General features: G+C 53.6%; 2 protein-coding genes across 2 annotated transcripts in view; both read left to right on the top strand.

Annotated features, from left to right (window-relative positions):
• The window catches only part of LOC116958053 (uncharacterized), a 36,135-nt gene extending 27,877 nt beyond the window's left edge, over nucleotides 1–8,258 (top strand). Inside the window, exon 9 of the mRNA XM_032980543.2 lies at nucleotides 4,524–8,258. Coding sequence (XP_032836434.1) covers nucleotides 4,524–4,619 — 96 coding nt within the window. The 3' untranslated portion in view covers nucleotides 4,620–8,258. The remainder of the gene's footprint in view (nucleotides 1–4,523) is intronic.
• An 11,721-nt stretch (nucleotides 8,259–19,979) lies between these two features.
• On the top strand, nucleotides 19,980–62,101 carry LOC142906746 (LIM and senescent cell antigen-like-containing domain protein 1). Its single transcript, XM_076055158.1, has 11 exons — nucleotides 19,980–20,205; nucleotides 24,873–24,986; nucleotides 37,524–37,680; nucleotides 38,771–38,837; nucleotides 42,922–43,042; nucleotides 49,570–49,719; nucleotides 55,684–55,840; nucleotides 56,779–56,871; nucleotides 59,974–60,022; nucleotides 60,548–60,623; nucleotides 61,970–62,101. Exons 2-11 carry the CDS (start codon nucleotides 24,889–24,891, stop codon nucleotides 62,082–62,084), a joined length of 1,083 nt encoding a protein of 360 aa, XP_075911273.1. The 5' UTR covers nucleotides 19,980–20,205; nucleotides 24,873–24,888; the 3' UTR covers nucleotides 62,085–62,101.
• Nucleotides 62,102–72,089: the final 9,988 nt, after the last annotated feature.

Genomic DNA, 72,089 nt, shown 5'->3' with positions numbered 1-72,089 from the left:
TAGAGTAGAGGCTGTGGGTGGGTGTCAGGGTCTAGAGTAGAGACTGTGGGTGGGTGTCAGGGTCTAGAGTAGAGACTGTGGGTGGGTGTCAGGGTCTAGAGTAGAGACTGTGGGTGGGTGTCAGGGTCAGGGTCTAGAGTGGAGGCTGTCGGTGGGTGTCAGGGTCTGGAGTAGAGAGTGTGGGTGGGTGTCAGGGTCTAGAGTGGAGACTGTGGGTGGGTGTCAGGGTCTAGAGTAGAGACTGTGGGTGGGTGTCAGGGTCTAGAGTAGAGACTGTGGGTGGGTGTCAGGGTCAGGGTCTAGAGTGGAGACTGTGGGTGGGTGTCAGGGTCTAGAGTGGAGACTGTGGGTGGGTGTCAGGGTCTAGAGGGGAGACTGTGGGTGGGTGTCAGGGTCTAGAGTAGAGACTGTGGGTGGGTGTCAGGGTCTAGAGTAGAGACTGTGGGTGGGTGTCAGGGTCAGGGTCTAGAGTGGAGACTGTGGGTGGGTGTCAGGGTCTAGAGTGGAGACTGTGGGTGGGTGTCAGGGTCTACAGTAGAGACCGTGGGTCAGAATTTAATTGCCCTGTAAGTGTGTGTACATTCGTCGTCGATGTGCGTGTGTGTGCTTGCGTGTGAGTGTGTGAGTGCGTGTGAGTGTGCGTGCGTCCGTGAGTGTCTTTGTGTGAGTGCGTGTGATTGTGAGTGTGCGTGTGTCCGTGCGTGTCTTTGTGTGTGTGTGCGAGTTATTAGTTACATATTTTCGTCGTAGTTTAGTGGTAATTATTTGAAGGTGGAGGTGTTACCAGCCCCTCGCACCCGTCCAGAGCCCCCGTTTAGCCGCAATTGGCGGAGCCAGGAGATTGAATCTCTACGCTCGGGGCTCCTCCAGAAACAACGAAAAGCCACTTCGTGTGGCCACGTGGAATGTTCGAACGCTCACTGCGGAGGAGAGGCTGCTACTTCTCTGTCGGAAGCTGGACCGGTACCACCTGGATCTCTGTGGCATTCAGGAGGTCCGGTGGAACCAGTTCTGGCTGCTGCCACCATGAAGGGTGGACAGTCCTCTACTCGGGGCAGCAGACTGCCAAACAACATGGTGTGGCTCTTCTTTTGAACAAAAGAATGAAGGGGGCGTGTGAGCGTGGCGGTGAGGTGTGGGAAGCTGTAAGCTCCAGGCTACTTTGGGCTCGCCTTCCCATCAACCGGAGGTGAGGAGTGGTGGTCATGGTTACTTATGCCCCCACCGAAGACGAACATCCGTGGAGGGATGCAGGCAAAGCTGATGAGTCAGATGCCTTCTATGACCTCCTGTCACAGGTGCTGGCTAAAGTGGCCCCTCGGGATAGAGTCATCTTGTTGGGTAACTTCAATGCCCGAGTTGGTCATGATGCTGGCACCTGGTCTGGAGTGATTGGAGGGCATGGGCCAGATCAGCTCAATAACAACGGTAGGAGGCTGCTAGATTTTTGTGCAGCCCATGGGCTTGTAATTACCAACACGCTGTTCCGGCATCGGCGCATCCACACAACATCATGGATGCATGCCAAGTCTAAGCAAGAACATCTGCTTGACTCCATAGTGACGGACCAGCGGATGCGAGCCCATGTGCTTGAGACCAGGATCTTCTGTGGAGCTGATCTGCCCTCTGACCATCGACTAGTCATCTGTAAGATGCACCTGCCATTCTTCCACTCCGGTGGTGGGTGTACACCCAGGACCCCATTCCAACCTACAGTGGCCTGATCTCAGTTATCTGATGAAAGTTGCAAGCGAGAATTTCATCATCTCTTGTGGCTGGGATCGGCATCGTCCCCGATTCCTCCTGATGTCGAGGGTAAATGGGCGAAGTTTAGGACTGTGACTCATGCAGCTGCAATGGCTGCTTTGGGTAGGCGGTCCAGACCTCCCCAGAGACCCTGGCTGACAGAGGAGGTGTTCAGGATGTTTGAGAAAAAGCGACAGGCCCACTGTCATCGGCTAGAGAATCCCACGTCAGAGAATGAGGTGGCTTACCGCAGCCTTCGCTCGGAGGTTCGAAGAGCCGTGAGGCGCTGCAAGGATGGGTGGTGGTCGCGGGTTGCTGAGGAGATGGAGTCTGCCTCAGTGGCCCGTGATCACAAATCTCTATTTAACTCCATCAAAAAAGTAACCTGCAGCGCCACACCTATTACCATCATTAGGGGAAAAAACGGTGATCCAATCTCCAACCCCCAGGAACATGTTTGCAGATTTGCTGAGCATTTGTGTGAGGTCCTGGGGGAGGGGAAAGCACTCAGCCAGCAAAACATCGTGGCATGAAGTGGGGATGACCCTGCTGAGGCTGCAGTGCCTCAAATATTGGAAGAAGTCACCCCCTGTGAGTGGCTGGCTGAGGTTCCATCTGTTGAGGAAGTACTGAAGGTGATCCGGAGTCTGAAACCAGGAAAGGCACCGGGTAGAGACGAACTCTCAAGCGAAATGCTGAGGGAGGGTGGCATTTGTGCACAGACTGCCCTATATGACATCATAACAACAATCTGGACCTCTGTACGGGTTCCGCAGGATTGGAAGGATGCCCTGGTGGTCCCCCTCTTTAAGGAGGGGGACCGCACAGACTGTAACAACTACAGGGGCATCTCACTCCTCAGTGTGCCGGGAAAGGTCCTGGCAAGGATTATTCAACATCGCCTTGCCAGGCACGCTGAGGAGAGGCTTGCGGAGCCCCAATGCGGTTTCAGGAAAGGGCGGTCCTGCACAGATGCCATATTTTCTGTCCGACTGCTACAGCAGAGGTGTAGGGAATTCCAACAGGCCCTACATCTCTGCTTTATTGACCTGGTCAAGGCCTATGATACCATCAGTAGGCCTGGGCTCTGGGTTGTTCTTCGTGCTTTTGGAGTCCCTGACCCTCTGCTCACGGTCATTAAGAACCTTCATGATGGTGAGCGGACCCAGGTAAAACTACGTGGCCGGGAGTCAGAGCCATTCCCTGTACACCTTGGGGCGAGACAGGGATGTCCTCTGGCTACCACATTTAACATCTATTTTGACCACGTAGTTCGTGAAGCCTTCAATAGCTGTACCGGGAGAATCTCCATATGGTACAGATATAATGGGAGGCTGATCGATGCCCGGGTGCGGTCAAGGGATGGCTCCCTATTGCTCAACCACGTTATGTATGCCGTTGATTTGGTAATAGCTGTTCATTCAGAGGAGGAGTTGGAGATGCTGCTGCTGAGAATGGAGCGTGCCACTAAGAGATGGGGCCTTACCATCAGCCCCACCAAAACTAAGCACCTGCCTGGGTATTTTGTACCATCGGACACTCCACCCCCACAACTCCCAATCGGTGATGGGGCAGTTGTGGAGAGAGTGGAGAGTTTCCCATACCTGGGCAGTGTGCTTATGACCGGCTCCAGTTTAACAGCAGAGGTCTCACTCCGAATCAGTCGAGCGGCAATATCTTTTCATCGGTTGCGTAACGCTGTGTGGAAGCTACCTGGTCTGTCGCTCCGCACTAAGCTTCAGGTCTTCTCGGCCACAGTCATTCCCTCCCTTCTCTACGCTTGCGAAACATGGACCCCCTTAATGGGGCATCTTCGCCGGTTGGAAACATTTAGGCTGGCCTGCCTACGATCCATCCTGGGTTTAACCAGGCAGGATTGTGTGAGGCGCTCACAAATCCTTGAAAGATCTGGGCACGGTCCCATCGGTGAGCTCCTCTGGCAGGCAAGGCTGCATTGGCTGGGTCATGTAGCCCGCATGTCCAGCCACCGCATGCCGAAACAGCTTTTGTTCGGGCCGGATCGAGGGGGCTAAACGGGCGCAGCACGGACTAGAGAAGAGATGGAGTGATGTGGTACAGGAGGACATGGAGCTGAGTGGACTTGCCGATGACTGGTACCAGCGGTGTCAAGATCGGCCTCTGTGGAGGAGGCTCGTGAAGGATGCTACTGGGCAGTTGGAGGCAGTCGCCCTCCAACAACAACAGAGGGCGGAGGAGCGACGCTCACAACGAGCGGAGCGCCGGGTGGCTAAAGCACAGCAGGTTGGCACAGTAGGGGGCACAGGTGGTGCATCAGCCAGCCATCTCAGTCAGTCGACCCGTGGCACCTGCTGGGTCTGCCCCGTGACCTCCTGCCAGCGGGCGTTCGACACTTCACGTGGCCTCAGGGTGCACATGGCCTGGCACAATCGTCGTCATGGTGACGTCACCGCCACTTAGTGACGAATGGCGGTTGTTGTTGGGTACGTGAGTGTGTGTGTGTGCGAGTGTGTGTGTGCGCGTGCGTGTGTGTGCGTGCGTGTGTGTGTGTGCGAGTGTGTGGGCGTGCGTGTGTGTGGTGTGTCTTCATCTTTGTGTGTGTGTGTGAGTGCGTGTGAGTGTGCATCTGTGTGTGCGTCAGTGTCTTTGAGTGAGTGTGATTGTGCGTGCGTGAGCGTGCGTGCGTGCGTCCGTGCATTGCGCACCGTTGCCCCACCCCCCGCCCCCCCTTCCGCCCGACACTCCGCTAAGGTGGTGGTGGTGGTGGTGGTGCCGCTGTGTTTGCCTCGCCCTCACAGACCTCGCTGACGTTGCACGCAAGGTTCTCGGGCGCCCAGGCCAAGGTCGGCCCCGCAACGCCCCCCACGAGACCCCGCACCGTCTGTCTGCTGTGAGAGCGGGGGCGGAGCCATGGGGGGCGGGGCCATGGGGGGGGGGCGGGGCCATGGGGGGGGCGGGGCCATGGGGGAGGAAGCCGCCCGCGGGCCCTATAAGTCCCGCGAAATCATTTGGGCCTGGGCCCTGCCAAGGCAACCGCAGGCGGGAACTCGAAATCCAACGAATCTCGGAGAGCTAAAACCTGGAAAAGCGGTTGCGGGTAGCAGCAACATCGCCAACACCGGCTAACATCATCACCACGCCTTGCCCGTAGAGAAGCACTTCCAGCCCGTCGCATTATGGGGTGGCCGAGTTAATTAAAACGTTTGACCGAACGTAACGGGGCTAACTTTTTTCAAGTTGCCGATTTTGAATGACGTTTTTTAAATATCCAGATGGCCCTTGGCAAAAAAGAAGCATCCAACCTGCCCTGCCTCAGCGGCTCGTCTTGCGGTCAAGTCACGTGGGGTAGAATAATTATCGATCGCTGCGCGAGCAGTCGTCTTCAGGTGTGGGGGGCCACAACCACGGCAGGGGGGCAGAAACTGCGGTCGAAACTTCGTGACCTTTTATTATTTTGCCTGCCCTGCGCGCGATGGCTTTACCCGCCGGAACCTGCGTGCACGGCAGCTTCAGATCAACGTTGGTTAGTCGTCGTTCGTGGTTTGCCGTGGTGAAAACTACGACTCCGCCACGATCTTCCATTTGAAGCTTTCGTGACTGCAGGCATCCTCCGCTCTCTTTGAACCTTTCGGTAAAGTCACTCCGTCGCTGTTTTACATTTTGCCAGGCCCCCCCCCCGATTGAGCTGCCATGTAGCAGAAACCTCGTTTTTTTCAGAAGCCCCGACTGACCTGGCCATCGCAAATCATCGTAGCAGCTCAACCCAAGTGGTGGCTTCATCATCATCATCATCACGTGGACACTTACGCGCTGGCAGTCGTGAAATTTTTAACTAAACTATTTTGTATTTCACCAGGTGTAAGAACCCCAATTGTAGAAGATCTTGTGCAGAAGCATACCGCTAATCCCACCTCTGGCTAATCCCACCGCTAGCTAATCTCACCTCTAGCTAATCCCACCTCTAGCTAATCCCACCTCTAGCTAATCCCACCTCTAGCTAATCCTACCTCTAGCTGATCCCACCTCTAGCTAATCCCACCTCTAGCTAATCCCACCTCTAGCTAATCCCACCTCTAGCTAATCCCACCTCTAGCTAATCCCACCTCTAGCTAATCTCACCTCTAGCTAATCCCACCTCTAGCTAATCCCATCTCTAGCTAATCCCACCTCTAGCTGATTCCACCTCTAGCAAATCCCACCTCTAGCTAATCTCACCTCTAGCTAATCCCACCTCTAGCTAATCCCATCTCTAGCTAATCCCACCTTTAGCTGATCCCACCTCTAGCTAATCCCACCTCTAGCTAATCTCACCTCTAGCTAATCCCACCTCTAGCTAATCCCACCTCTAGCTAATCCCACCTCTAGCAAATCCCACCTCTAGCTAATCTCACCTCTAGCTAATCCCACCTCTAGCTAATCCCACCTCTAGCTAATCTCACCTCTAGCTAATCCCACCTCTAGCTAATCCCACCTCTAGCTAATCCTACCTCTAGCTGATCCCACCTCTAGCTAATCCCACCTCTAGCAAATCCCACCTCTAACTAATCTCACCTCTAGCTAATCCCACCTCTAGCTAATCCCATCTCTAGCTAATCCCACCTCTAGCTGATCCCACCTCTAGCTAATCCCACCTCTAGCTAATCTCACCTCTAGCTAATCCCACCTCTAGCTAATCCCACCTCTAGCTAATCCCACCTCTAGCAAATCCCACCTCTAGCTAATCTCACCTCTAGCTAATCCCACCTCTAGCTAATCCCACCTCTAGCTAATCTCACCTCTAGCTAATCCTACCTCTAGCTGATGCCACCTCTAGCTAATCCCACCTCTAGCTTATCTCACCTCTAGCTAATCCCACCTCTAGCTAATCCCACCTCTAGCTAATCCCACCTCTAGCTAATCCCACCTCTAGCTAGTCCCATCTCTAGCTAATCCCACCTCTAGCTAATCCCACCTCTAGCTGATCCCACCTCTAGCTAATCTCACCTCTAGTTAATCCCACCTCTAACTAATCCCATCTCTAGCTAATCCCACCTCTAGCTAATCCCACCTCTAGCTGATCCCACCTCTAGCTAATCTCACCTCTAGTTAATCCCACCTCTAACTAATCCCACCTCTAGCTAATCCCACCTCTAACTAATCCCACCTCTAGCTAATCCCACCGCTAGCTAATCTCACCTCTAGCTCATCTCACCTCTAGCTAATCCCACCGCTAGCTAATCTCACCTCTAGCTAATCCCACCTCTAGCTAATCCCACCTCTAGCTAATCCCACCTCTAGCTAATCCCACCTCTAGCTAATTCCACCTCTAGCTAATCCCACCTCTAGCTAATCTCACCTCTAGCTAATCCCACCTCTAGCAAATCCCACCTCTAGCTAATCTCACCTCTAGCTAATCTCACCTCTAGCTAATCTCACCTCTAGCTAATCCCACCTCTAGCTAATCCCACCTCTAGCTAATCCCACCTCTAGCTAATCTCACCTCTAGCTAATCTCACCTCTAGCTAATCCCACCTCTAGCTAATCCCACCTCTAGCTAATCCCACCTCTAGCTAATCCCACCTATAGCTGATCCCACCTCTAGCTAATCCCACCTCTAGCTAATCCCACCTCTAGCTAATCCCACCTCTAGCTGATCCCACCTCTAGCTAATCCCACCTCTAGCTAATCACACCTCTAGCTAATCCCACCTCTAGCTAGTCCCACCACTAGCTAGTCCCACCTCTAGCGAATCCCACCTCTAGCTAATCTCACCTCTAGCTAATCCCACCTCTAGCTAATCCCACCTCTAGCTAATCCCACCTATAGCTGATCCCACCTCTAGCTAATCCCACCTCTAGCTAATCCCACCTCTAGCTAATCTCACCTCTAGCTAATCTCACCTCTAGCTAATCCCACCTCTAGCTAATCTCACCTCTAGCTAATCTCACCTCTAGCTAATCCCACCTCTAGCTAATCCCACCTCTAGCTAATCTCACCTCTAGCTGATCCCACCTCTGGCTAATCCCACCTCTAGCTAATCCCACCTCTATCTAAGATCGAAATAGGAAGAAGGATTTATCCACAACTCTGTGGCTGTCCAACTGATGATCCTGGTTGTTGTTGTGGTTGTTGTGATTACAGGCGAAACGTCACAATATTCGAATTGTAAATGTAGTAGTGGGTTTAACTCTCCAACACACAGCAACCGGTTAGTGCTGTACTAGTAACGAATTGTAAATGTTGTAGTGGGTTTAACTCTCCAACACACAGCAACCGGTTAGTGTTGTACTAGTAACGAATTGTAAATGTTGTATTGGGTTTAACTCTCCAACACACAGCAACCGGTTAGTGCTGTACTAGTAACGAATTGTAAATGTCGTAGTGGGTTTAACTCTCCAACACACAGCAACCGGTTAGTGCTGTACTAGTACCGAATTGTAATTTGCTGTAGTGGTTTTTATTTTACAACACACAGCAACAGTTTGAAGAAATAATAATTGTTGTTCACCCTTCTCTGGCCATAATAAAGCGGAAGTCGTGTTCAGATGTTCAAACGCCAAGTGGATTGTAGCTTTTTGCAAGGAATCACGAAAGTTCAATCTAGATTTGAAGTTTCCGTGACTGCAGGTATCCATACTCTTTGGTACTTTCGGTAAAGTCACGTAAGGTATAAAATGAATTAAATCACGACGTTTCGGGCGCAACACAAGCATCCGTCATCAGGTGGCACAACCACAGCAAGAAACACATTGCTGAAGTGGGCAAAAGGGGCTGCTGTAACAAGAGGTTTTATAGGTAAGAGAGGGGGGAGGAGCCAGGGAGGAGAGAGAGAGGGGGGAGGGGGGTGGAGCCAGGGAGGAGAGATAGAGGGGGGGAGGGGGGCGGAGCCAGGGAGGAGAGATAGGGGGGAGGAGCCAGAGAGGGGGGAGGGGGGCGGAGCCAGGGAGGAGCGATAGAGAGGGGGAGGAGCCGGGGAGGGGGGAGGAGCCAGGGATGAGAGATAGAGAGGGGGCGGAGCCAGGGAGGAGCGATAGGGAGGGGGGAGGAGCCAGGGAGGAGGGCGGAGCCAGGGAGGAGAGATAGGGGGGAGGAGCCAGGGAGGAGTGATAGAGAGGGGGGAGGAATCCAGGGAGGAGAGATAGAGAGGGGGGAGGGGGTTGGAGCCAGGGAGGAGAGAAAGAGAGGGGGGAGGAGCCAGGGAAGAGAGATAGGGGGGAGGAATCCAGGGAGGAGAGATAGAGAGGGGGGGGCAGGGAGGAAAGATAGAGAGGGGGGGGAGGAGCCAGGGAGGAAAGATAGAGAGGAGGGAGGAGCCAGGGAGGAGAGATAGAGAGGGGGGAGGGGGGCGGAGCCAGGGAGGAGAGAGAGGGGAGGGGGGCGGGGCCAGGGAAGAGAGAGGGGGGAGGGGGCGGAGCCAGGGAGGAGATAGAGAGGGGGGAGGAGCCAGGGAGGAGATAGAGGGGGAGGGGGGCGGAGCCAGGGAGGAAAGATAGGGGGGTAGGGGGCGGAGCCAGGGAGGAGAGATAGAGAGGGGGGAGGAGCCAGGGAATAGAGAGAGGGGGGAGGGGGGCGGAGCCAGGGAGGAGAGAGAGAGGGGGGAGGGGGGCGGAGCCAGGGAGGAGAGATAGAGGGGGGCGGAGCCAGGGAGGAGAGATAGAGAGGGGGGAGGAGCCAGGGAGGAGAGATAGAGAGGGGGGAGGGGGGCGGAGCCAGGGAGGAGATAGAGGGGGGAGGGGGGCGGAACCAGGGAGGAAAGATAGAGAGGGGGGTAGGGGGGCGGAGCCAGGGAGGAGAGATAGAGAGGGGGTAGGGGGCGGAGCCAGGGAGGAGAGATAGAGAGGGGGGAGGAGCCAGGGAGGAGAGATAGAGAAGGGGGAGGAGCCAGGGAGGAGAGATAGAGAGGGGGAGGAGCCAGGGAGGAGAGATAGAGAGGGGGGAGGAGCCAGGGAGGAGAGATAGAGAAGGGGGAGGAGCCAGGGAGGAGAGATAGAGAGGGGGAGGAGCCAGGGAGGAGAGATAGAGAGGGGGAGGAGCCAGAGAGGAGAGATAGAGAGGGGGGAGGAGCCAGGGAGGAGAGATAGAGAAGGGGGAGGAGCCAGGGAGGAGAGATAGAGAGGGGGAGGAGCCAGGGAGGAGAGATAGAGAGGGGGGAGGAGCCAGGGAGGAGAGATAGAGAAGGGGGAGGAGCCAGGGAGGAGAGATAGAGAGGGGGAGGAGCCAGGGAGGAGAGATAGAGAGGGGGAGGAGCCAGAGAGGAGAGATAGAGAGGGGGGAGGAGCCAGGGAGGAGAGATAGAGAGGGGGGTAGGGCCAGTGGAGCACCGCCGAGTGAAGGGCAGCTAGAACGGATTAAAGGGTGAGCAGAGACAAAATGTCGGGGAGGGGGTGGGGAGGGGAAGTGGGCGGGGCTGGGAGTGGGGAGCTGAAGCAACAGGAGATGCGGATATGAAGGCAAGACCATAAAGCATTTAAGGTTTCACCTGGTTAATAAAGTCCTTCCAATGATTGCTCAATTTGTATCCATCTTCTCGGTTGAAGTGGTGTCTTATGTTTATATATCTGGATGGCTTCATGAACAAACCTTTGATATTATTTAGACCTCCTTTTGCCAGTAACAAGATATAGTCATAGGTTTTTACCCTTTTAGCTGGCACAAAAACTGACACCTTTTGGCATCATCTGGTCCAACACCAGTGGAGACTGGGCTCTAAGAAAAGCCGTCTCGGGTGTGGACCAATCAAATTCAAGGACAGTGCCAATATCATTATGAGAGTTGTCTCTTTTTGTTTGAATTTTTCACTGCTTGTGTTGTGGTTATTGCAAACATGATCCCTTGTATAAAGGTGTCAGTTTTTGTGCCAGCTAAAAGGGTAAGAACCTATTACTAAACCTTTGATAGTCGCCCGAAGGTTTGCAGAGTCACCTTGGTCTCGGGGGGTTAAAAACATCATCATCAGAGCCCCCACAGCATTATAGCAATGGTCAGCCTCGGCGGAGGTATTAGTCCCGCCGTGTTTGAGATCTGCCTTGTGCGTCATTTAATTTGTATTTTCTGCCTACGTGGTGATTTTACCGAAAGAACCATAAAGAGTATGGATCCCTGCTGTCACGGAAACTTCAAATCGAGATTGAACGGCCTCTACGGACGGGGAGGGTTTCCACACATATCTGTTAGAGCTTTTAACAGACAGCGGGACAAGAAGTCACAGCTAATCGAGTCGCTGACCTTCCTCGAGAGATGCCGCGATCAACAAGGTAATACCTTTTGATTTAAAGCTTTCGTCACTGCAGGGATTCATATTCTTGGTTCTTTCGGTAGAGTCACCACCACGTGGAAGGGAAACAATAAAATAATAAAAAAATATAAAACAATAAAATTCTCACGACGTTTCGACTGCAACACGAGCAGCAATCATCATCAGGTGTGAAAACCACAGCAAATTTTCTTGCAGTCGAAACGTCGTGAGAATTTTATTTTTTTATTATTTTTATTATTTTATTGTTTCCCTTCTACGTGACTTTACCCAAAGAACCAAGAATAAGGTAATACCTATCGCGTTTACACTCACATCTGCTGCTGTCACTCCTCCGAGCGCTGAACGGATCTTGTTTAAAGCCAGCCTATCACTAATCTCGGAGAGAATAAGATCGCTCCGATTTGAACTTGATAATTTAGACAAGACTCGCTCACAATCACACCAAATATTAACAGATACGATGTCCACTTCTGATTGGGACCATGTAGGACAACAGGACAGTCTCCGCTAGCTAATTCGATGTCAACCAAATGTAAAGTTCACTTGATCGCTAAATTCAACCTCCTGTCAAAAAAGAAACCAGATCCACACACTAAAAAAAGTTAGATGTCAACAAGATTGTCATCAATCAGAGTAGCATCCCAATTTCTGACAGCCTAAAATCGGTACTAGCTAAAGGGTTGAATTTCGCAGCCGCCCCTAAACATAACCCAGTGGAGGATATCATCGCCCAGGTTGACGTAGCCCTCAAAGGCTTAGGCAACATCCCGGCAGACGTTGCTCGAGCTGAAATTGCCACCATCCTTAAAAATGCAAAAAAAAACACCCCATTAGTAACATCAGCAAAGACGAGAGCGCTCTGAACTCGCAACATTGAAAAAGAGAGATGACATAGTCATCCTCTCGGCCGACAAGGGTAATGCTACTGTCATCATGGATAAAACCACATCCAACAACAAAATCGAGGACCTAAATGATGGCAGCTACACCAAGATCAACAAAGATCCTACTTACAGTCCGACTACAAAAACCAACAATATTATTACATAGCAGCAGCATCATCACACTAACCCCGTCTCTCTGCTGTGTCTCTCATCATAGCAGCATCATCACACTAACTCTGTCTCTCTGCTGTGTCTCTCTCATCATAGCAGCATCATCACACTAACTCTGTCTCTCTGCTGTGTCTCTCTCTCATCATAGCAGCAGCATCATCACACTAACTGTCTCTCTGCTGTGTCTCTCATCATAGCATCATCACACTAACTCTGTCTCTCTGCTGGGTCTCTCTCTCATCATAGCAGCAGCATCATCACACTAACCCCGTCTCTCTGCTGTGTCTCTCTCATCATAGCAGCATCATCACACTAACTCTGTCTCTCTGCTGTGTCTCTCTCTCATCATAGCAGCATCATCATCATCACACTAACTGTCTCTCTGCTGTGTCTCTCATCATAGCATCATCACACTAACTCTGTCTCTCTGCTGGGTCTCTCTCTCATCATAGCAGCAGCATCATCACACTAACCCCGTCTCTCTGCTGTGTCTCTCTCATCATAGCAGCATCATCACACTAACTCTGTCTCTCTGCTGTGTCTCTCTCTCATCATAGCAGCATCATCATCATCACACTAACTGTCTCTCTGCTGTGTCTCTCATCATAGCATCATCACACTAACTCTGTCTCTCTGCTGTGTCTCTCTCATCATAGCAGCATCATCACACTAACCCTGTCTCTCTGCTGTCTCTCTCTCTCATCATAGCAGCATCATCACACTAACTCTGTCTCTCTGCTGTGTCTCTCATCATAGCAGCATCATCACACTAACCCTGTCTCTCTGCTGGGTCTCTCTCTCATCATAGCATCATCATCACACTAACTCTGTCTCTCTGCTGTGTCTCTCTCTCATCATATCAGCATCATCACACTAACCCTGTCTCTCTGCTGTGTCTCATCATAGCAGCATCATCACACTAACCCTGTCTCTCTGCTGTGTCTCTCTCATCATAGCATCATCACACTAACTCTGTCTCTGTGCTGTCTCGTCATAGCATCATCATCACACTAACCCTGTCTCTCTGCTGTGTCTCTCTCATCATAGCAGCATCATCACACTGACTCTGTCTCTCTACTGTGTCTCTCTCATCATAGCAGCATCATCACACTAACCCTGTCTGCTGTGTCTCTCATCATAGCATCATCATCACACTAACTCTGTCTCTCTGCTGTCTCATCATAGCATCATCATCACACTAACTCTGTCTCTCTGCTGTGTCTCTCTTTCATCATAGCAGCATCATCACACTAACTCTGTCTCTCTGCTGTCTCTCTCATAGCAGCATCATCACACTAACCCTGTTTCTCTGCTGTCTCTCTCATCATAGCATCATCATCACACTAACCCTGTCTTTCTGCTGTGTCTCTCTCATCATAGCATCATCATCACACTAACTCTGTCTCTCTGCTGTGTCTCTCATCATAACAGCATCATCATCACACTAACCCTGTCTCTCTGCTGGGTCTCATCATAGCAGCATCATCACACTAACTGTGTCTCTCTGCTGTGTCTCTCTCATCATAGCAGCATCATCACACTAACCCTGTCTCTCTGCTGTGTCTCTCTCATCATAGCATCATCATTACACTAACCCTGTCTCTCTGCTGTCTCTCTCATCATAGCAGCATCATCACACTAACTCTGTCTCTCTGCTGTGTCTCTCTCTCATCATAGCAGCATCATCACACTGTGTCTCTCTGCTGTGTCTCTCTGATCATAGCAGCATCATCACACTAACTCTGTCTCTCTGCTGTGTCTCTCATCATAGCAGCATCATCACACTAACTCTGTATCTCTGCTGTGTCTCTCATCATAGCAGCAGCATCACACTAACTCTGTCTCTCTGCTGTGTCTCTCTCTCATCATAGCAGCATCATCACACTAACCCTGTCTCTCTGCTGTGTCTCTCTCATCATAGCAGCATCATCACAGTAACTCTGTCTCTCTGCTGTGTCTCTCTCTCATCATAGCAGCATCATCACACTAACCCTGTCTCTCTGCTGTGTCTCTCTCATCATAGCAGCATCATCACACTGACTCTGTCTCTCTGCTGTGTCTCTCATCATAGCAGCAGCATCACACTAACTGTGTCTCTCTGCTGTGTCTCTCTCATCATAGCAGCATCATCATCACACTAACTCTGTCTCTCTGCTGTGTCTCTCTCTCATCATAGCATCATCATCACACTAACCCTGTCTCTCTGCTGTGTCTCTCTCTCATCATAGCATCATCATCACACTAACCCTGTCTCTCTGCTGTGTCTCTCTCATCATAGCAGCATCATCATCACACTAACTCTGTCCCTCTCTGCTGTGTCTCTCTCTCATCATAGCAGCATCATCATCACACTAACTCTGTCTCTCTGCTGTGTCTCTCTCTCATCATAGCAGCATCATCACACTAGCCCTGTCTCTCTGCTGTGTCTCTCTCTCATCATAGCAGCATCATCATCACACTAACTCTGTCTCTCTGCTGTGTCTCTCTCATCATAGCAGCAGCATCACACTAACTCTGTCTCTCTGCTGTGTCTCTCATCATAGCAGCATCATCACACTAACCCTGTCTCTCTGCTGTCTCTCTCATCATAGCAGCATCATCATCACACTAACCCTGTCTCTCTGCTGTGTCTCTCTCATCATATCAGCATCATCACACTATCTCTGTCTCTCTGCTATGTCTCTCATCATAGCAGCATCATCACACTAACTCTGTCTCTCTGTTGTGTCTCTGTGTCTCTATCTGTGTCTCTGTCTGTGTGTCTCTGTCTGTGTGTCTCTGTCTGTGTCTGTGTGTCTCTGTGTCTGTATGTCTCTGTGTCTCTGTCTGTGTCTCTGTGTCTGTGTGTCTCTGTCTGTGTGTCTCTGTCTGTGTGTCTCTGTCTGTGTCTCTGTGTCTCTGTCTGTGTCTTTGTGTCTGTGTGTCTCTGTCTGTGTGTCTCTGTGTCTCTGTCTTTGTCCCTGTCTGTGTGTCTCTGTGTCTCTGTCTGTGTCTCTGTATCTCTGTGTCTCTGTCTGTCACTCTGTGTCTGTCTGTGTCTCTGTCTGTGTGTGTCTCTATGACTCTGTGTCTTTGTCTGTGTCTCGGTGGCTCTGATGGTTATCATCATCACCTGGGGGTGCACAATCAGCTGCAGGCACATTCCTCATCTCTATCTCTCTCCACCTCCTCTCTCGCTCTCTCTCCACCTCCTCTCTCTCCACCTCCTCTCTCTCCACCTCCTCTCTCTCCACCTCGTCTCTCTCCACCTCCTCTCTCTCCACCTCCTCTCTCTCGCTCTCTCTCCACCTCCTCTCTCTCCACCTCCTCTCTCTCCAACTCCTCTTTCTCCACCTCCTCTCTCTCCACCTCTCTCGCTCTCTCTCCACCTCCTCTCTCTCCACCTCCTCTCTCTCCATCTCCTCTCTCGCTCTCTCCACCTCCTCTCTCTCCACCTCCTCTCTCTCCACCTCCTCTCTCGTTCTCTCTCCACCTCCTCTCTCTCTACATCTCTCTCTCCACCTCTTCTCTCGCTCTCTCTCCACCTCTCTCTCCACATCTCTCTCTCTCCACCTCCTCTCTCTCCACCTCCTCTCTCTCCACCTCTCTCTCTCTCCACCTCCTCTCTCTCCACCTCCTCTCTCTCCACATCTCTCTCGCTCTCCACCTCTCTCGCTCTCCACCTCTCTCTCTCTCTCTCTCCACCTCCTCTCTCCACCTCCTCTCTCTCCACCTCCTCTCTCTCCACCTCCTCTCTCTCCACCTCCTCTCTCCACCTCCTCTCTCTCCACCTCCTCTATCCAACTCCCTCCTCTCTCTCCACATCTCTCTCGCTCTCCACCTCTCTCGCTCTCCACCTCTCTCTCTCCACCTCCTCTCTCTCCACCTCCTCTCTCTCCACCTCCTCTCTCTCCACCTCTCTCTCTCTCTCTCCACCTCCTCTCTCTCCACCTCCTCTCTCTCCACCTCCTCTCTCCAGTTGGAGGGACGAAGTGGAGAGAGAGGAGGTGGAGAGAGAGCGAGAGAGGAGGTGGAGAGAGAGAGGAGGTGGAGAGAAAGAGGAGGTGGAGAGAGAGGAGGTGGAGAGAAAGAGGAGGTAGAGAGAGAGATGTGGAGAGAGAGAGGAGGTGGAGAGAAAGAGGAGGTGGAGAGAGAGAGAGGAGGTGGAGAGATAGAGATGAGGAATGTGCCTGCAGCTGATTGTGCACCCCCAGGTGATGATGATAACCATCAGAGACTTTTTCACTTTGTAAACAACTTCCATTGCCGCCAGAAGCAACAGCACTGGTGGCGACTCCGTTATGAAACACACAAAGTCACCAGCAACACAAATAACCACAAACTCTGATTTAAATCTTCCGCGACTGCAGGGATTCAAATTCGTGGTTCTTTTGGTAAGTCACCACCACGTCGAAGGTAAACAATAAAATAATAAAAATATAAAACAATAAAATTCTCACGACGTTTCGACTGCAACACAAGCAGCAATCATCATCAGGTGTGAAAACCTGAGACAGACAGAGACACCGAGACACAGACAGACACAGAGTGACAGACAGAGACACAGACAGAGACACAGAATGACAGACAGAGACACAGACAGACAGAGACAGAGTGACAGAGACACAGAGTGACAGACAGAGACACAGAGGCACAGACAGAGACACAGACAGACACAGAGACGCAGACAGAGACACAGACAGAGACACAGAGTGACAGACAGAGACACAGACAGAGACACAGAATGACAGACAGAGACACAGACAGACAGAGACACAGAGACAGTGACAGACAGAGACACAGAGACACAGAGTGACAGACAGAGACACAGAGGCACAGACAGAGACACAGACAGAGACACAGAGTGACAGACAGAGACACAGAGACACAGAGTGACAGACGGAGACACAGAGACACAGACAGAGACACAGACAGAGACAGACAGAGACGCAGACAGAGACAGACAGAGACACAGAGTGACAGACAGAGACACAGACAGAGACACAGAATGACAGACAGAGACACAGAGACACAGACAGAGACACAGACAGACAGAGACACAGAGTGACAGACAGAGACACAGAGACACAGAAAGAGACACAGACAGAGACACAGAGACACAGACAGAGACACAGACAGAGACACAGAGTGACAGACAGAGACACAGAGACACAGTGACAGACAGAGACACAGACACAGAAAGAGACACAGACACACAGAGACACAGACAGAGACGCAGAGACACAGACAGAGACACAGAGTGACAGACAGAGACACAGAGACATAGATACACAGAGTGACAGACGGAGACACAGAGACACAGACACAGACAGAGACAGACAGAGACGCAGACAGAGACACAGACAGAGACACAGAGTGACAGACAGAGACACAGAATGACAGACAGAGACACAGAGACACAGACAGACAGAGACACAGAGTGACAGACAGAGACACTGAGACACAGAAAGAGACACAGAGACACAGACAGAGACACAGAGACAGACAGAGACACAGAGACACAGACAGACACAGAGTGACAGACACAGACAGAGACACAGAATGACAGACAGAGACACAGACAGACAGAGACAGAGTGACAGACAGAGACACAGAGACACAGAGTGACAGACAGAGACACAGAGGCACAGACAGAGACACAGACAGAGACACAGAGACGCAGACAGAGACACAGACAGAGACACAGAGTGACAGACAGAGACACAGACAGAGACACAGAATGACAGACAGAGACACAGACAGACAGAGACACAGAGACAGTGACAGACAGAGACACAGAGACACAGAGTGACAGACAGAGACACAGAGGCACAGACAGAGACACAGACAGAGACACAGAGTGACAGACAGAGACACAGAGACACAGAGTGACAGACGGAGACACAGAGACACAGACAGAGACACAGACAGAGACAGACAGAGACGCAGACAGAGACAGACAGAGACACAGAGTGACAGACAGAGACAGAGACACAGACAGAGACACAGAATGACAGACAGAGACACAGAGACACAGACAGAGACACAGACAGACAGAGACACAGAGTGACAGACAGAGACACAGAGACACAGAAAGAGACACAGACAGAGACACAGACAGAGACACAGAGACACAGACAGAGACACAGAGTGACAGACAGAGACACAGAGACACAGAGTGACAGACAGAGACACAGACACAGAAAGAGACACAGACACACAGAGACACAGACAGAGACGCAGAGACACAGACAGAGACACAGAGTGACAGACAGAGACACAGAGACATAGATACACAGAGTGACAGACGGAGACACAGAGACACAGACAGAGACACAGACAGAGACAGACAGAGACGCAGACAGAGACACAGACAGAGACACAGAGTGACAGACAGAGACACAGAATGACAGACAGAGACACAGAGACACAGACAGACAGAGACACGAGAGTGACAGACAGAGACACAGAGACACAGAAAGAGACACAGAGACACAGACAGAGACACAGAGACAGACAGAGACACAGAGACACAGTGACAGACAGAGACACAGACAGAGACACAGAGACACAGAGTGACAGAGACACAGACAGAGACAGACAGAGACACAGAGTGACAGAGACACAGAGAGACACAGAGACACAGACAGAGACACAGACAGAGACACAGAGACACAGAGTGACAGACAGAGACACAGACAGAGACACAAACACACAGAGACACAGACAGAGACACAGAGACACAGACAGAGACACAGAGTGACAGAGACACAGAGACAGAGTGACAGAGACACAGACAGAGACACAGAGACAGAGTGACAGAGACACAGACAGAGACACAGAGACACAGACAGAGACACAGAGACACAGAGAGAGCGGCTCCCAACTCCCAGGCTGGGACCAGCCAGGGAGAAATTTTGAAGAATTTTCTCGCTGTGGTTTTCACACCTGATGATGATTGCTGCTCGTGTTGCAGTCGAAACGTCGCGAGAATTTTATTGTTTTATATTTTTATTATTTTATTGTTTCCCTTCTACGTGGTGGTGACTTTACCGAAAGAACCAAGAATATGAATCCCTGCCCTCACGAAAGCTTTAAATTAAAAAAATGTCTAATAGTGTTATTGTATTTACATTGCTCTGTTTATTTATTTTGTTTATCTTTTCTTGTGTATCTCATGGTAGAGTTTAGGGATGTATAAAGTACAACCATAACCACAATCATATAAACAGAAATCTATTTTAAAGCAATATATTGGGGGAGGGGACATTTTGAGCATATTCATTACAATTACAACTCCAACGCTTTCTCTCCTATACCACCGTGGTCTTCAACAAATAAATGTAACATCCACAGTACGCCGCGTGTGTGTGTATTGTATACAAATACATGTATATAAAACAAGCGACGTTTCGGGCGATAGACCCTTTTTTAAAAAATCAGCGCCTGAGGAGGCACGAGGGCGTGGTTTAGCTGTCCACGCCCACATTCCAGCCAGAGTCGCTCACCCATTGGCTGCCGGTGTCGCACAAGCCCCACCTCCCTCATGACCATAGAAGGCAGACCACGCCCCCCTCTTCCGCCCCGAGCTGTCCACATCCCCCATTGTACACCTGGCCCCACCCCTATTCTACATCCGGCCCCGCCCCCACCTGGCCCCGCCCCCAGTTCCCCACCTGGCCCCGCCCACATTCCCCACCTGGCCCCGCCCCCACTCATCATCTGCCCCCCCCACTGTACACCTGACCCCGCCCCCACTCTCCACCTGGTCCCGCTCCCCCATTCCCCACCTGGCCCCGCCCACATTCCCCACCTGGCCCCGCCCCCACTCATCATCTGCCCCCCCCCCCACTGTACACCTGACCCCGCCCCCCACTCTACACCCGGCTCCGTCCCCATTCCCACCTGGCCCCGCCCACATTCCCCACCTGGCCCCGCCCACATTCCCCACCTGGCCCCGCCCACATTCCCCACCTTGCCCCGCCCCTCCCCACTCTCCACCTGGCCCCGCCCTCACCTGAGAGAGTGGCGAGTCAGCTGCGCGTGGCCGAGTCGAAGGCGTCCGCTGGTTTAGGGGGGTCCACATCGCCCCCCCCCCCCAGCGTTAATTACCGTAATTACCGTAATCACCGCAGTCGACGTGGTAATTACCGTGGTGGTGGTGAGGGGGCCACTGGGAGGTGAGGAGCAGCGACTACAACGAGGAATACGGTAACGGATTGACCATTTGCACTTGATGCTGCTGCTGTTGTTGCTGTTGTTGTAAACCGGTCCTGGGCCTCCCCTAGGTCGACTCAGCCTCAAATGAGCACCTGGTGCGGTGTGTCGTAAACAGCGCCAACTGGGGAGACAAAGGCGGCCGGGCCTGGTGGTGCTGGGCACCCACCCCCTCGTGTGCCACAGTGCCGGTAGCCTTCACAGATGCTGCTCGCTACTCACAGCACTTGCCCCTACAGTCTGTTAGAGGCTACACGGGGGACCTTTGTCTGTGTGTCTATAGGTGCTGCTCGCTAACAGCACTTGCCCCTACAGCCTGTTAGAGGCTACACGGGGGACCTTTGTCTGTGTGTCTATAGGTGCTGCTCGCTACTCACAGCACTTGCATGCGCGGTCGTTACGTCACGTGAGACTCTTTGAGCGTATAGTAGTGTGTAGTGTATAGTGTAGTGTATAGTAGTGTAGTGTATAGTGTAGTGTATAGTAGTGTAGTGTATAGTGTAATGTATAGTAGTGTATAGTAGTGTATAGTGTAGTGTGTGTAGTGTATATTAGTGTAGTGTATAGTAGTGTATAGTGTAGTGTATAGTAGTGTGTATAGTGTAGTGTATAGTATAGTGTAGTGTATAGTGTAATGTATAGTAGTGTAGTAAATAGTGTAGTGTATAGTATTGTATCGTAGTGTATAGTGTAGTGTATAGTGTAGTGTACAGTAGTGTAGTGTATAGTGTAATGTATAGTAGTGTAAAGTGTATAGTGTAGTGTATAGTATAGTGTAGTGTATAGTAGTTTAATGATAGTAGTGTATCGTAGTGTATAGTGTAGTGTATAGTGTAGTGTATAGTAGTGTAATGTATAGTAGTGTATCGTAGTGTATAGTGTAGTGTATAGTAGTGTGTAGTGTATAGTGTAATGTATAGTAGTGTAGTGTATAGTGGTGTAAAGTGTAGTGTATAGTGTAGTGTATAGTGTAGTGTATAGTAGTGTATTGTAGCGTATAGTGTAGTGTATAGTAGTGTATAGTGTAATGTATAGTAATGTAGTGTATAGTGTAGCGTATTGTATAGTGTAGTGTATAGTAGTGTATATTAGTGTATAGTGTAGTGTATAGTAGTGTATAATGTAGTGTATAGAGTAGTGTATAGTGTAGTGTATAGTATTGTGTAGTGTATAGTGTAGTGTATAGTGTAGTGTATAGTCGTGTATAGTGTATAGTAGTGTGTAGTGTATAGTGTAGTGTATAGTAGTGTATAGTGTAGTGTGTAGTGTATCGTAGTGTATAGTGTAGTGTATAGTGTAGTGTATAGTAGTGTATCGTAGTGTATAGTGTAGTGTAGAGTAGTGTATAGTGTAGTGTATGGTGTAGTGTATAGTAGTGTAGTGTATAGTGTAGCGTATTGTATAGTGTAGTGTATAGTAGTGTATATTAGTGTATAGCGTAGTGTATAGTGTAGTGTATACCGTAGTGTATCGTAGTGTATAGTGTAGTGTATAGTGTAGTGTAACGTAGTGTATAGTGTAGTGTATAGCGTAGTGTATAGTGTAGTGTATAGCGTAGTGTCTAGTGTAGTGTATAATGTAGTGTATAGTAGTGTAGTGTATCATAGTGTATAGTGTAGTGTATAGTGTAGTGTATAGTAGTGTATAGCGTAGTGCCTAGTGTAGTGTATAATGTAGTGTATAGTAGTGTGCTCACACGCCAGCCGCACATCCGTCTGTCTCCACGGCACCGCCTCGCTAGAACAGCCGGCAGGCTGTCTGGCTAGCGGCGTATCAGCTGGTCGAGACGGCTGCGACGGACCGTGGACACGGCGAGGGGATCCACTTCCCACGACAGCCCCGAGCCCCCCGTCCCGGGACCCTCCTCTTATCCTCCTGGCGTGGCCTCGCCCCGCCCTTAACGGCAGCTTCTCGGGCGTCCGGATCGACGCCTTCCTGCACTTGCTCCTTCGATGTCCTTCGGCTGACGCGCGTACTGTCCCCCTGCTGACATTACCGCTTCCCCGTCAGCACCCCGCGTTATTACACTACATCACCCCTCCACAAACCCCGTAAAAAAATAAAAAAAACACCCCAGTCGTCCCAGGCCGATCTTACGATCCGGCAAGGAAAGTGGCCTGGTCTCAGTTAGCTGATGAAAGTTGCAAGCGGGAATTTCGTCATCGCTTGCGGCTGGAATTGGCATCGTCCCCGACTGCTCCTGATGTCGAGGGTAAATGGGCGAGGTTTAGGACTGTGACTCATGCAGCTGCAATGGCTGCTTTGGGTACGCGGTCCAGACCTCCCCCAGAGACCCTGGCTGACAGAGGAGGTGTTCAGGATGGTTGAGAAAAAGGGACAGGCCCACTGTCATCAGCTACAGAATCCCACGTCAGAGAATGAGGAGGCTTACCGCAGCCTTCGCTCGGGGGTTCTGAGAGCCGTGAGGCGCTGCAAGGATGGGTGGTGGTCGCGGGTTGCTGAGGAGATGGAATCTGCCTCAGTGGCCCACGATCACAAATCGCTTTTTAATTTCATCAAAAAAGTAACACACCTATTACCATCATTACGGGAAAGAAAGGTGATTCAATCTCCGACCCCCGGAAACAGGTTTACAGATTTGCTGAGCATTTCTGTGAGGTCATGGGGGAGGGGAAATCCCTCAGCCTGGAAAAAAAAAACATCGTAGGACAAAGTAGGGATGACCCTGTTGAGGCTGCGGTGCCTCAAATATTGGAAGAAGAAGTCATCTGTTGAGGAAGTACTGAAGGCGATCCAGAGTCTGAGACCAGGAAAGGCACCAAGTGAAATGCTGAGGGAGGGTGGCGTTTGTGCACAGACTGCCCTACATGACATCATAACAACAGTCCGGACCACTGGATGGGTTCCACAGGATTGGAAGGATGCCCTGGTGGTCCCCCTCTTTAAGGGGCATCTCACAAGGATTATTCAACATCGCCTTGCCAGGCACGCTGAGGAGAGGCTTGCGGAGCCTCAATGCGGTTTCAGGAAAGGGCGATACTGCACAGATGCCATATTATCCGTCCGTCTGCTACAGCAGAGGTATAGGGAATTCCTACAAGACCTACATCTCTGCTTTATTGACCTGGTCAAGGCCTATGATACCATCAGTAGGCATAGGCTTTGGGTTGTTCTGTGTGCTTTCAGAGTCCCTGACTCTGTTCACAATCATTCAGGACCTTCATGATGGCCATTGGGCCCGGGTAAAACTACGTGGCCGGGAGTCAGAGCCATTCCCTGTACACCTTGGGGTGCGACAGGGATGTCCTCTGGCTCCCACATTATTTAACATCTATTTCAGCTCGATCGATGCCCAGGTGCGATCAAGGGATGGCTCCGTGTTGGTCAACCATGTTATGTATGCCGATGATCTGGTAATTGCTGGTCACTCGGAGGAGGAATTGGAGGTGCTGCTGCTGAGACTGGAGCTTGCTACTAGGAGGGGGGGGCCTTACCATCAGCCCCACTTAAACTAAGCACCTGCCTGGGTGTTTTGTACCATCGGACACTACACCCCCACAACTCCCAATCGGTGATGGGGCAGTTGTGGAGAGAGTGGAGAGTTTCCCATACCTGGGCAGTGTGCTCATGACCGGCTCTAGTTTGACAGCAGAATTCTCGATCCGAATCAGTCGAGCGGCAATATCTTTTAATCGGTTGCATAACGCTGTGTGGATGCTACCTGGTCTGTCAACAACGGGCGGAGCGCCGGGTGGCTAAAGCACAGCAAGTTGGCACAGTAGGGGGCACAGGTGGTGCATCAGCCACTCATCTCAGTCGGTCGACCCGTGGCACCTGCTGGGTCTGTCCCGTGACCTCCTGACAGCGGGCGATCGACACTTCACGTGGCCTCAACATGCACCTAGCCTGGCACAGGCGTCGTGGGGACGTCACTGCCACTTAGTGGCGAATGGCGGTTGTTGTTGTGTGTGCATCTCATTTGTCTATACCTGTGTCTCAGCTGTTTGTGTGTGTCTCACCTGTGTCTCACCTGTGTGTCTCACCTGTGTGTCTCACCTGTGTGTGTGTCTCACATGTGTCTCACCTGTGTGTGTGTCTCACCTGTGTCTCACCTGTGTGTGTGTCTCACCTGTGTGTGTCTCACCTGTGTGTGTCTCACCTGTGTGTTTCTGTGTCTCACCTGTGTGTCTCACCTGTGTGTGTGTCTCACATGTGTCTCACCTGTGTGTGTGTCTCACCTGTGTCTCACCTGTGTGTGTGTCTCACCTGTGTGTGTCTCACCTGTGTGTGTCTCACCTGTGTGTTTCTGTGTCTCACCTGTGTGTCTCACCTGTGTGTGTGTCTCACCTGTGTGTCTTACCTGTGTATCACCTGTGTGTGTCTGTGTCTCACCTGTGTGTGTGTGTCTCACCTGTGTGTGTGTGTCTCACCTGTGCAGGGTAGGTGTGGTGAACATGGCTGCACCTCCCCAGCTGCTAGGAGCTGGAGAACTCCCTCCTGTGTGTGTCTCACCTGTGTGTGTGTCTCACCTGTATGTGTGTCTCACCTGTGTCTCACCTGTGTCTCACCTGTGTGTGTGTCTCACATGTGTGTGTCTCACCTGTGTCTCACCTGTGTGTCTCACCTGTGTGTGTGTCTCACTTGTGTGTCTCACCTGTGTGTGTCTCACCTGTGTGTGTGTGTGTGTCTCACCTGTGCAGGGCAGGTGTGGTGAACATGGCTGCACCTCCCCAGCTACAGGAGCTGGAGAACTCCCTCCTGTATCGGAGGAGACACAAACACGGCGATGTGGCGGAGGCACGGCCCAGCCTCGTGTGAGAACTCACACTCACCTGTGTCTCTGTGTCTCACCTGTGTCTGTGTGTGTCTCACCTGTGTCTGTGTGTGTCTCACCTGTGCCTGTGTCTCACCTGTGCCTGTGTCTCACCTGTGTCCATGTGTGTCACCTGTGTCTGTGTGTGTCTCACCTGTGTCTGTGTCTCACCTGTGTCTGTGTGTGTCTCACCTGTGTCTGTGTCTCACCTGTGTCTGTGTGCGTCTCACCTGTGTCTGTGTCTCTCCTGTGTCTGTGTGTGTCTCAGCTGTGTCTGTGTGTGTCTCACCTGTGCCTGTGTCTCACCTGTGTCTGTGTCTCACCTGTGTCTGTGTGTGTCTCACCTGTGTCTGTGTCTCACCTATGTCTGTGTGTGCCTCACCTGTGCCCCTGTCTCACCTGTGTCTGTGTGTGTCTCACCTGTGCCTGTGTCTCACCTATGTCTGTGTGTGCCTCACCTGTGCCCCTGTCTCACCTGTGCCTGTATGTGTCTCACCTGTGCCTGTGTGTCTGTGTATCACCTGTGTCTATGTGTGTCTGTGTGTGTCTGTGTGTGTCTCACCTGTATCTGTGTGTGTCTCACCTGTGTCTGTGTCTCACCTGTATCTGTGTGTGTCTCACCTGTATCTGTGTGCTTCTCACCTGTGTCTGTCTGTATCTCACCCGTTTCTGTGTCTCACCTGTGTATGTATGTGTCACCTGTGTCTGTGCGTGTCTCACCTGTGTCTGTGTCTTACCTGTGTCTACGTGTGTCTCACCTGTGTATGTCTCACCTGTGTCTGTGTGTTTTTCACCTGTGTCTGTGTGTGTCTCACCTGTGTCTGTGTCTCACCTGTATCTGTGTGTGTCTCACCTGTGTCTGTGTGTGTCACCTGTGTCTGTGTGTGTCTCACCTGTGTGTGTGTCTCACCTATGTCTGTGTCTCACCTGTGTCTGTGTGTGTCTCACCGGTGTCTGTGTGTGTCTCACCTTTGCCTGTGTCTCACCTGTGTCTGCGTGTGTCTCACCTGTGTCTGCGTGTGTGTCTCACCTGTGTCTGTGTGTGTCTCACCTGTGTCTGTGTGTGTCTAACCTGTGCCTGTGTCTCACCTGTGTCTGTGTGTGTGTCACCTGTGTCTGTGTGTGTCTCACCTGTGTCTGTGTCTCACCTGTGTCTGTGTGTGTCTCACCTGTGTCTGTGTGCGTCTCACCTGTGTCTGTGTCTCACCTGTGCCTGTGTGTGTCTCAGCTGTGTCTGTGTGTGTCTCACCTGTGCCTGTGTCTCACCTGTGTCTCACCTGTGTCTGTGTCTCACCTGTGTCTGTGTGTGTCTCACCTGTGTCTGTGTGTGTCTCACCTGTGTCTGTGTGTGTCTGTGTGTGTCTCACCTGTGTCTGTGTCTCACCTATGTCTGTGTGTGTCTCACCTTTGCCTGTGTCTCACCTGTGTCTGTGTGTGTCTCACCTGTGTCTGTGTGTGTCAGTGTGTGTCTAACCTGTGCCTGTATGTGTCTCACCTGTGCCTGTGTGTGTCTGTGTATCACTTGTTTCTGTGTGTGTCTATGTGTGTCTGTGTGTGTCTCAGCTGTATCTGTGTGTGTCTCACCCGTTTCTGTGTCTCACCTGTGTATGTATGTGTCACCTGTGTCTGTGTGTGTCTCACCTGTGTCTGTGTCTCACCTGTGTCTGTGTGTGTGTCACCTGTGTCTGTGTGTGTCTCACCTGTGTCTGTGTCTCACCTGTGTCTGTGTGTGTCTCACCTGTGTCTGTGTGCGTCTCACCTGTGTCTGTGTCTCACCTGTGCCTGTGTGTGTCTCAGCTGTGTCTGTGTGTGTCTCACCTGTGCCTGTGTCTCACCTGTGTCTCACCTGTGTCTGTGTCTCACCTGTGTCTGTGTGTGTCTCACCTGTGTCTGTGTGTGTCTCACCTGTGTCTGTGTGTGTCTGTGTGTGTCTCACCTGTGTCTGTGTCTCACCTATGTCTGTGTGTGTCTCACCTTTGCCTGTGTCTCACCTGTGTCTGTGTGTGTCTCACCTGTGTCTGTGTGTGTCAGTGTGTGTCTAACCTGTGCCTGTATGTGTCTCACCTGTGCCTGTGTGTGTCTGTGTATCACTTGTTTCTGTGTGTGTCTATGTGTGTCTGTGTGTGTCTCAGCTGTATCTGTGTGTGTCTCACCCGTTTCTGTGTCTCACCTGTGTATGTATGTGTCACCTGTGTCTGTGTGTGTCTCACCTGTGTCTGTGTCTCACCTGTGTCTGTGTGTGTGTCACCTGTGTCTGTGTGTGTGTCACCTGTGTCTGTGTCACCTGTGTCTGTGTCTCACCTGTGTGTGTGTCTCACCTATGTCTGTGTCTCCCCTGTGTCTGTGTCTCACCTGTGTCTGTGTGTGTCTCACCTGTGTCTGTGTGTGTCTGTGTGTGTGTCACCTGTGTCTGTGTCTCACCTGTGTCTGTGTGTGTCTGTGTGTGTCTCACCTGTGTCTGTGTGTGTCTCACCGGTGTCTGTGTGTGTCTCACCTTTGCCTGTGTCTCACCTGTGTCTGCGTGTGTGTCACCTGTGTCTGTGTGTGTCTCACCTGTGTCTGTGTGTGTCTAACCTGTGCCTGTGTCTCACCTGTGTCTGTGTGTGTGTCACCTGTGTCTGTGTGTGTCACCTGTGTCTGTGTGTGTCTCACCTGTGTCTGTGTCTCACCTGTGTCTGTGTCTCACCTGTGTCTGTCTGTGTCACCTGTGTCTGTGTGTGTCTCACCTGTGTCTGTGTGTGTCACCTGTGTCTCTGTGTGTCTCAGCTGTGTCTGTGTCTCACCTGTGTCTGTATGTGTCTGTGTGTGTCTCACCTGTGTCTGTGTCTCACCTGTGTCTGTGTGTATCTCACCTGTGCCTGTGTCTCACCTGTGTCTGTGTGTGTCTTACCTGTGTCTGTGTGTGTCAGTGTGTGTCTCACCTGTGCTTGTGTGTGTCTCACCTGTGCCTGTGTGTGTTTGTGTATCACCTGTGTCTGTGTGTGTCTTTGTGTGTCTGTGTGTGTCTCAGCTGTATCTGTGTGTGTCTCACCCGTTTCTGTGTCTCACCTGTGTATGTATGTGTCACCTGTGTCTGTGTGTGTCTCACCTGTGTCTGTGTCTCACCTGTGTCTGTGTGTGTGTCACCTGTGTCTGTGTGTGTGTCACCTGTGTCTGTGTCACCTGTGTCTGTGTCTCACCTGTGTGTGTGTCTCACCTATGTCTGTGTCTCCCCTGTGTCTGTGTCTCACCTGTGTCTGTGTGTGTCTCACCTGTGTCTGTGTGTGTCTGTGTGTGTGTCACCTGTGTCTGTGTCTCACCTGTGTCTGTGTGTGTCTGTGTGTGTCTCACCTGTGTCTGTGTGTGTCTCACCGGTGTCTGTGTGTGTCTCACCTTTGCCTGTGTCTCACCTGTGTCTGCGTGTGTGTCACCTGTGTCTGTGTGTGTCTCACCTGTGTCTGTGTGTGTCTAACCTGTGCCTGTGTCTCACCTGTGTCTGTGTGTGTGTCACCTGTGTCTGTGTGTGTCACCTGTGTCTGTGTGTGTCTCACCTGTGTCTGTGTCTCACCTGTGTCTGTGTCTCACCTGTGTCTGTCTGTGTCACCTGTGTCTGTGTGTGTCTCACCTGTGTCTGTGTGTGTCACCTGTGTCTCTGTGTGTCTCAGCTGTGTCTGTGTCTCACCTGTGTCTGTATGTGTCTGTGTGTGTCTCACCTGTGTCTGTGTCTCACCTGTGTCTGTGTGTATCTCACCTGTGCCTGTGTCTCACCTGTGTCTGTGTGTGTCTTACCTGTGTCTGTGTGTGTCAGTGTGTGTCTCACCTGTGCTTGTGTGTGTCTCACCTGTGCCTGTGTGTGTTTGTGTATCACCTGTGTCTGTGTGTGTCTTTGTGTGTCTGTGTGTGTCTCACCTGTGTCTGTGTGTTTCTCACCTGTGCCTGTGTCTCACCTGTGTCTGTGTGTGTCTCACCTGTGTCTGCGTGTGTCTCACCTGTGTCTGCGTGTGTCTCACCTGTGTCTGTGTGTATCTCATCTGTGTCTGTGTGTGTCTGTGTGTGTCTCACCTGTGTCTGTGTGTGTGTCACCTGTTTCTGTGTGTGTCTCAGCTGTGTCTTTGTGTGTTTCCCCTGTGTCTGTGTCTCACTTGTGTCTGTGTGTGTCTCACCTGTGTCTGTGTGTCTCACCTGTGTCTGTGTGCGTCTCACCTGTGTCTGTGTGTGTGTCACCTGTGTCTGTGTCTCACCTGTGTCTGTGTGTGTCTGTGTGCGTCTCACCTGTGTCTGTGTGTCACCTGTGTCTGTGTGTGTCTCACCTGTGTCTGTGTGTGTCTCACCTGTGTCTGTGTGCATCTCACCTGTGTCTGTGTGTGTCTGTGTGTGGACTCACCTGTGTCTGTGTGTGTCTCACCTGTGTCTGTGTCTCACCTGTGTCTGTGTCTCACCTGTGTCTGTGTGTGTCTCACCTGTGTCTGTGTTTCACCTGTGTCTGTGTGTGTCTCACCTGTGTCTGTGTGCGTCTCACCTGTGTCTGTGTGTGTCTGTGTGTGTCTCACCTGTGTCTGTGTGTGTCTCACCTGTGTCTGTGTGTGTCTCACCTGTGTCTCTGTGTCTCACCTGTGTCTCTGTGTCTCACCTGTGTCTGTGTGTGTCTCACCTGTGTCTGTGTGCGTCTCACCTGTGTCTGTTTGTGTCTGTGTGTGTCTCACCTGTGTCTGTGTGTGTCTCACCTGTGTCTGTGTGTGTGTCACCTGTGTCTGTGTGTGTGTCACCTGTGTCTGTGTGTGTCTCACCTGTGTGTGTGTCTCACCTATGTCTGTGTCTCCCCTGTGTCTGTGTCTCACCTGTGTCTGTGTGTGTCTCACCTGTGTCTGTGTGTCTCACCTGTGTCTGTGTGTGTCTCACCTGTGTCTGTGTGTGTCTGTGTGTGTCTCACCTGCGTCTGTGTGTGCCTCACCTGTGTCTGTGTGTGTGTCACCTGTGTCTGTGTGTGTCTCACCTGTATCTGTGTGTGTTTCACCTTTGCCTGTGTCTCACCTGTGTCTGCGTGTGTCTCACCTGTGTCTGCGTGTGTGTCACCTGTGTCTGTGTGTGTCTCACCTGTGTCTGTGTGTGTCTAACCTGTGCCTGTGTCTCACCTGTGTCTGTGTGTGTGTCACCTGTGTCTGTGTGTGTCACCTGTGTCTGTGTGTGTCTCACCTGTGTCTGTGTCTCACCTGTGTCTGTGTCTCACCTGTGTCTGTGTGTGTCACTTGTGTCTGTGTGTGTCTCACCTGTGTCTGTGTGTGTCAACTGTGTCTCTGTGTGTCTCAGCTGTGTCTGTGTCTCACCTGTGTCTGTGTGTGTCTGTGTGTCTCACCTGTGTCTGTGTCTCACCTGTGTCTGTGTGTATCTCACCTGTGCCTGTGTCTCACCTGTGTCTGTGTGTGTCTTACCTGTGTCTGTGTGTGTCAGTGTGTGTCTCACCTGGGCCTGTGTGTGTCTCACCTGTGACTGTGTGTGATTGTGTTTCACCTGTGTCTGTGTGTGTCTTTGTGTGTCTGTGTGTGTCTCACCTGTATCTGCGTGTGTCTCACCTGTGCCTGTGTCTCACCTGTGTCTGTGTGTATCTCACCTGTGCCTGTGTCTCACCTGTGTCTGTGTGTGTCTCACCTGTGTCTGTGTATGTCTCACCTGTGTCTGTGTGTGTCTCACCTGTGCCTGTGTCTCACCTGTGTCTGTGTGTGTCTGTGTGTCTCACCTGTGTCTGTGTGTGTCTCACCTGTGTCTGTGTCTCACCTGTGTCTGTGTGTGTGTCACCTGTGTCTGCGTGTGTCTCACCTGTGTCTGTGTGTGTCTCACCTGTGTCTGTGTCTCACCTGTGTCTGTGTGTGTGTCACCTGTGTCTGTGTGTGTCTCACCTGTGTCTGTGTCTCACCTGTATCTGTTTGTGTCTCACCTGTGTCTGCGTGTGTGTCACCTGTGTCTGTGTGTGTCTCACCTGTGTCTTTGTGTGTCTCTCCTGTGTCTGTGTCTCACTTGTGTCTGTGTGTGTCTCACCTGTGTCTGTGTGTGTCACCTGTGTCTGTGTGTGTCTCACCTGTGTCTGTGTGTGTGTCACCTGTGTTTGTGTGTGTCTCACCTGTGTCTGTGTGTGTCTGTGAGTGTGTCACCTGTGTCTGTGTGTGTCTCACCTGTGTCTGTGTGTGTCTGTGAGTGTGTCACCTGTGTCTGTGTGTGCTCACCTGTGTCTGTGTGTGTCTCACCTTTGCCTGTGTCTCACCTGTGTCTGTGTCTCACCTGTGTCTGTGTGTGTCTCACCTGTGTCTGTGTGTGTCTCACCTGTGTCTGCGTGTGTGTCACCTGTGTCTCTGTGTGTCTCAGCTGTGTCTGTGTCTCACCTGTGTCTGTGTCTCACTTGTGTCTGTGTCTCACCTGTGTCTCACCTGTGTCTGTGTGTGTCACCTGTGTCTCTGTGTGTCTCAGCTGTGTCTGTGTCTCACCTGTGTCTGTGTCTCACCTGTGTCTCACCTGTGTCTGCGTGTGTCTCACCTCTGTCTGTGTGTGTCTCACCTGTGTCTGTGTGTGCCTGTGTTTGTCTCACCTGTGCCTGTCTCACCTGTGTTTGTGTTTGTCTCACCCGTGTCTGTGTGTGTCTCACCTGTGCCTGTGTCTCACCTGTGTCTGTGTGTGTCTCATCTGTGCCTGTGTCTCACCTGTGTCTGTGTGTGTCTCACCTGTGTCTGTGTGTGTCTCACCTGTGTCTGTGTGTGTCTGTGTGTGTGTCACCTGTGTCTGTGTATCACCTGTGTCTGTGTGTGTCTGTGTGCGTCTCACCTGTGTCTGTGTGTCACCTGTGTCTGTGTGTGTCTCACCTGTGACTGTGTGTGTCTCACCTGTGTTTGTGTGCGTCTCACCTGTGTCTGTGTGTGTCTGTGTGTGTCTCACCTGTGTCTGTGTGTGTCTCACCTGTGTCTGTGTGTGTCTCACCTGTGTCTCTGTGTCTCACCTGTGTCTGTGTGTGTCTCACCTGTGTCTGTGTGCGTCTCACCTGTGTCTGTGTGTGTCTGTGTGTGTCTCACCTGTATCTGTGTGTGTCTCACCTGTGTCTGTTTGTGTCTGTGTGTGTCTCACCTGTGTCTGTGTGTGTCTCACCTGTGTCTGTGTGTGTGTCACCTGTGTCTGTGTGTGTGTCACCTGTGTCTGTGTATGTCTCACTTGTGTGTGTGTCTCACCTATGGCTGTGTCTCCCCTGTGTCTGTGTCTCACCTGTGTCTGTGTGTGTCTCACCTGTGTCTGTGTGTCTCACCTGTGTCTGTGTGTGTCTCACCTGTGTCTGTGTCTCACTTGTGTCTGTGTGTGTCTGTGTGTGTCTCACCTGCGTCTGTGTGTGTCTCACCTGTGTCTGTGTGTGTGTCACCTGTGTCTGTGTGTGTCTCACCTGTGTCTGTGTGTGTTTCACCTTTGCCTGTGTCTCACCTGTGTCTGCGTGTGTCTCACCTGTGTCTGCGTGTGTGTCACCTGTGTCTGTGTGTGTCTCACCTGTGTCTGTGTGTGTCTAACCTGTGCCTGTGTCTCACCTGTGTCTGTGTGTGTGTCACCTGTGTCTGTGTGTGTCACCTGTGTCTGTGTGTGTCTCACCTGTGTCTGTGTCTCACCTGTGTCTGTGTCTCACCTGTGTCTGTGTGTGTCACCTGTGTCTGTGTGTGTCTCACCTGTGTCTGTGTGTGTCACCTGTGTCTCTGTGTGTCTCAGCTGTGTCTGTGTCTCACCTGTGTCTGTGTGTGTCTGTGTGTCTCACCTGTGTCTGTGTCTCACCTGTGTCTGTGTGTATCTCACCTGTGCCTGTGTCTCACCTGTGTCTGTGTGTGTCTTACCTGTGTCTGTGTGTGTCAGTGTGTGTCTCACCTGGGCCTGTGTGTGTCTCACCTGTGCCTGTGTGTGATTGTGTATCACCTGTGTCTGTGTGTGTCTTTGTGTGTCTGTGTGTGTCTCACCTGTATCTGTGTGTGTCTCACCTGTGCCTGTGTCTCACCTGTGTCTGTGTATGTCTCACCTGTGCCTGTGTCTCACCTGTGTCTGTGGTTGTCTCACCTGTGTCTTTGTGTGTCTGTGTGTGTCTCACCTGTATCTGTGTGTCTCACCTGTGCCTGTGTCTCACCTGTGTCTGTGTGTGTCTCACTTGTGCCTGTGTCTCACCTGTGTCTGTGTGTGTCTCACCTGTGTCTGTGTCTCACCTGTGTCTGCGTGTGTCTCACCTGTGTCTGTGTGTGTGTCACCTGTGTCTGTGTGTGTCTCACCTGTGTCTGTGTCTCACCTGTATCTGTTTGTGTCTCACCTGTGTCTGCGTGTGTGTCACCTGTGTCTGTGTGTGTCTCACCTGTGTCTTTGTGTGTCTCTCCTGTGTCTGTGTCTCACTTGTGTCTGTGTGTGTCTCACCTGTGTCTGTGTGTGTCACCTGTGTCTGTGTGTGTCTCACCTGTGTCTGTGTGTGTGTCACCTGTGTTTGTGTGTGTCTCACCTGTGTCTGTGTGTGTCTGTGAGTGTGTCACCTGTGTCTGTGTGTGCTCACCTGTGTCTGTGTGTGTCTCACCTTTGCCTGTGTCTCACCTGTGTCTGTGTCTCACCTGTGTCTGTGTGTGTCTCACCTGTGTCTGCGTGTGTGTCACCTGTGTCTCTGTGTGTCTCAGCTGTGTCTGTGTCTCACCTGTGTCTGTGTCTCACTTGTGTCTGTGTCTCACCTTTGTCTCACCTGTGTCTGTGTGTGTCACCTGTGTCTCTGTGTGTCTCAGCTGTGTCTGTGTCTCACCTGTGTCTGTGTGTGTCTCACCTGTGTCTGTGTGTGTCTCACCTGTGTCTGCGTGTGTGTCACCTGTGTCTCTGTGTGTCTCAGCTGTGTCTGTGTCTCACCTGTGTCTGTGTCTCACTTGTGTCTGTGTCTCACCTGTGTCTCACCTGTGTCTGTGTGTGTCACCTGTGTCTCTGTGTGTCTCAGCTGTGTCTGTGTCTCACCTGTGTCTGTGTCTCACCTGTGTCTCACCTGTGTCTGCGTGTGTCTCACCTCTGTCTGTGTGTGTCTCACCTGTGTCTGTGTGTGCCTGTGTTTGTCTCACCTGTGCCTGTCTCACCTGTGTTTGTGTTTGTCTCACCCGTGTCTGTGTGTGTCTCACCTGTGCCTGTGTCTCACCTGTGTCTGTGTGTGTCTCATCTGTGCCTGTGTCTCACCTGTGTCTGTGTGTGTCTCACCTGTGTCTGTGTGTGTCTCACCTGTGTCTGTGTGTGTCTGTGTGTGTGTCACCTGTGTCTGTGTATCACCTGTGTCTGTGTGTGTCTGTGTGCGTCTCACCTGTGTCTGTGTGTCACCTGTGTCTGTGTGTGTCTCACCTGTGTCTGTGTGTGTCTCACCTGTGTTTGTGTGCGTCTCACCTGTGTCTGTGTGTGTCTGTGTGTGTCTCACCTGTGTCTGTGTGTGTCTCACCTGTGTCTGTGTGTGTCTCACCTGTGTCTCTGTGTCTCACCTGTGTCTGTGTGTGTCTCACCTGTGTCTGTGTGCGTCTCACCTGTGTCTGTGTGTGTCTGTGTGTGTCTCACCTGTATCTGTGTGTGTCTCACCTGTGTCTGTTTGTGTCTGTGTGTGTCTCACCTGTGTCTGTGTGTGTCTCACCTGTGTCTGTGTGTGTGTCACCTGTGTCTGTGTGTGTGTCACCTGTGTCTGTGTGTGTCTCACCTGTGTGTGTGTCTCACCTATGTCTGTGTCTCCCCTGTGTCTGTGTCTCACCTGTGTCTGTGTGTGTCTCACCTGTGTCTGTGTGTCTCACCTGTGTCTGTGTGTGTCTCACCTGTGTCTGTGTCTCACCTGTGTCTGTGTGTGTCTGTGTGTGTCTCACCTGCGTCTGTGTGTGTCTCACCTGTGTCTGTGTGTGTGTCACCTGTGTCTGTGTGTGTCTCACCTGTGTCTGTGTGTGTTTCACCTTTGCCTGTGTCTCACCTGTGTCTGCGTGTGTCTCACCTGTGTCTGCGTGTGTGTCACCTGTGTCTGTGTGTGTCTCACCTGTGTCTGTGTGTGTCTAACCTGTGCCTGTGTCTCACCTGTGTCTGTGTGTGTGTCACCTGTGTCTGTGTGTGTCACCTGTGTCTGTGTGTGTCTCACCTGTGTCTGTGTCTCACCTGTGTCTGTGTCTCACCTGTGTCTGTGTGTGTCACCTGTGTCTGTGTGTGTCTCACCTGTGTCTGTGTGTGTCACCTGTGTCTCTGTGTGTCTCAGCTGTGTCTGTGTCTCACCTGTGTCTGTGTGTGTCTGTGTGTCTCACCTGTGTCTGTGTCTCACCTGTGTCTGTGTGTATCTCACCTGTGCCTGTGTCTCACCTGTGTCTGTGTGTGTCTTACCTGTGTCTGTGTGTGTCAGTGTGTGTCTCACCTGGGCCTGTGTGTGTCTCACCTGTGCCTTTGTGTGATTGTGTATCACCTGTGTCTGTGTGTGTCTTTGTGTGTCTGTGTGTGTCTCACCTGTATCTGTGTGTGTCTCACCTGTGCCTGTGTCTCACCTGTGTCTGTGTGTGTCTCACCTGTGCCTGTGTCTCACCTGTGTCTGTGTGTGTCTCACCTGTGTCTTTGTGTGTCTGTGTGTGTCTCACCTGTATCTGTGTGTCTCACCTGTGCCTGTGTCTCACCTGTGTCTGTGTGTGTCTCACCTGTGCCTGTGTCTCACCTGTGTCTGTGTGTGTCTCACCTGTGTCTGTGTCTCACCTGTGTCTGCGTGTGTCTCACCTGTGTCTGTGTGTGTGTCACCTGTGTCTGTGTGTGTCTCACCTGTGTCTGTGTCTCACCTGTATCTGTTTGTGTCTCACCTGTGTCTGCGTGTGTGTCACCTGTGTCTGTGTGTGTCTCACCTGTGTCTTTGTGTGTCTCTCCTGTGTCTGTGTCTCACTTGTGTCTGTGTGTGTCTCACCTGTGTCTGTGTGTGTCACCTGTGTCTGTGTGTGTCTCACCTGTGTCTGTGTGTGTGTCACCTGTGTTTGTGTGTCTCACCTGTGTCTGTGTGTGTCTGTGAGTGTGTCACCTGTGTCTGTGTGTGCTCACCTGTGTCTGTGTGTGTCTCACCTGTGTCTGTGTCTCACCTGTGTCTGTGTGTGTCTCACCTGTGTCTGCGTGTGTGTCACCTGTGTCTCTGTGTGTCTCAGCTGTGTCTGTGTCTCACCTGTGTCTGTGTCTCACTTGTGTCTGTGTCTCACCTGTGTCTCACCTGTGTCTGTGTGTGTCACCTGTGTCTCTGTGTGTCTCAGCTGTGTCTGTGTCTCACCTGTGTCTGTGTCTCACTTGTGTCTGTGTCTCACCTGTGTCTCACCTGTGTCTGCGTGTGTCTCACCTCTGTCTGTGTGTGTCTCACCTGTGTCTGTGTGTGCCTGTGTTTGTCTCACCTGTGCCTGTCTCACCTGTGTTTGTGTTTGTCTCACCCGTGTCTGTGTGTGTCTCACTTGTGTCTGCGTGTGTCTCACCTGTGTCTGTGTGTGTCTCACCTGTGTCTGTGTCTCACCTGTGTTTGTGTCTCACCTGTGTCTGTGTGTGTCACCTGTGTCTGTGTGTGTCTCAGCTGTGTCTGTGTCTCACCTGTGTCTGTGTGTGTCTGTGTGTCTCACCTGTGTCTGTGTGTGTCTCACCTGTGCCTGTGTCTCACCTGTGCCTGTGTCTCACCTGTGTCCATGTGTGTCACCTGTGGCTGTGTGTCTCACCTGTGTCTGTGTCTCACCTGTGTCTGTGTGAGTGTCACCTGTGTCTGTGTCTCACCTGTGTCTGTGTGTGTCTCACGTGTGCCTGTGTGTGTCTGTGTGTGTCTCACCTGTGTCTGCGTGTGTCTCACCTGTGTCTGTGTGTGTCTGTGTGTGTCTCACCTGTGTCTGTGTGTGTCTCACCTGTGTCTGTGTGTGTCTGTGTGTGTCTCACCTGTGTCTGTGTGTGTCTCACCTGTGTCTGTGTGTGTCTCACCTGTGTCTGCGTGTGTCTCACCTGTGTCTGTGTCTCACCTGTGTCTGTGTGTGTGTCACCTGTGTCTGCGTGTGTCTCACCTGTGTCTGTGTGTGTCTCACCTGTTTCTGCGTGTGTCTCACCTGTGTCTGTGTGTGTCTCACCTGTGTCTGCGTGTGTCTCACCTGTGTCTGTGTCTCACCTGTGTCTGTGTGTGTGTCACCTGTGTCTGCGTGTGTCTCACCTGTGTCTGCGTGTGTCTCACCTGTGTCTGTGTGTGTCTCACCTGTGTCTGCGTGTGTCTCACCTGTGTCTGTGTCTCACCTGTGTCTGTGTGTGTCTCACCTGTTTCTGCGTGTGTCTCACCTGTTTCTGCGTGTGTCTCACCTGTTTCTGTGTGTGTCTCACCTGTGTCTGTGTGTGTCACCTGTGTCTGTGTGTGTGTCACCTGTGTCTGTGTGTGTGTCACCTGTTTCTGCGTGTGTGTCACCTGTGTCTGTGTGTGCCTCACCTGTGCCTGTCTCTTATCTCCGTGCATCTCCCCATGTCTCTCTGTCCCCCCCACCCGTGTCCTCCCCCCCGTGCCCCCCCCCTTGTCCCCCCCCCCATGTCCCCCCCCCCCCAGTGGAGGACCCCCCCCAGGCTGTGCTGCTTGTGGGCTGTGCTCCCAGCCGCTGGAGCCGGCCTCTCCGCTCGTGGCGTCCATGGGGCAGCTCTTCCACCCCCGCTGCTTCGTCTGTGCTCAGTGCTTCCAGCCCTTCCCAGACGGACTCTTCTACGAGGTCACGCCGTGGGGGGGGGGGCACGTGGGGGGGGGGTCACGTGGGGGGTCACGTGGGGTGGGGGGGTCACGTGGGGGGTCACGTGGGGGGGGGGAGATGGAGAGAGACACGGGGAGAGACACCGGGGAGAGACGCGGCGAGAGACGCGGGGAGGGACACTGAGAGAGACACTGAGAGAGACGGGGAGAGACACGGGGAGACACGGAGAGACACTGGGAGAGACACTGAGAGAGACGGGGAGAGACACTGAGAGAGACACTGAGAGACACTGGGAGAGACACTGGGAGAGACACTGAGAGAGATGGGGAGAGACGCGGGGAGAGACACTGAGAGAGACTGGGAGAGACACGGCGAGACACGGGGAGAGACACTGGGAGAGACGGGGAGAGACACGGCGAGACACGGGGAGAGACACTGGGAGAGATACTGAGAGAGACGGGGAGAGGCAGGGAGAGAGACGGGGAGAGATGGGGAGAGAGACGGGGAGAGACACTGAGAGAGACACTGAGAGACACTGGGAGAGACACTGGGAGAGACACTGGGAGAGACACGGGGAGAGAGATGGGGAGAGACACGGGGAGAGCCAGGGAGAGAGACGAGGAGAGACATGAGGAGAGACACTGGAAAGAGACACTGGGAGAGAGACACGGGGAGAGGCAGGTAGAGAGATGGGGAGAGACACGGGGAGAGACACGGGGAGAGAGATGGGGAGAGGCTGGGGGAGAGACACAGGGAGACACGGGGAGAGACTGGGAGAGACACGGGGAGACGCGGCGAGAGACACTGTCAGACGCTGGGAGACGCTGGGAGACAATAATGTTTGTCTGTGTGGTATCTGTGTGGTGTCTGTGTGGTGTCTGTGCGGTGTCTGTGTGGTGTCTGTACGGTGTCTGTGTGGTGTCTGCCCGGTGTCTGTGTGGTGTCTGTGTGGTGTCTGTGTGGTGTCTGTGCGGTGTCTGTGTGGTGTCTGTGCGGTGTCTGTGTGGTGTCTGTGTGGTGTCTGTGTGGTGTCTGTGCGGTGTCTGTGTGGTGTCTGTGCGGTGTCTGTGTGGTGTCTACCCGATGTCTGCGCGGTGTCTCTGCGGTGCAGTTTGAGGGAAGGCGATACTGTGAGCACGATTTCCAAATGCTCTTTGCTCCGTGCTGCGGAGAGTGCGGTACGTAGAGACACGGTGACACACGGGGACACACGGGGAGACACGGGGACACACGGGGAGACACGGGGAGATACGGGGAGACACGGGGACTCACCAGGACACACCGGAACACACAGGGAGACACGGGGACACACCGGGACACACAGGGAGACACGGGGAGATACGGGGACCCACTGGGACACAAGGGGAGACACGGGGAGACACGGGGACTCACTGGGACACACGGAGAGACGCAGAGAGACACGGGGAGACACGGGGACTCAAAGGGACACAAGGGGAGACACGGGGAGACACGGGGACTCACCGGGACACACGAGGAGACACGGGGAGACACGGGGACTCACTTGGACACACGGAGAGACGCAGAGAGACACGGGGAGACACGGGGACTCAAAGGGACACAAGGGGAGACACGGGGACTCACCGAGACACACGGAGAGACACGGGGACTCACCGGGACACACGGGACTCACTGTGACACTCGGGGAGACACGGGGAGACACAGAGACACGTGGAGACACAGAGACACGGGGAGACACAGAGACACGGGGAGACACAGATACACGGGGAGACACAGAGACACGCGGACTCACCGGGACACACGAGGAGACACGGGGAGACACGGGGAGACACGGGGACTCACTGGCAAGACAGGTGTCCCTTGTTGTAGCTCCTCTCACCCCGAGCTCTAAATGCCCTGGGGGTGGCATGGCCGTGATGCTGTACACAAGGCGGTGAGACTGGGCCATGCAGAATGTCACTGGTGTAGGCCATTAAACACAATGCCACACCATTGTTATTGTCACATTATTATTAAATACAATACCATTGTTATTGTCACATTATTATTAAACACAATGCCATGCCATTGTTATTGTCACATTATTATTAAACACAATGCCATACCATTGTTATTGTCACATTATTATGAAATACAATACCATTGTTATTGTCACATTATTATTAAACACAATGCCATGCCATTGTTATTGTCACATTATTAAATACAATGCCATACCATTGTTATTGTCACATTATTAAATACAATGCCATACCATTGTTATTGTCACATTATTATTAAATACCATACCATTGTTATTGTCACATTATTATTAAACACAATGCCATACCATTGTTATTGTCACATTATTAAATACAATGCCATACCATTGTCATTGTCACATTATTATTAAACACAATGCCATACCAATGTTATTGTCACATTATTAAATACAATGCCATACCATTGTTATTGGCACATTATTATTAAACAATGCCATGCCATTGTTATTGTTTACATTATTATTAAACACAATGTCATGTCATTGTTATTGTCACATCATTATTAAACACAATGCCATACCATTGTTATTGTCACATTATTATTAAATACAATGCCATGCCATTGTTATTGTCACATTATTATTAAATACAATGCCATACCATTGCTATTGTCACATTATTATTAAATACAATGACATACCATTGTTATTGTCACATTATTAAATACAATGCCATACCATTGTTATTGTCACATTATTATTATTATTATTAAACACAATGCCATACCATTGTTATTGTCACATTATTACATACAATGCCATACCATTGTTATTGTCACATTATTATTAAATACAGTGCCATACCATTTTTATTGTCACATTATTATTAAATACAATACCATACCATTGTTATTGTTACATTATTATTAAATACAATGCCATACCATTGTTATTGTCACATTATTATTAAACACAATGCCATACCATTGTTATTGTCACATTATTAAATACAATGCCATACCATTGTTATTGTCACATTATTATTAAATACAATGCCATGCCATTGTTATTGTCACATTATTATTAAACACAATGCCATACCATTGTTATTGTCACATTATTATTAAACACAAGGCCATACCATTGTTATTGTCACATTATTAAATACAATACCATACCATTGTTATTGTCACATCATTATTAAATACCATACCATTGTTATTGTCACATTATTATTAAATACTACAATACCATTGTTATTGTCACATTATTATTAAATACAATGCCATACCATTGCTATTGTCACATTATTATTAAACACAATGCCATACTATTGTTATTGTTTACATTATTATTAAACACAATGCCATACCATTGTTATTGTCACATTATTATTAAACACAATGCCATGCCATTGTTATTGTCACATTATTATTAAATACAATGCCATACCATTGCTATTGTCACATTATTATTAAACACAATGCCATGCCATTGTTATTGTCACATTATTATTAAACACAATGCCATACCATTGTTATTGTCACATTATTATTAAACACAATGCCATGCCATTGCTATTGTCACATTATTATTAAACACAATACCATACCATTTTTATTGTTTACATTATTATTGAACACAATGCCATTCCATTGTTATTGTCACATTGTTATTAAACACAATGCCATACCATTGTTATTGTCACCTTATTATTAAATACAATACCATACCATTGTTATTGTCACATTATTATTAAATACTACAATACCATTGTTATTGTCACATTATTATTAAATACAATACCATACCATTGTTATTGTCACATTATTATTAAATACAATGCCACACCATTGTTATTGTCACATTATTATTAAATACAATACCATACTATTGTTATTGTAACATTGTTATTAAATACAATGCCATACCATTGTTATTGTCACATTATGAAATACCATACCATCGTTATTGTCACATTATTAAATACAATGCCATACCATTGTTATTGTCACATTATTATTAAACACAATACCATACCATTGTTATTGTCACATTATTATTAAATACAATGCCATACCATTGTTATTGTCACATTATTATTAAATACAATGCCATTCCATTGTTATTGTCACATTATTAAACACAATGCCATACCATTGTTATTGTCACATTATTATTAAATACAATGCCATACCATTGTTGTTGTCACATTATTATTAAATACAATGCCATACCATTGTTATTGTCACATTATTATTAAATACCATACGATCGTTATTGTCACATTATTAAATACAATGCCATACCATTGTTATTGTCACATTATTATTAAACACAATACCATACCATTGTTATTGTCACATTATTATTGAACACAATACCATAACATTGTTATTGTCACATTATTATTAAATACAATGCCATACCATTGTTATCGTCACATCATTAAATACAACATGACTCTAACAATGTGACATTATTGTTATTGTCACATGACTATAACAATGTGATATTGTTATTGTCACATTGTTATGATCACGTGACTATAACAATGTGATATTATTATTAAACAATACAATACCATTGTTATTGTCACATGACTATAACAATGTGACATTATTATTATTGTCACATGACTATAACAATGTGACATTATTGTTATTATCGTCACATAACTCTAACAATGTGACATTATTATCATTATGATCACGTGACTATAACAATGTGACATTATTAAACACAATACAATACCATTGTTATTGTCACGTGACTATAACAATGTGACATTATTGTTATGATCACATGACTATAACAATGTGACATCATTGTTATTGTCACGTGACTATAACAATGTGACATTATTGTTATTGTCACATTGTTATTGTCACATGACTATAACAATGTGACATCATTGTTATTGTCACGTGACTATAACAATGTGACATTGTTATTGTCACATTGTTATTGTCACATGACTATAACAATGTGACATCATTGTTATTGTCACGTGACTATAACAATGTGGCATTATTGTTATTGTCACATTGTTATTGTCACATGACTATAACAATGTGACATTGTTATTGTCACATTGTTATTGTCACATAACTATAACAATGTGACATCATTGTTATTGTCACGTGACTATAACAATGTGACATTATTGTTATTGTCACATTGTTATTGTCACATGACTATAACAATGTCACATTATTGTTATTGTCACATGACTATTGTTATTATTAAATACAACGTGACTCTAACAATGTGACGTTATCGCCGCTTGTGTCGCTGCTCAGGGGAGTTCATCGCGGGCCGTGTGATTCGAGCCGCGGGCCGCGCCTGGCACCCGGCCTGCTTCTCGTGCTGCCGCTGCCGCTCCACGCTGGCAGAAGCAGGCTTCGTGCGCTCTGACGGCAGGTGGGAGCACGCTTCACTCACGCTTCTCACACGCTTCTCTCACGCTTCTCCATGCTTCTCACACTCTTCTCTCACGCTTCTCACACTCTTCTCTCACGCTTCACTCACGCTTCTCTCACGCTTCACACACGCTTCACTCACGCTTCTCGTGCTGCTGCAGCCGCTCCACGCTGGCAGAAGCAGGCTTCGTGCGCTCTGACGGCAGGTGGGAGCACGCTTCACTCACGCTTCTCACACGCTTCTCTCACGCTTCTCCACGCTTCTCACACTCTTCTCTCACGCTTCTCACACTCTTCTCTCACGCTTCACTCACGCTTCTCTCACGCTTCACTCACGCTTCTCTCACGCTTCTCTCACGCTTCTCTTACGCTTCTCACATGCTTCACTCACGCTTCTCGTGCTGCCGCTGCCGCTCCACGCAGGCAGAAGCAGGCTTCGTGCGCTCTGACGGCAGGTGGGAGCACGCTTCACTCACGCTTCACTCACGCTTCTCACACGCTTCTCACACGCTTCTCACACGCTTCTCGTGCTGCCGCTGCCGCTCCACGCTGGCAGAAGCCGGCTTCGTGCGCTCTGACGGCAGCTGGGAGCACGCTTCACTCATGCTTCTCTCACGCTTCTCTCACGTGTCTCTCACGCTTCTCTCACGCTTCTCACACGCTTCTCTCACGCTTCTCACACGCTTCTCACACGCTTCACTCACGCTTCTCTCACGCTTCACACGCTTCACTCACGCTTCTCGTGCTGCCGCTGCCGCTCCACGCTGGCAGAAGCCGGCTTCGTGCGCTCTGACGGCATGTGGGAACACGCTTCACTCATGCTTCTCACACGCTTCTCACACGCTTCTCTCACGCTTCTCTCACGCGTCTCTCATGCTCTCTCACGCTTCTCGTGCTGCCGCTGCCGCTCCACGCTGGCAGAAGCAGGCTTCGTGCGCTCTGATGGCAGGTGGGAGCACGCTTCACTCACGCTTCACTCACGCTTCTCTCACGCTTCTCCACGCTTCTCACACTCTTCTCTCACGCTTCTCACACGCTTCTCTCACGCTTCACTCACGCTTCTCTCACGCTTCTCTCACGCTTCACTCACGCTTCTCTCACGCTTCACTCACGCTTCTCTCACGCTTCTCTCACGCTCCACGCTGGCAGAAGCAGGCTTCGTGCGCTCTGACGGCAGGTGGGAGCACGCTTCACTCACGCTACACTCACGCTTCTCTCACGCTTCTCCACGCTTCTCACACTCTTCTCTCACGCTTCTCACACGCTTCTCTCACGCTTCACTCACGCTTCTCTCACGCTTCTCTCACGCTTCTCTCACGCTTCACTCACGCTTCTCTCACGCTTCTCTCACGCTCCACGCTGGCAGAAGCAGGCTTCGTGCGCTCTGACGGCAGGTGGGAGCACGCTTCACTCACGCTTCACTCACGCTTCTCTCACGCTTCTCCACGCTTCTCACACTCTTCTCTCACGCTTCTCACACGCTTCTCTCACGCTTCACTCACGCTTCACTCACGCTTCTCTCACGCTTCTCTCACGCTTCACTCACGCTTCTCACACTCTTCTCTCACGCTTCTCACACGCTTCTCTCACGCTTCACACACGCTTCACTCACGCTTCTCGTGCTGCTGCAGCCGCTCCACGCTGGCAGAAGCAGGCTTCGTGCGCTCTGACGGCAGGTGGGAGCACGCTTCACTCACGCTTCTCACACGCTTCTCTCACGCTTCTCCACGCTTCTCACACTCTTCTCTCACGCTTCTCACACTCTTCTCTCACGCTTCACTCACGCTTCTCTCACGCTTCACTCACGCTTCTCTCACGCTTCTCTCACGCTTCTCTTACGCTTCTCACATGCTTCACTCACGCTTCTCGTGCTGCCGCTGCCGCTCCACGCAGGCAGAAGCAGGCTTCGTGCGCTCTGACGGCAGGTGGGAGCACGCTTCACTCACGCTTCACTCACGCTTCTCACACGCTTCTCACACGCTTCTCACACGCTTCTCGTGCTGCCGCTGCCGCTCCACGCTGGCAGAAGCCGGCTTCGTGCGCTCTGACGGCAGCTGGGAGCACGCTTCACTCATGCTTCTCTCACGCTTCTCTCACGCGTCTCTCACGCTTCTCTCACGCTTCTCACACGCTTCTCTCACGCTTCTCACACGCTTCTCACACGCTTCACTCACGCTTCTCTCACGCTTCACACGCTTCACTCACGCTTCTCGTGCTGCCGCTGCCGCTCCACGCTGGCAGAAGCCGGCTTCGTGCGCTCTGACGGCATGTGGGAACACGCTTCACTCATGCTTCTCACACGCTTCTCACACGCTTCTCTCACGCTTCTCTCACGCGTCTCTCATGCTCTCTCACGCTTCTCGTGCTGCCGCTGCCGCTCCACGCTGGCAGAAGCAGGCTTCGTGCGCTCTGATGGCAGGTGGGAGCACGCTTCACTCACGCTTCACTCACGCTTCTCTCACGCTTCTCCACGCTTCTCACACTCTTCTCTCACGCTTCTCACACGCTTCTCTCACGCTTCACTCACGCTTCTCTCACGCTTCTCTCACGCTTCACTCACGCTTCTCTCACGCTTCACTCACGCTTCTCTCACGCTTCTCTCACGCTCCACGCTGGCAGAAGCAGGCTTCGTGCGCTCTGATGGCAGGTGGGAGCACGCTTCACTCACGCTTCACTCACGCTTCTCTCACGCTTCTCCACGCTTCTCACACTCTTCTCTCACGCTTCTCACACGCTTCTCTCACGCTTCACTCACGCTTCTCTCACGCTTCTCTCACGCTTCACTCACGCTTCTCTCACGCTTCACTCACGCTTCTCTCACGCTTCTCTCACGCTCCACGCTGGCAGAAGCAGGCTTCGTGCGCTCTGACGGCAGGTGGGAGCACGCTTCACTCACGCTACACTCACGCTTCTCTCACGCTTCTCCACGCTTCTCACACTCTTCTCTCACGCTTCTCACACGCTTCTCTCACGCTTCACTCACGCTTCTCTCACGCTTCTCTCACGCTTCTCTCACGCTTCACTCACGCTTCTCTCACGCTTCTCTCACGCTCCACGCTGGCAGAAGCAGGCTTCGTGCGCTCTGACGGCAGGTGGGAGCACGCTTCACTCACGCTTCACTCACGCTTCTCTCACGCTTCTCCACGCTTCTCACACTCTTCTCTCACGCTTCTCACACGCTTCTCTCACGCTTCACTCACGCTTCACTCACGCTTCTCTCACGCTTCTCTCACGCTTCACTCACGCTTCTCACACGCTTCACTCACGCTTCTCTCACGCTTCTCTCACGCTCCACGCTGGCAGAAGCAGGCTTCGTGCGCTCTGACGGCAGGTGGGAGCACGCTTCACTCACGCTTCTCACACGCTTCTCACACGCTTCTCTCACGCTTCTCACACGCTTCTCTCACGCTTCTCACACGCTTCTCACACGCTTCACTCACGCTTCTCTCACGCTTCACACGCTTCACTCACGCTTCTCTCACGCTTCTCCACGCTTCTCACACTCTTCTCTCACGCTTCTCACACGCTTCTCTCACGCTTCACTCACGCTTCTCTCACGCTTCTCTCACGCTTCACTCACGCTTCTCTCACGCTTCACTCACGCTTCTCTCACGCTTCTCTCACGCTCCACGCTGGCAGAAGCAGGCTTCGTGCGCTCTGACGGCAGGTGGGAGCACGCTTCACTCACGCTTCACTCACGCTTCTCTCACGCTTCTCCATGCTTCTCACACTCTTCTCTTACGCTTCTCACACGCTTCTCTCACGCTTCACTCACGCTTCTCTCACGCTTCTCTCACGCTTCACTCACGCTTCTCTCACGCTTCACTCACGCTTCTCTCACGCTTCTCTCACGCTCCACGCTGGCAGAAGTAGGCTTCTTGCGCTCTGACGGCAGGTGGGAGCACGCTTCACTCACGCTTCTCACACGCTTCACTCATGCTCTCTCACGCTTCTCGTGCTGCCGCTGCCGCTCCACGCTGGCAGAAGCAGGCTTCGTGCGCTCTGACGGCAGGTGGGAGCACGCTTCACTCACGCTTCTCTCACGCTTCACTCACGCTTCTCTCACGCTTCTCTCACGCTTCTCTCACGCTTCTCACTCGCTTCTCTCACGCTCCACGCTGGCAGAAGCAGGCTTCGTGCGCTCTGACGGCAGGTGGGAGCACGCTTCACTCACGCTTCTCTCACGCTTCACTCACGCTTCTCACACGCTTCTCTCACGCTTCTCACATGCTTCACTCACGCTTCTCTCACGCTTCTCTCACGCTTCTCACATGCTTCACTCACGTTTCTCGTGCTGCCGCTGCCGCTCCACGCTGGCAGAAGCAGGCTTCGTGCGCTCTGATGGCAGGTGGGAGCACGCTTCACTCACGCTTCTCACACGCTTCTCACACGCTTCACTGACGCTTTACTCACGCTTCTCACACGCTTCTCACACGCTTCTCACACGCTTCTCGTGCTGCCGCTGCCGCTCCACGCTGGCAGAAGCCGGCTTCGTGCGCTCTGACGGCAGCTGGGAGCACGCTTCACTCATGCTTCTCTCACGCTTCTCTCACGCTTCTCTCACGCTTCTCTCACGCTTCTCACACGCTTCTCTCACGCTTCTCACACGCTTCTCACACGCTTCACTCACGCTTCTCTCACGCTTCACACGCTTCACTCACGCTTCTCGTGCTGCCGCTGCCGCTCCACGCTGGCAGAAGCCGGCTTCGTGCGCTCTGACGGCATGTGGGAACACGCTTCACTCACGCTTCTCACACGCTTCTCACACGCTTCTCTCACGCTTCTCTCACGCGTCTCTCATGCTATCTCACGCTTCTCGTGCTGCCGCTGCCGCTCCACGCTGGCAGAAGCAGGCTTCGTGCGCTCTGACGGCAGGTGGGAGCACGCTTCACTCACGCTTCACTCACGCTTCTCTCACGCTTCTCCACGCTTCTCACACTCTTCTCTCACGCTTCTCACACGCTTCTCTCACGCTTCACTCACGCTTCTCTCACGCTTCTCTCATGCTTCACTCACGCTTCTCTCACGCTTCACTCACGCTTCTCTCACGCTTCTCTCACGCTCCACGCTGGCAGAAGCAGGCTTCGTGCGCTCTGACGGCAGGTGGGAGCACGCTTCACTCACGGTTCTCACACGCTTCTCACACGCTTCACTCACGCTTCTCACACGCTTCTCACACGCTTCTCACACGCTTCTCGTGCTGCCGCTGCCGCTCCACGCTGGCAGAAGCCGGCTTCGTGCGCTCTGACGGCAGGTGGGAACACGCTTCACTCACGCTTCTCACACGCTCCACACACGCTTCTCACACGCTTCTCACATGCTCCACACACGCTTCTCTCACGCTTCTCACACGCTTCTCACACGCTTCTCTCAAGCTTCTCACACGCTCCACACACGCTTCTCACAGGCCTCTCTCACGCTTCTCTCACGCTTCTCACACGCTTCTCTCACGCTTCACTCACGCTTTTCTCACGCTTCTCACACACTTCACTCACGCTTCACTCACGCTTCTCACACGCTTCTCTCACGCTTCACTCACGCTTTTCTCACGCTTCTCACACACTTCACTCACGCTTCACTCACGCTTCTCACACGCTTCTCTCACGCTTCTCACACGCTTCTCTCACGCTTCACTCACGCTTCTCACACGCTTCTCACACGCTTCTCTCACGCTTCTCTCACGCTTCTCTCACGCTTCACACACGCTTCTCTCACGCTTCACACACGCTTCTCTCACGCTTCACACACACTTCACACACGCTTCTCTCACGCTTCTCACACGCTTCTCTCACGCTTCTCACACGCTCCACACACGCTTCTCACACGCTTCTCACATGCTCCACACACGCTTCTCACACGCTTCTCACACGCTCCACACACGCTTCTCACACGCTTCTCACACGCTCCACACACGCTTCTCTCACGCTTCTCACACGCTTCTCACACGCTTCTCTCACGCTTCTCACACGCTCCACACACGCTTCTCACAGGCTTATCTCACGCTTCTCTCACGCTTCTCACACGCTTCTCTCACGCTTCACTCACGCTTTTCTCACGCTTCTCACACGCTTCACTCATGCTTCACTCATGCTTCACTCACGCTTCTCACACGCTTCTCACACGCTTCTCTCACGCTTCTCTCACGCTTCTCTCACGCTTCACACACGCTTCTCTCACGCTTCACACACGCTTCTCTCACGCTTCACACACACTTCACACACGCTTCTCTCACGCTTCTCACACGCTTCACACACGCTTCTCACACGCTTCTCTCACGCTTCTCTCACGCTTCTCGCACGCTTCTCTCACGCTTCTCGCACGCTTCTCTCACGCTTCTCGCTCGCTTCCCACACGCTTCCCTCTCGCTTCCCGCTCGCTTCCCGCTCGCTTCCCTCTCGCTTCCCGCTCGCTTCCCGCTCGCTTCCCTCTCGCCTCCCGCTCGCTTCCCTCTCGCTTCCCGCTCCTCCTGTTTTTCTCATCCCGGTTGCTTGTGCTCTAAGGTCTTGCCGGCCTCTGTTTTGCCGCCAGGAACCTTTGCCACGCGTGCGGCGAGGAGCACCGCTGGCAGCGCTCCCAGCGGTTCCGCTGCCACCGCTGCCACGGCTCCATCGACGAGGAGCCGCTCGTGGTGGGCGGCGATCCTCACCACGCCCACCACTTCAACTGCTCCCAGTGCGGGTGAGAACACACACACACACATACACACACATACATACACACACACACACCTACACACGTACACACACATACACACACACACCTACACACACACATACACACACACACACCTACACACACACACACCTACACACATACACCTACACACATACACACACGCACCTACACACACACACACACCTACACATACACGTGTATACATACACACACACGTACACACATACATACACACATACACACACATACACACACACGTACACACAGACACAAACAAAGATAAACAAAGATCCCCCATATAGCCTTAACAGACTGTAGGGGCAAGTGCTGTTCGCGAGCACTTATGAAGGCCGGAACGGTACACGAGGGGGTGGGTGGCCAACACCACGCCCGACCGCCTTTGTCTCCCTAGTGGCAATGTTTACACACCGCACCAGGTACTCATTTTTGAGGCTGAGTCGACCTAGGGGAGGCCCAGGACCGGTTCAGATAATCGTCACTGGTGTTGGCCGTGAGCTGGAATCGAACCCGGGTCGCCAGGTTCATAGTGCAGTGCGCTAACCGCTACACTATCGCTCCCCATCACACAGACACACACACGTACACACACACATACATACACACACACACACCTACACACACACCTACACACACATACACACATACACACACACACATACACACACCTACACACACACACGTACACACATACACACACACACGTGTACACACACACCTACACACATACACACATACACACACACACCTACACACACACATACACACACATACACACACACATACACACATACACACATACACACCTACACACATACACACACCTACACACACACACATACACACACACAGACACACACACATACACACACACATACACACACACCTACACACATACACACACCTATACACACACATACACACACCTACACACACACACACACGTACACACACACACACGTACACACACACACGTACACACACACACACGTACACACACACAGACACACACACACATACACAGACACACACATACATACACACACACATACATACACACACCTACACACACACACGTACACACACACACCTACACACACACCTACACACACGTACACACACACACGTACACACACACATACACACACACACCTACACACACACATGCACACACACACCTACACACACGTACACACACGTACACACACGTACACACACACGTACACACACATACAACAACAACAACAACCGCCATTCGCCACTAAGTGGCGGTGACGTCACCACGACGCTTGTGCCAGGCTATGTGCACCCTGAGGCCACGTGAAGTGTCGAACGCCCGCTGGCAGGAGGTCACGGGGCAGACCCAGGTGCCACGGGTCGACTGACTGAGATGACTGGCTGATGCACCACCTGTGCCCCCTACTGTGCCAACCTGCTGTGCTTTAGCCACCCGGCGCTCCGCTCGCTGTTGTGAGCGTCGCTCCTCCGCCCTCCGTTGTTGTTGGAGGGCGACTGCCTCCAACTGCCCAGTAGCATCCTTCACGAGCCTCCTCCACAGAGGCCGATCTTGACACCGCTGGTACCAGTCATCGGCAAGTCCACTCAGCTCCACGTCCTCCTGTACCACATCACTCCATCTCTTCTCTAGCCCGTGCCGCGCCCGCTTAGCCCCCTCAATCCGGCCAAACAAAAGCTGTTTCGGCATGCGGTGGCTGGGCATGCGGGCTACATGACCCAGCCATCGCAGCCTTGCCTGCCGGAGGAGCTCACCGATGGGACCCTGCCCAGATCTTTCAAGGATTTGTGAGCTCCTCACACAATCCAGTCTGGTTAAACCCAGGATGGATCGTAGGCAGGTCAGCCTAAATGTTTCTAACCGGCGAAGATGTTCCATTAGGGGGGTCCACGTTTCGCAAGCGTAGAGAAGGGAGGGAATGACCGTGGCCGAGAAGACCTGAAGCTTAGTGCGGAGCGACAGACCAGGTAGCTTCCACACAGCGTTACGCAACCGATGAAAAGATATTGCCGCTCGACTGATTCGGAGTGAGACCTCTGCTGTTAAACTGGAGCCAGTCATAAGCACACTGCCCAGGTATGGGAAACTCTCCACTCTCTCCACAACTGCCCCATCACCGATTGGGAGTTGTGGGGGTGGAGTGTCCGATGGTACAAAATACCCAGGCAGGTGCTTAGTTTTGGTGGGGCTGATGGTAAGGCCCCACCTCTTAGTGGCACGCTCCAGTCTCAGCAGCAGCGTCTCCAACTCCTCCTCTGACTGAGCAGCTATTACCAAGTCATCAGCATACATAACGTGGTTGAGCAATAGGGAGCCATCCCTTGACCGCACCCGGGCATCGATTAGCCTCCCATTATATCTGTACCATATGGAGATTCCCCCGGTACAGCTATTGAAGGCTTCACGAACTACGTGGTCAAAATAGATGTTAAATAATGTGGGAGCCAGAGGACATCCCTGTCGCACCCCAAGGTGTACAGGGAATGGCTCTGACTCCCGGCCACGTAGTTTTACCCGGGCCCGCTCACCATCATGAAGGTCCTTAATGATCGTGAGCAGAGGGTCAGGTACTCCAAAAGCACGAAGAATGACCCAGAGCCCAGGCCTACTGATGGTATCATAGGCCTTGACCAGGTCAATAAAGCAGAGATGTAGGTCTTGTTGGAATTCCCTACACCTCTGCTGTAGCAGACGGACAGAAAATATGGCATCTGTGCAGGACCGCCCTTTCCTGAAACCACACACACACCTACACACACACACACCTACACACACACACGTACACACACACACACACGTACACACCTACACACACACATACACACACATACACACACACACCTACACACACACACGTACACACACACACCCACACGTACACACGTACACACACCTACACATACACACACGTACACACACACACCTACACACACACGTACACACACGTACACACACACACACGTACACACACGTACACACACACATACACACACACACACGTACACACACACACACGTACACACACACACCTACACACACACACACGTACACACACACACATACACACACACGTACACACATACACCTACACACACGTACACACACGTACACACACACACGTACACACACACACACACACGTACACACACACATGTACACACACACACACATACACACGTACACACACACACGTACACACACACACACGTACACACACACACACACGTACACACACAGACACGTACACACACGTACACACGTACACACACACGTACACACGTACACACACACACACGTACACACACACGTACACACACACACACGTACACACACACACACGTACACACACACACACGTACACACACACGTACGCACACACGTGCACACACACACGTACACACACACACACGTACACACACACACACACGTATACACACACGTACACACAGACACACACACATAGACACACACACACGTACACACACACACGTACACACACGTACACGTACACACGTACACACGTACACACACACACGTACACACACACACGTACACACACGTACACACACACACACGTACACACACACACGTACACACACACACGTACACACACACACACGTACACACACACGTACACACCACACACACACGTACACACCACACACACACGTACACACACACACACGTACACACACACACGTACACACACACGTACACACACACACGTACACACCACACACACACACGTACACACCACACACACACGTACACACACACACACACGTACACACACACACACGTACACACACACACGTACACACACACACGTACACACACGTACACACACACACGTACACACACACACACATCGTACACACACACACGTACACACACGTACACACACGTACACACACACACGTACACACACGTACACACACACACACGTGTGTACGTGTGTGTGTGTGTATACGTGTGTGTGTGTGTACATGTGTGTGTGTACGTGTGTATGTGTACGTGTGTGTACGTGTGTGTGTGTATGTAATGGGGAGCGATAGTGCAGCGGTTAGCGGTACGCTGCGCTATGAACCTGGCAACCCGGGTTCGATTCCCGCTCACGGCCAACACCGGTGACGATTCTCTGAACCGGTCCCGAGCCTCCCTTAGGTCGACTTAGCATCAAATGAGTACCCGGTGCGGTGTGTAAACATCGCCACTAGGGAAACAAGGCCGGTCGGGCGTGGTGCTGACCACCCACCCCCTCGTGTACCGTTCCGGCCTTCGTAGGTGCTCGCTAACAGCACTTGCCCCTACAGTCTGTTAAGGCTATATGGGGTATCTTTGTATGTACGTGTGTGTGTGCCTGTGTGTGTGTGTACGTGTGTGTGTGTATGTATGCCGATGATTTGGTAATAGCTGCTCATTCACAGGAGGAGTTGGAGACGCTGCTGCTGAGACTGGAGCGTATCACTAAGAGATGGGGCCTTACCATCAGCCCCACCAAAACTAAGCACCTGCCTGGGTATTTTGTACCATCGGACACTCCACCCCCACAACTCCCAATCGGTGATGGGGCAGTTGTGGAGAGAGTGGAGAGTTTCCCATACCTGGGCAGTGTTCTTATGACCGGCTTCGGTTTGACAGCAGAGGTCTCACTCCGAATCAGTCGAGCGGCAATATCTTTTCATCGGTTGCGTAACGCTGTGTGGAAGCTACCTGGTCTGTCGCTCCACACTAAGCTTCAGGTCTTCTCGGCCACGGTCATTCCCTCCCTTCTCTACGCCTGCGAAACGTGGACCCCCCTAATGGAACTTCTTCGCCGGTTGGAAACATTTAGGCTGGCCTGCCTACGATCCGTCCTGGGTTTAACCAGGCTGGATTGTGTGAGGAGCTCACAACTCCTTGAAAGATCTGGGCAAGGTCCCATCGGTGAGCTCCTCCTGCAGGCAAGGCTGCGTTGGCTGGGTCATGTAGCCCGCATGCCCAGCCACCGCATGCCGAAACAGCTTTTGTTCGGCCAGATAGAGGGGGCTAAATGAGCGCGGCACGGGCTAGAGAAGAGATGGAGTGACGTGGTACAGGAGGACGTGGAGCTGAGTGGACTTGCCGATGACTGGTACCAGCAGTGTCAAGATCGGCCTCTGTGGAGGAGGCTCATGAAGGACGCTACTGGGCAGTTGGAGGCAGTCGCCCTCCAACAACAACGGAGGGCGGAGGAGCGACGCTCACAACAATGAGCAGAGCGCCGGGTGGCTAAAGCACAGCAGGTTGGCACAGTAGGGGGCACAGGTGGTGCATCAGCCACTCGTCTCAGTCAGTCGACCCGTGGCATCTGGGTCTGCCCCGTGACCTCCTGCCAGCGGGCGTTCGACACTTCACGTGGCCTCAAGGTGCACATGGCCTGGCACAAGCGTCGTGGTGACGTCACCGCCACTTAGTGGCGAATGGCGGTGGTTGTTGTTGTGTATGTATGTACGTGTGTGTGTATGTACGTGTGGTGGTGGTGGTGAGTGGTGGTGAGTGGTGATGAGCGGCGGTGGCGACTAGTGGTGTTGAGTATTGGTGAGTGGTGGTGGTGGGTGGTGGTGAGTGGCGACTGGTGGTGTTGAGTATTGGTGAGTGGTGGTGGTGGGTGGTGGTGAGTGGCGACTGGTGGTGTTGAGTATTGGTGAGTGGTGGTGGTGAGTGGTGGTGGTGAGTGGTGGTGGTGGTGGCGGTGATGAGCGGTGGTGGTGAGTGGTGTTGAGTGGTGGTGTTGAGTGGTGGTGAGTGGCGGTGGTGAGCGTTGGTGGTGAGCGTTGGTGGTGAGCGTTGGTGGTGAGCGTTGGTGGTGAGCGTTGGTGGTGAGCGTTGTTGGTGAGCGTTGGTGGTGAGCGTTGTTGGTGAGCGTTGGTGGTGAGCGTTGGTGGTGAGCGTGGCTCTTCTCCTCCCGGCAGCAAGGAGCTGAGTGCCGGTGCTGCCCGTGAGACCCCCGCCGCTGGGCTGCTGTGCCTGCCGTGCCACGACAAGAGCGCCGTGCCCATCTGTGCCGCCTGCCGCAGGCCGGTGGAAGAGCGAATCGTCAACGCACTGGGCAAGCAGTGGCACGTGGAGGTGGGTGGTGGTGGTGGTGGGGCTAATGGTAGCTGTGGTGGTGACGGTAGTGGTGGTGGTTGTGGTGATGATGGTAGTGGTGGTGGTGACGGTGGTGGTGGTGGTGGCGGTGGTGGCGGTGACGGTAGCGGTGGTGGTGGTGGTAGCGGTGGTGGTGACGGTGGTGGTGGTGGTGGCGGTGACGGTAGCGGTGGTGGTGGTGGCGGTGGTGACGGTGGTGGTGGCGGTGGTGACGGTGGTGGTGGCGGTGGTGACGGTGGTTGTGGCGGTGGTGACAATGGCTGTGGTGGTGGTGGCGGTGGCGGTGGTGGTGGAAGTGGCGGTGACGGTGGTGACGGTGGTGGTGACGGTGGTGGTGGTGACGGTGGTGGTGACGCTAGCGGTGGCGGTGGTGTTGGTGACGCTAGCGGTGGTGACGGTGGTGGTGGTGACGGTGGTGGTGGTGACACTAGCGGTGGTGGTGGTGGTGACGTTTGCGGTGGTGGTGGTGACGGTAGCGGTGGTGGTGGAGGCGGTGGTGACGGTGGTGGCGGTGGAACTGAGCCCACAGTGACTCCCCCCCCCCCCCTCTGTTTGCACCACGGCCGTAGCGAAACGTCCACGGTTCAAGTCAAAAAACAACAAAACAACAAAACAACAATTTAATATCCGTGGCCGCGAAAGCTCACGAGCTGGCGATGCGTTCGGAGCGACGCGGGGGGTGCCTCCTCCCTCCCCTAGGTCGACTCGGCCTCAACTGAGTGCCTGGTAAGCGGCCGGGCGTAATCGCCGGCCAACCCACGCCACGCCCCCATCGACCGCCAGGGTTGCCGGCCTTCGCCGCCGCCGCCGCCGCCGCCGCCGCTCGCTCACGGCACTTGCCCCGACGGTGTGGCGGAGGCTACGTGGGTGACCTTTGCATTTGCCTTTGTCCGCGGCGTTGTGTGTGCTCGGGGCAGCACTTCGTGTGCGCCAGGTGTGAGAAGCCGTTCTTTGGCACGCGTCACTACGAGCGGAGGGGGCTGGCGTACTGCGAGACTCACTACAACCAGGTGAGTCGATCGCCAGGTGAGACTCGCTACAGCCAGGTGAGACTCACTACAACCAGGTGAGTCGATCGCCAGGTGAGACTCACTACAACCAGGTGAGACTCACTACAACCAGGTGAGTCAATCGCCAGGTGAGTCTCACCACAGCCAGGTGAGACTCACTACAACCAGGTGAGTCAATCGCCAGGTGAGACTCACTACAGTCAGGTGAGACTCACTACAACCAGGTGAGACGCTCGCCAGGTGAGTCTCACTACAACCAGGTGAGTCGATCGCCAGGTGAGTCTCACTACAACCAGGTGAGGTGATCGCCAGGTGAGTCTCACTATAACCAGGTGAGTCTCACTACAGCCAGCTGAGACTCACCACAACCAGGTGAGTCTCACCACAGCCAGGTGAGACTCACTACAGCCAGGTGAGACGCTCGCCAGGTGAGACTCACTGCAGCCAGGTGAGTCGATCGCCAGGTGAGACTCACTACAGTCAGGTGAGGCTCACTACAGCCAGGTGAGATGATTGCCAGGTGAGACTCACTACAACCAGGTGAGGTGATCGCCAGGTGAGTCTCACTATAACCAGGTGAGTCTCACTACAGCCAGCTGAGACTCACCACAACCAGGTGAGTCTCACCACAGCCAGGTGAGACTCACTACAGCCAGGTGAGACGCTCGCCAGGTGAGACTCACTGCAGCCAGGTGAGTCGATCGCCAGGTGAGACTCACTACAGCCAGGTGAGTCGATCGCCAGGTGAGACTCACTACAACCAGGTGAGATGATCGCCAGGTGAGACTCACTACAACCAGGTGAGGTGATCGCCAGGTGAGTCTCACTATAACCAGGTGAGTCTCACTACAGCCAGCTGAGACTCACCACAACCAGGTGAGTCTCACCACAGCCAGGTGAGACTCACTACAGCCAGGTGAGACGCTTGCCAGGTGAGACTCACTGCAGCCAGGTGAGACACTACAGCCAGGTGAGTCTCACTACAGCCAGGTGAGTCTCACTACAGCCAGGTGAGACTCACTACAACCAGGTGAGTCGATCGCCAGGTGAGACTCACTACAACCAGGTGAGATGATCGCCAGGTGAGACTCACTACAGCCAGGTGAGATGATCGCCAGGTGAGTCTCACTATAACCAGGTGAGTCTCACTACAGCCAGCTGAGACTCACCACAACCAGGTGAGTCTCACCACAGCCAGGTGAGACTCACTACAGCCAGGTGAGACTCACTACAGCCAGGTGAGACTCACTACAGCCAGGTGAGTCTCACTACAGCCAGGTGAGACTCACTACAGCCAGGTGAGTCTCACTACAGCCAGGTGAGACGATCGCCAGGTGAGACTCACTACAACCAGGTGAGACTCACTACAGCCAGGTGAGTCTCACTACAGCCAGCTGAGACTCACCACAACCAGGTGAGCCTCACCACAGCCAGGTGAGACACACTACAGCCAGGTGAGACTCACTACAACCAGGTGAGACTCACTACAGCCAGGTGAGTCTCACTACAGCCAGGTGAGACGATCGCCAGGTGAGACTCACTACAACCAGGTGAGACTCACTACAGCCAGGTGAGTCTCACTACAGCCAGGTGAGTCTCACTACAGCCAGGTGAGTCTCACTACAGCCAGGTGAGACTCACCTGGCTGTAGTGAGACTCACTACAGCCATGCAGTGTAGTAGTATATAATGTAGTGTAGTAGTATATAGTAGTGTAGTAGTATTTAGTGGTGTAGTAGTATATAGTGGTGTAGTAGTATATCATGTAGTGTAGTAGTATATAATGTGGTATAGTAGTATATTGTGTCGTGTAGTAGTATATAGTAGTGTAGTAGTGTATAGTGTAGTGTAGTAGTATATAATGTAGTGTAGTAGTATATAGTGTAGTGTAGTAGTGTATAGTAGTGTAGTAGTGTATAGTGTAGTGTAGTAGTGTATAGTAGTGTAGTAGTGTATAGTGTAGTGTAGTAGTGTATAATGTAGTGTAGTAGTATATAATGTAGTGTAGTAGTATATAATGTACTGTAGTAGTATATAGTAGTGTAGTAGTATATAGTAGTGTAGTAGTATATAATGTAGTGTAGTAGTATATAGTAGTGTAGTAGTATATAGTAGTGTAGTAGTATATAGTGGTGAAGTAGTATATCATGTAGTATAGTAGTATATAGTAGTGTAGTAGTATATAGTAGTGTAGTAGTATATAGTAGTGTAGTAGTATATAATGTAGTGTGGTATATAGTAGTGTAGTAGTATATAATGTAGTGTAGTAGTATATAGTAGTGTAGTAGTATTTAGTAGTATAAAGTATTGTAGTAGTATATAATGTAGTGTAGTATATAATTTAGTGTAGTTGTATATAATGTAGTGTAGTAGTATATAATGTAGTGTAGTAGTATATAATGTGGAGTGGTATATAGTAGCGTAGTAGTTTATAATGTAGTGTAGTAGTATATAGTAGCGTAGTAGTGTAGTAGTATATAGTAGTGTAGTAGTATATCATGTAGTGTAGTAGTGTATAATGTCGTGTAGTATGGGCCTCCCCTAGTTCGACTCTGCCTGAAATGAGTCACCTGGTGCGGTTTGTCATAAACAGCGCCAACTGGGGAGACAAAGGCGGCCGGGCGTGGTGCTGGCCACCCACCCCCTCGTGTGCCACAGTGCCGGTAGCCTTCACAGGTGCTGCTCGCTAACAGCACTTGCCCCTACAGTCTGTTAGAGGCTACACGGGGGACCTTTGTCTGTGTGTCTATAGGTGCTGCTCGCTAACAGCACTTGCCCCTACAGCCTGTTAGAGGCTACACGGGGGACCTTTGTCTGTGTGTCTATAGGTGCTGCTCGCTAACAGCACTTGCCCCTACAGCCTGCTAGAGGCTACACGGGGGACCTTTGTCTGTGTGTCTACAGCTGCTGCTCGCTACTCACAGCACTTGCCCCCACAGCCTGTTAGAGGCTACACGGCGGACCTTTGTCTGTGTGTCTACAGCTGCTGCTCGCTACTCACAGCACTTGCCCCTATAGCCCTGTTAGAGGCTACACGGGGGACCTTTGTTTTTGTAGGTGGGGGGTGAGGGCTACTCACGTGAGAGGTTGTGTCTGCCCACAGATGTTTGGAGATGTCTGCTACCACTGCAACCACGTCATCGGAGGGGATGGTGAGCCAGCGTCAGAACACCATCGTCATCATCGTCATCATCGTCATCATCATCGTCATCGTCGTCATCATCGTCATCATCGTCATCGTCATCATCGTCATCATCGTCATCGTCGTCATCATCGTCGCCACTGTGACTACCATCAACAGGATCGTCCCCGCGCGTGTCACTGCATGTCTCAATGTCACCGTGGGTTTTACCGAATGTCTCTGCATGTCTCAATATCTCCGTGTGTCTCCACGTGTCACAATGTCCCCGTGTTTCTCCATGTATCTCCGCGTGTCTCTGCGTGTCTCAATGTCCCCGTGTGTCCCCGTGTATCTCCGCGTGTCTCTGAGTGTCCCAATATCTCCGCGTATCTCTACGTGTCACAATGTCCCCGTGTTTCTCCGCGTGTCTCAGCATGTCTCAATGTTCCCGTGTGTCCCCGTGTGTCTCCGCGTGTCTCCGTGTCCCCATGTGTCTCAGTGTCCCCGCGTGTCTAACACGTGTCTCAATGTCCCCGCGTGTCTCCGCGTGTCTCAGTCGTGTCTGCGCTTAACAAGGCCTGGTGCATCTCCTGCTTCTGCTGCTCCACGTGTAGCACCCGGCTCACACTCAAGTAAGAGCCTCACGTCATCAGCAGCATCGCCATCAACATCGTCGCCATCAACATCGTCGCCATCAACATCGTCACCATCATAGCAAACGTCATCAGCTTGCTCGCTCCGTCTTCTGGGTGGGCGTTGAATTAACAGCTCCTGACTGTGCCCAGCGATTCCTAGCACCCCCTGTCCATTCACCATGCCAGCCGATGCCACACACAGAGGTCCACAGGCCGACACAGAGACCCACAGGCTGATACAGAGGCCCACGGACTCACAGAAGTCCACGGGCTCACACAGAATCCCACGACCTCACACAGAGGCCCACGGACTCACACAGAGGTCCACGGGCTCACACAGAGGCCTACGGGCTCACATAGAGGCCTATGGACTCACACAGTGGCCTACGGGCTCACACAGAGGCCCACGGACTCACAGAGGTCCACAGGCCGACACAGAGACCCACAGGCCGATACAAAGGCCCACGGACTCACAGAGGCCCACAGGCTCACAGAGAGGCCCACAACCGCACACAGAAGCCCACGGGCTCACACAAAGGCCCACGGGCTCACACAGAGACCCACGGGCTTACACAGAGTCCCACGACCTCACACAGAGTCCCACGACCTCACAAGAGGCCCACGGGCTCACACAGAGGCCCACGGACTCACACAGTGGCCCACGGGCTCACATAGAGGCCCACGACCTCACACAGAGGCCCACGACCTCACAAGAGGCCCACGGGCTCACACAGAGGCCCACGGACTCACACAGTGGCCCACGGGCTCACATAGAGGCCCACGACCTCACACAGAGGCCCACGGGCTCACACAAAGCCCCACGGGCTCACACAGAGGCCCACGACCTCACACAGGGGCCCACGAGCTCACACAAAGCCCCACGGGCTCATACAGAGGCCCACGGGCTCAGACAGAGGCTCACGGGCTCACACAGAGGCCCACGGGCTCACACAGAGGCCCACGGGCTCATACAGAGGCCCACGGGCTCACACAGAGGCCCACCGGCTCACACAGGTTAACTGATGCGGTGTGTAAACTTCGCCACTGGGGAGACAAAGGTGGCCGGGCGTGGTGTTGGCCACCCACCCCCTCGTGTGCCACAGTGCCGGTAGCCTTCATAGGTGCTGCAACAGTCTGTTAAGGCTTTACGGGGGGTGGTTGGGGGGGTCTTTGTCTCGTGTGGGTAGCAGTAGCACAGTGGTTGGTGGTTTGAGTCCCGCTCACGGCCACTGGTGGCAAATAAACCCATGGCAAACCCTCGCCACGGCACTTGCCCGGTGCGGCCTGTTCAGAAGCCTTACATGGGGGGGGGCGGGGGGGGGGCGATCTTTGTCTCTGTGCAGGAACCGCTTTGTGGAGTTCGACATGAAGCCCGTGTGCAAGCGCTGCTACGAGAAGTTCCCCCTCGAGATGAAGAAACGCCTCAAGCGCCTCTCACGCATGGCCGTGACCAAGTGACGCGACGTTGGGAAGGGGGAGGGGGGGCGACAAGATGGCTGACGAGGGGGGCGACAAGATGGCTGACGAGGGGGGCGACAAGATGCCTGACGAGGGGGGTGACAAGATGGCTGACGAGGGGGGGTGACAAGATGGCTGACGAGGGGGGTGACAAGATGGCTGACAAGGGGGGCGACAAGATGGCTGACGAGGGAGGCGACAAGATGGCTGACGAGGGAGGTGACAAGATGGCTGATGAGGGGGGTGACAAGATGGCTGACGAGGGGGGCGACAAGATGGCTGACGAGGGGGGCGACAAGATGGCTGACGAGGGGGGGTGACAAGATGGCTGACGAGGGGGGCGACAAGATGGCTGACGAGGGGCGTGACAAGATGGCTGACGAGGAGGGCGACAAGATGGCTGACGAGGGGGGGTGACAAGATGGCTGACAAGGGGGGCGACAAGATTGCTGACGAGGGGGGCGACAAGATGGCTGACGAGGGGGGCGACAAGATGGCTGACGAGGGGGGTGACAAGATGGCTGACGAGGGGGGTGACAAGATGGTTGACGAGGGGGGCGACAAGATGGCTGACGAGGGGGGTGACAAGATGGCTGACGAGGGGGGTGACAAGATGGCTGACGAGGGGTGACAAGATGGCTGACAAGGGGGGTGACAAGATGGCTGACGAGGGGGGCGACAAGATGGCTGACGAGGGGGTGACAAGATGGCTGACGAGGGAGGTGACAAGATGGCTGACGAGGGGGGCGACAAGATGGCTGACAAGGGGGGTGACAAGATGGCTGACGAGGGGGGTGACAAGATGGCTGACGAGGGGGGTGACAAGATGGCTGACGAGGGGGGTGACAAGATGGCTGACGAGGGGGGCGACAAGATGGCTGACGAGGGGGGCGACAAGATGGCTGACGAGGGGGGCGACAAGATGGCTGACGAGGGGGGTGACAAGATGGCTGACGAGGGGGGTGACAAGATGGTTGACGAGGGGGGCGACAAGATGGCTGACGAGGGGGGTGACAAGATGGCTGACGAGGGGGGTGACAAGATGGCTGACGAGGGGTGACAAGATGGCTGACAAGGGGGGTGACAAGATGGCTGACGAGGGGGGCGACAAGATGGCTGACGAGGGGGGCGACAAGATGGCTGACAAGGGGGTGACAAGATGGCTGACGAGGGAGGTGACAAGATGGCTGACGAGGGGGGCGACAAGATGGCTGACAAGGGGGGTGACAAGATGGCTGACGAGGGGGGTGACAAGATGGCTGACGAGGGGGGCGACAAGATGGCTGACGAGGGGGGTGACAAGATGGCTGACGAGGGGGGCGACAAGATGGCTGACGAGGGGGGCGACAAGATGGCTGACGAGGGGGGCGACAAGATGGCTGACGAGGGGGGTGACAAGATGGCTGACGAGGGGGGTGACAAGATGGTTGACGAGGGGGGCGACAAGATGGCTGACGAGGGGGGTGACAAGATGGCTGACGAGGGGGGTGACAAGATGGCTGACGAGGGGTGACAAGATGGCTGACAAGGGGGGTGACAAGATGGCTGACGAGGGGGGCGACAAGATGGCTGACGAGGGGGGCGACAAGATGGCTGACAAGGGGGTGACAAGATGGCTGACGAGGGAGGTGACAAGATGGCTGACGAGGGGGGCGACAAGATGGCTGACAAGGGGGGTGACAAGATGGCTGACGAGGGGGGTGACAAGATGGCTGACGAGGGGGGCGACAAGATGGCTGACGAGGGGGGTGACAAGATGGCTGACGAGGGGGGCGACAAGATGGCTGACGAGGGGGGCGACAAGATGGCTGACGAGGGGGGCGACAAGATGGCTGACGAGGGGGGTGACAAGATGGCTGACGAGGGGGGTGACAAGATGGTTGACGAGGGGGGCGACAAGATGGCTGACGAGGGGGGTGACAAGATGGCTGACGAGGGGGGTGACAAGATGGCTGACGAGGGGTGACAAGATGGCTGACAAGGGGGGTGACAAGATGGCTGACGAGGGGGGCGACAAGATGGCTGACGAGGGGGGCGACAAGATGGCTGACAAGGGGGTGACAAGATGGCTGACGAGGGAGGTGACAAGATGGCTGACGAGGGGGGCGACAAGATGGCTGACAAGGGGGGTGACAAGATGGCTGACGAGGGGGGTGACAAGATGGCTGACGAGGGGGGCGACAAGATGGCTGACGAGGGGGGTGACAAGATGGCTGACGAGGGGGGCGACAAGATGGCTGACGAGGGGGGCGACAAGATGGCTGACGAGGGGGGCGACAAGATGGCTGACGAGGGGGGTGACAAGATGGCTGACGAGGGGGGTGACAAGATGGTTGACGAGGGGGGCGACAAGATGGCTGACGAGGGGGGTGACAAGATGGCTGACGAGGGGGGTGACAAGATGGCTGACGAGGGGTGACAAGATGGCTGACAAGGGGGGTGACAAGATGGCTGACGAGGGGGGCGACAAGATGGCTGACGAGGGGGGCGACAAGATGGCTGACAAGGGGGTGACAAGATGGCTGACGAGGGAGGTGACAAGATGGCTGACGAGGGGGGCGACAAGATGGCTGACAAGGGGGGTGACAAGATGGCTGACGAGGGGGGTGACAAGATGGCTGACGAGGGGGGCGACAAGATGGCTGACGAGGGGGGTGACAAGATGGCTGACAAGGGGGCGACAAGATGGCTGACAAGGGGGCGACAAGATGGCTGACGAGGGGGGTGACAAGATGACTGACGAGGGGGGCGACAAGATGTCTGACGAGGGGGGCGACAAGATGGCTGACGAGGGGCGTGACAAGATGGCTGATAAGGGGGGCGACAAGATGGCTGACGAGGGGGGCGACAAGATGGCTGACGAGGGGGGCGACAAGATGGCTGACGAGGGGGGCGACAAGATGGCTGACGAGGGGGGTGACAAGATGGCTGACGAGGGGGGTGACAAGATGGCTGACGAGGGGTGACAAGATGGCTGACAAGGGGGTGACAAGATGGCTGACAAGGGGGGTGACAAGATGGCTGACGAGGGGGGCGACAAGATGGCTGACGAGGGGGGCGACAAGATGGCTGACAAGGGGGTGACAAGATGGCTGACGAGGGAGGTGACAAGATGGCTGACGAGGGGGGCGACAATATGGCTGACGAGGGGGGTGACAAGATGGCTGACGAGGGAGGCGACAAGATGGCTGACGAGGGAGGCGACAAGATGGCTGACGAGGAGGGTGACAAGATGGTTGACGAGGGGGGCGACAAGATGGCTGACGAGGGGGGCGACAAGATGGCTGACGAGGGGGGACGACAAGATGGCTGACGAGGGGGGCGACAAGATGGCTGACGAGGGGGGCGACAAGATGGCTGACGAGGGGGGTGACAAGATGGTTGACGAGGGAGGCGACAAGATGGCTGACGAGGGGGGCGACAAGATGGCTGACGAGGGGGGCGACAAGATGGCTGATGAGGAGGGCGACAAGATGGCTGACGAGGGGGGTGACAAGATGGCTGACGAGGGGGGTGACAAGATGGCTGACGAGGGAGGCGACAAGATGGCTGACGAGGGGGGCGACAAGATGGCTGACGAGGGGGGTGACAAGATGGCTGACGAGGAGGTCGACAAGATGGCTGACGAGGGGGGCGACAAGATGGCTGACGAGGGGGGTGACAAGATGGCTGACGAGGGGGGGTGACAAGATGGCTGACGAGGGGGGCGACATGATGGCTGACGAGGGGGGCGACAAGATGGCTGACGAGGGGGACGACAAGATGGCTGACGAGGGGGGCGACAAGATGGCTGACGAGGGGGGTGACAAGATGGCTGACGAGGAGGGCGACAAGATGGCTGACGAGGGGGGTGACAAGATGGCTGACGAGGGGGGCGACAAGATGGCTGATGAGGGAGTGACAAGATGGCTGACGAGGGGCGCGACAAGATGGCTGATGAGGGGGGCGACAAGATGGCTGACGAGGGGGGCGACAAGATGGCTGACGAGGGGGGGTGACAAGATGGCTGACGAGGGGGACGACAAGATGGCTGACGAGGGGGGCGACAAGATGGCTGACGAGGGGGACGACAAGATGGTTGACGAGGGGGGCGACAAGATGGCTGACGAGGGAGGCGACAAGATGGCTGACGTGGGGGGCGACAAGATGGATGACGAGGGGGGCGACAAGATGGCTGACGAGGGGGGGTGACAAGATGGCTGACGAGGGGGGTGACAAGATGGCTGACGAGGGGGGCGACAAGATGGCTGACGAGGGGGGTGACAAGATGGCTGACGAGGGGGGCGACAAGATGGCTGACGAGGGGGGTGACAAGATGGTTGACGAGGGAGGCGACAAGATGGCTGACGAGGGGGTGACAAGATGGCTGACGAGGGAGGTGACAAGATGGCTGACGAGGGGGGCGACAAGATGGCTGACAAGGGGGGTGACAAGATGGCTGACGAGGGGGGTGACAAGATGGCTGACGAGGGGGGCGACAAGATGGCTGACGAGGGGGGTGACAAGATGGCTGACGAGGGGGGCGACAAGATGGCTGACGAGGGGGGCGACAAGATGGCTGACGAGGGGGGCGACAAGATGGCTGACGAGGGGGGTGACAAGATGGCTGACGAGGGGGGTGACAAGATGGTTGACGAGGGGGGCGACAAGATGGCTGACGAGGGGGGTGACAAGATGGCTGACGAGGGGGGTGACAAGATGGCTGACGAGGGGTGACAAGATGGCTGACAAGGGGGGTGACAAGATGGCTGACGAGGGGGGCGACAAGATGGCTGACGAGGGGGGCGACAAGATGGCTGACAAGGGGGTGACAAGATGGCTGACGAGGGAGGTGACAAGATGGCTGACGAGGGGGGCGACAAGATGGCTGACAAGGGGGGTGACAAGATGGCTGACGAGGGGGGTGACAAGATGGCTGACGAGGGGGGCGACAAGATGGCTGACGAGGGGGGTGACAAGATGGCTGACGAGGGGGGCGACAAGATGGCTGACGAGGGGGGCGACAAGATGGCTGACGAGGGGGGCGACAAGATGGCTGACGAGGGGGGTGACAAGATGGCTGACGAGGGGGGTGACAAGATGGTTGACGAGGGGGGCGACAAGATGGCTGACGAGGGGGGTGACAAGATGGCTGACGAGGGGGGTGACAAGATGGCTGACGAGGGGTGACAAGATGGCTGACAAGGGGGGTGACAAGATGGCTGACGAGGGGGGCGACAAGATGGCTGACGAGGGGGGCGACAAGATGGCTGACAAGGGGGTGACAAGATGGCTGACGAGGGAGGTGACAAGATGGCTGACGAGGGGGGCGACAAGATGGCTGACAAGGGGGGTGACAAGATGGCTGACGAGGGGGGTGACAAGATGGCTGACGAGGGGGGCGACAAGATGGCTGACGAGGGGGGTGACAAGATGGCTGACGAGGGGGGCGACAAGATGGCTGACGAGGGGGGCGACAAGATGGCTGACGAGGGGGGCGACAAGATGGCTGACGAGGGGGGTGACAAGATGGCTGACGAGGGGGGTGACAAGATGGTTGACGAGGGGGGCGACAAGATGGCTGACGAGGGGGGTGACAAGATGGCTGACGAGGGGGGTGACAAGATGGCTGACGAGGGGTGACAAGATGGCTGACAAGGGGGGTGACAAGATGGCTGACGAGGGGGGCGACAAGATGGCTGACGAGGGGGGCGACAAGATGGCTGACAAGGGGGTGACAAGATGGCTGACGAGGGAGGTGACAAGATGGCTGACGAGGGGGGCGACAAGATGGCTGACAAGGGGGGTGACAAGATGGCTGACGAGGGGGGTGACAAGATGGCTGACGAGGGGGGCGACAAGATGGCTGACGAGGGGGGTGACAAGATGGCTGACGAGGGGGGCGACAAGATGGCTGACGAGGGGGGCGACAAGATGGCTGACGAGGGGGGCGACAAGATGGCTGACGAGGGGGGTGACAAGATGGCTGACGAGGGGGGTGACAAGATGGTTGACGAGGGGGGCGACAAGATGGCTGACGAGGGGGGTGACAAGATGGCTGACGAGGGGGGTGACAAGATGGCTGACGAGGGGTGACAAGATGGCTGACAAGGGGGGTGACAAGATGGCTGACGAGGGGGGCGACAAGATGGCTGACGAGGGGGGCGACAAGATGGCTGACAAGGGGGTGACAAGATGGCTGACGAGGGAGGTGACAAGATGGCTGACGAGGGGGGCGACAAGATGGCTGACAAGGGGGGTGACAAGATGGCTGACGAGGGGGGTGACAAGATGGCTGACGAGGGGGGCGACAAGATGGCTGACGAGGGGGGTGACAAGATGGCTGACAAGGGGGCGACAAGATGGCTGACAAGGGGGCGACAAGATGGCTGACGAGGGGGGTGACAAGATGACTGACGAGGGGGGCGACAAGATGTCTGACGAGGGGGGCGACAAGATGGCTGACGAGGGGCGTGACAAGATGGCTGATAAGGGGGGCGACAAGATGGCTGACGAGGGGGGCGACAAGATGGCTGACGAGGGGGGCGACAAGATGGCTGACGAGGGGGGCGACAAGATGGCTGACGAGGGGGGTGACAAGATGGCTGACGAGGGGGGTGACAAGATGGCTGACGAGGGGTGACAAGATGGCTGACAAGGGGGTGACAAGATGGCTGACAAGGGGGGTGACAAGATGGCTGACGAGGGGGGCGACAAGATGGCTGACGAGGGGGGCGACAAGATGGCTGACAAGGGGGTGACAAGATGGCTGACGAGGGAGGTGACAAGATGGCTGACGAGGGGGGCGACAAGATGGCTGACGAGGGGGGTGACAAGATGGCTGACGAGGGAGGCGACAAGATGGCTGACGAGGGAGGCGACAAGATGGCTGACGAGGAGGGTGACAAGATGGTTGACGAGGGGGGCGACAAGATGGCTGACGAGGGGGGCGACAAGATGGCTGACGAGGGGGGACGACAAGATGGCTGACGAGGGGGGCGACAAGATGGCTGACGAGGGGGGCGACAAGATGGCTGACGAGGGGGGTGACAAGATGGTTGACGAGGGAGGCGACAAGATGGCTGACGAGGGGGGCGACAAGATGGCTGACGAGGGGGGCGACAAGATGGCTGATGAGGAGGGCGACAAGATGGCTGACGAGGGGGGTGACAAGATGGCTGACGAGGGGGGTGACAAGATGGCTGACGAGGGAGGCGACAAGATGGCTGACGAGGGGGGCGACAAGATGGCTGACGAGGGGGGTGACAAGATGGCTGACGAGGAGGTCGACAAGATGGCTGACGAGGGGGGCGACAAGATGGCTGACGAGGGGGGTGACAAGATGGCTGACGAGGGGGGGTGACAAGATGGCTGACGAGGGGGGCGACATGATGGCTGACGAGGGGGGCGACAAGATGGCTGACGAGGGGGACGACAAGATGGCTGACGAGGGGGGCGACAAGATGGCTGACGAGGGGGGTGACAAGATGGCTGACGAGGAGGGCGACAAGATGGCTGACGAGGGGGGTGACAAGATGGCTGACGAGGGGGGCGACAAGATGGCTGATGAGGGAGTGACAAGATGGCTGACGAGGGGCGCGACAAGATGGCTGATGAGGGGGGCGACAAGATGGCTGACGAGGGGGGCGACAAGATGGCTGACGAGGGGGGGTGACAAGATGGCTGACGAGGGGGACGACAAGATGGCTGACGAGGGGGGCGACAAGATGGCTGACGAGGGGGACGACAAGATGGTTGACGAGGGGGGCGACAAGATGGCTGACGAGGGAGGCGACAAGATGGCTGACGTGGGGGGCGACAAGATGGATGACGAGGGGGGCGACAAGATGGCTGACGAGGGGGGGTGACAAGATGGCTGACGAGGGGGGTGACAAGATGGCTGACGAGGGGGGCGACAAGATGGCTGACGAGGGGGGTGACAAGATGGCTGACGAGGGGGGCGACAAGATGGCTGACGAGGGGGGTGACAAGATGGTTGACGAGGGAGGCGACAAGATGGCTGACGAGGGGGGCGACAAGATGGCTGACGAGGGGGGCGACAAGATGGCTGATGAGGAGGGCGACAAGATGGCTGACGAGGGGGGTGACAAGATGGCTGACGAGGGGGGTGACAAGATGGCTGACGAGGGAGGCGACAAGATGGCTGACGAGGGGGGCGACAAGATGGCTGACGAGGGGGGTGACAAGATGGCTGACGAGGAGGTCGACAAGATGGCTGACGAGGGGGGCGACAAGATGGCTGACGAGGGGGGTGACAAGATGGCTGACGAGGGGGGGTGACAAGATGGCTGACGAGGGGGGCGACATGATGGCTGACGAGGGGGGCGACAAGATGGCTGACGAGGGGGACGACAAGATGGCTGACGAGGGGGGCGACAAGATGGCTGACGAGGGGGGTGACAAGATGGCTGACGAGGAGGGCGACAAGATGGCTGACGAGGGGGGTGACAAGATGGCTGACGAGGGGGGCGACAAGATGGCTGACGAGGGAGTGACAAGATGGCTGACGAGGGGCGCGACAAGATGGCTGATGAGGGGGGTGACAAGATGGCTGACGAGGGGGGCGACAAGATGGCTGACGAGGGGGGGTGACAAGATGGCTGACGAGGGGGACGACAAGATGGCTGACGAGGGGGGCGACAAGATGGCTGACGAGGGGGACGACAAGATGGTTGACGAGGGGGGCGACAAGATGGCTGACGAGGGAGGCGACAAGATGGCTGACGTGGGGGGCGACAAGATGGATGACGAGGGGGGCGACAAGATGGCTGACGAGGGGGGGTGACAAGATGGCTGACGAGGGGGGTGACAAGATGGCTGACGAGGGGGGCGACAAGATGGCTGACGAGGGGGGTGACAAGATGGCTGACGAGGGGGGCGACAAGATGGCTGACGAGGGGGGTGACAAGATGGCTGACGAGGGGGACGACAAGATGGCTGACGAGGGGGGCGACAAGATGGCTGACGAGGGGGACGACAAGATGGTTGACGAGGGGGACGACAAGATGGTTGACGAGGGGGGCGACAAGATGGCTGACGAGGGAGGCGACAAGATGGCTGACGAGGGGGGCGACAAGATGGATGACGAGGGGGGTGACAAGATGGATGACGAGGGGGGCGACAAGATGGCTGACGAGGGGGGGTGACAAGATGGCTGACGAGGGGGGTGACAAGATGGCTGACGAGGGGGGTGACAAGATGGCTGACGAGGGGTGACAAGATGGCTGACAAGGGGGTGACAAGATGGCTGACAAGGGGGGTGACAAGATGGCTAACGAGGGGGGCGACAAGATGGCTGACGAGGGGGGCGACAAGATGGCTGACAAGGGGGTGACAAGATGGCTGACGAGGGAGGTGACAAGATGGCTGACGAGGGGGGCGACAAGATGGCTGACGAGGGGGGTGACAAGATGGCTGACGAGGGAGGCGACAAGATGGCTGACGAGGGAGGCGACAAGATGGCTGACGAGGAGGGTGACAAGATGGTTGACGAGGGGGGCGACAAGATGGCTGACGAGGGGGGCGACAAGATGGCTGACGAGGGGGGACGACAAGATGGCTGACGAGGGGGGCGACAAGATGGCTGACGAGGGGGGCGACAAGATGGCTGACGAGGGGGGTGACAAGATGGTTGACGAGGGAGGCGACAAGATGGCTGACGAGGGGGGCGACAAGATGGCTGACGAGGGGGGCGACAAGATGGCTGATGAGGAGGGCGACAAGATGGCTGACGAGGGGGGTGACAAGATGGCTGACGAGGGGGGTGACAAGATGGCTGACGAGGGAGGCGACAAGATGGCGGACGAGGGGGGCGACAAGATGGCTGACGAGGGGGGTGACAAGATGGCTGACGAGGAGGTCGACAAGATGGCTGACGAGGGGGGCGACAAGATGGCTGACGAGGGGGGTGACAAGATGGCTGACGAGGGGGGGTGACAAGATGGCTGACGAGGGGGGCGACATGATGGCTGACGAGGGGGGCGACAAGATGGCTGACGAGGGGGA

This window comes from Petromyzon marinus, chromosome 70 (genome assembly GCF_048934315.1).
Source record: "Petromyzon marinus isolate PM22_M1 ecotype Great Lakes invasive population chromosome 70, UKy_Petmar_22M1.pri1.0, whole genome shotgun sequence".
Lineage (NCBI taxonomy): Eukaryota > Metazoa > Chordata > Hyperoartia > Petromyzontiformes > Petromyzontidae > Petromyzon > Petromyzon marinus.
This window is presented reverse-complemented; position numbering and strand designations above follow the sequence as displayed.

Bases quoted from the DNA above. Each gene is read 5' to 3' on its own strand.
- LOC142906746 (XM_076055158.1), top strand. From the start codon at position 24,889: ATGGCTGCACCTCCCCAGCTACAGGAGCTGGAGAACTCCCTCCTGTAT. The intron at 60,023-60,547 runs GTGAGCCAGCGT...CGCGTGTCTCAG, and splicing joins CCACGTCATCGGAGGGGATG to TCGTGTCTGCGCTTAACAAG. The intron at 60,624-61,969 runs GTAAGAGCCTCA...GTCTCTGTGCAG, and splicing joins AGCACCCGGCTCACACTCAA to GAACCGCTTTGTGGAGTTCG.